This window comes from Python bivittatus, unplaced genomic scaffold (assembly GCF_059951505.1).
Source record: "Python bivittatus isolate LINGU-HERP-01145 unplaced genomic scaffold, Pbiv_v1 ctg000020_np1212, whole genome shotgun sequence".
Taxonomy (NCBI): domain Eukaryota; kingdom Metazoa; phylum Chordata; class Lepidosauria; order Squamata; family Pythonidae; genus Python; species Python bivittatus.
The window spans coordinates 56,994,484-57,066,572 of NW_028277030.1; the positions used below are offsets into that span (position 1 = coordinate 56,994,484).

Below are 72,089 nucleotides of genomic sequence, written 5' to 3' on the forward strand. Positions count from 1 at the left end.
GATCCCTGCTTATCTGGGTGTTGGCTGGTTGCGTTCTAGTCTTTTTGCTTCCTTCTTAGCTTTTTTATTGTCTCTTTTGAATGGTGTGTAAATATGATTTCTATGTATCTATTGATGGCTGATTTGTCTGAATGCCAAGCTTCCAGGAATTCCCTAGCATTTTTGGATTTAGCTTGGTCTAGGATGCTCATAGTTTCCCAGTTGAAACTATGGTAGAGTCTGTCCATGTGTTGTGAAACCAATGAGTTTTCATTGAGTCTTCTGACTGCTAGTTGGTGTTCATGGATGCGCCCTGCTAGTCTTCTGCCTGGCTGTCCTACACAGTGGCTGTTACAGTCCTTACATTGTCATCTAGAGTCATCTACAACAAAGCAGAGTCACAGTCACATGATTTCCCACTTTGCGACCACCTTACTTAGTGAGTTGCCAGTCCCAATGGTGATTGCTATACAAGGACTACTTGTAATTGCTTCTCTTTGGTTTTTGGGTGCACTGCTATAAGCATTTTCAATCTTGCTGCTGTTTCCTATCATCCTTGCTTTCTTCTCCAAACTCCAGCTTTTATGCCATAGCGGAAAATCTCAAATAGATGAGGCATCCTAATTTTGCCCTACAGTGAATTTCTCTAGGTAGAAGCTGGAAGTTGAACTTATGGAGTAAGAGGAAGGCTTTCCTCCCTTCTCTTACCACCTACAGCCCTGCAGAACACCCTGGTGCAGATTTTGAAGACAAATACAGGTAGTCCTCATTTAGTGACCACAATTGGGACTGGCAACTCAGTTAAGCAAAGTGGTCACTAAGAGAAACTACAACTATGCTTACGATCTTACTTCAGCTTTCCTTTGTTTTACAGACCTGTGAAGGTCGTAAATGTGAGGATTGGTCACAAAGTTACTTTTTTATCACCTTCATAACTGCAAACAGTCACTAAATGAGGCAGTTGCTAAACGAGGACTACCTGTAACAGATTGATAAGAACCTTTTGCACTTGGGTATATAGGCTTTCAAACTTAGCCCCCACCAGATGGTTTAACCAGTCTTACTCCATTTGGGCTAATCACAGATGCATCTGTGTATATTTACATTCATAGATTCTGCAATGAATTCCAAGATCCACTGTACCACATAAAGAAGTAAACACTGGTTGAAAGGATGTCATTCAAGGGCTAAAACTGCATGGAAAAAAGCTGCAGAAAGACTTATTCATTATTTCAGAACTAGAAGTGTAATGCACTTTACATTGCATTCTACATTGCACTCTACATTGTATTATATATACCACTGGAATCTTGTGGATTTTGCAAAATTGTGGCTGTTTGGGGCTTATTATTATATGAAAGTTCTATACTCCTTAGCCAGGTGTCAATGGTAGAACTCTATGATGTCATTGTACAGCAACATGGCTAATGTTTTATTTGGCTTTTCTTGAAGGTAGAAACCAATTGGAATTTGCCATCTTAATTTTAGCTTATTTCAGCAAGTTTAAGAAAAGAATATCTGAATTGTTAATTTCTGATGAGAACTAATGCTTTTAGAAGCTGTTATTTAGGTAAATTGCCTCTCCAGCTTTTTGATTGTTCATAGTTGCTTCACTAAATGAAAAAGCCTTCTACACCTAGAAAAAAATCTTGATATATGTTACTGTCTCACAGTGGTAGAAGAATGGTAGAAATTGTATAAGAAAAATAACACGGTTATTCAAGGGTAAGTAACCAATTATCAAATACATTTTTAAAACACACACATACAAATTAATTATTGGATGTTACTGTTCAATGTTTTCTTTGCATCTCAAAATAATTTTGTAGAGTATGTTATAAACTAAACCTTTTAGGGGTCTTTTTCCTTTCCCTGAAGTGTTTAAAATTCAACTAGACAGTAGCAATTTTCTTTTAATCTAAGCAAACTGATGTGTCAAAGGCAATCAGAATACCGCAGCTATCTCCAGAGAATCCTAATAATCTTGATGAATAGCTGTGTTCTCTAGAAAACTCATCCACTGAACTCTTGACATCAAATGTCACAAGTACTTACAGTTGTGATAGGTAGAGCAGCACAGGACTCATACCCATAATCTGCAAGACACACTATATATTTAAAAAGTATAGAGATGTGCTAGAGTTCTGCACCAATCCAACATTAGCTTGTTCGGAGCATTCTTGTCAAAATATATTATTTTGTGAACTGAAGGGGCAGAGCTGCTGGCTCATTCTTCCATGCCATGTTATGGGAGTTTCCATAACATCTTTTCCTATACTGCACAGGTGATGGCAAAAAAAACTGGGCCATGTGGAAAGCACACACTTTAGAACTAACATCTATTATCTGGAGAGCTCGATCACAATAATGAGAAAGAAACCTAGTGTTGTTAGATAAATTTCATGCAGCCACAATGTCAGAACCTATCCTCAGAGATGCACACTGGTTCATCAGGGTTCCTCTTGAGCCAAAAAGCTCATGTGAGGGGACCCTGTAACACATTTCAGAGTACCCAGAAATACCTGTAGTCTAATTTAAAGGGAGTTATACATATTCCCCAAACCATGCAATTAGATAATTACTGAGCGGTATTTATGATTACACAACACGTTATTCAGTTAATCACTTCATTTTTTCCATTCTTGTTTTTACTATATTTCTCCAACCAAAGTATCAACCAACAGGTGTCATAAAGATGGGGTGTTTGAGAGCTAGTTGAAAAAAAGATATTAGGAAAGATCATCTAAGCTTTTATTAGGGATATGACAAAGAATCCAAGTCCAAGCCAGTAGGTTTTAATGACTTCATCTCATTAACTGCATAATATTTCTGGACCTTAGACAAAACGTTAATACTTTAATGAACAAAATAAAAGTCAATATGTCCCCATGATTTATGCTGTGAGATCTTTTAATATTTGACAAGGCAGACAATGTCCAACACAAAGAAAAATTAAGCAATAAAAAGAATAACGTATTATCTATCATTCCAAATAATGTAGTATATCCCAAGCTATATTCTCTCAGTAGGCTTGTTATCTTAGTTGCTAATAGGATGCAGATGTTCTAAAATAGCCTTTTTGATACCAATACATTCTAATTCAGTCAAGGTTTCAGGCAGTACTGTTCTTCCATGGCTTTTATTTCACTATCCCTACAAAAAAGTATTAGAAGTATATTTGAAATTCTAAAGACTATGAAAGAAATCTTAGTTGCCCCTTAATATCTTCCATCTCCTGGGGTGTATTTACTTAATACCTTTAGCCTACAAATAAAAGAAAATGGGACCTTAAGAGATTTCAAGAAAAAAACTGAATGCAGCAGTGGGTATTTAATTGAGGGAGCAGCAACAGCAAAACTAACTGTGAACATTTCCCATTTTAAGAACAGTGATGTGCGAACTTTGTTTTCCAGGAGCATCTGCACCTGAGGAATCTCTGCATGTTTCCACATCAAAGAATTGAAGCATGCTGTAAGATTTTCTGGGACATGAACTTGAATGCAATCATTCATTATGATTGTGTTTATACCCAGCCTTTCCTCAACCAGCATGTTAGCCAAAATTATTAGTTCACAAGAAGGTTATCCCATATAATTACAGAATGACTGGAATATCCCTTCTGCTGATACATTGCCTGCTTGGACTGACCTTACAAGTAATTTCTTTTTCCCAGAGAAACCGCCTTAGTATTACTGAGCCTTCTTATTAAGGATTCTCATAGCAGAGAGTCCCCCAGCTTCACCAGCCTGAAAGTCAATGCTGCCCGCTTTGGTGAAAAGCTCTCTCAGTATGGCATGTTGCCTAGAGTTCAGGACACTTCTATAGCATATTCAAAGGAAACATACAGAAAATCATTATACCTAATCCATTTTTTTTTTTGTACTCAACCTTTTTATTATTGCATCTGTGGTCCTTCTTTCCTTTGAGAACTCAAGGCAGCTTTATGGCAGATTCCCTTTATTTCTACAAATTACAGCCTATAATCCTCAGTTTATGCTCCAATATTTCTCCATCAGCTAGGATCTGTATCCCTTCTTCATCCTGTCTATCCATAAATTCTTCCATGTTTTTGTCTACCACATGTGTCACTTCTTTTTTATAATCTTCTTCAAAAAATACTTTTACAGATGCAGAGTTCTTCAAAAATCCTTTGAAATGTCTCAAGTGTCATACATCATTTTGCAGATTTTATTTTTCCTTTTCCTGCTTGGAACTTTAATCCCCTCTAGTGGCCTATTTCTATATTCATAATGTCTCAGGTTTCATTATAGTTTTCAACTTTCAACCAATGATCTCTAACCTGATAGACTAAACAATTTGTATTCCCATGGAAATGTTTTGTTTACTCAATTTTTCAACAATCATAGCAAAAGTCCTAATATTCCAAATTTGTCTGGTCCCTTAATCAGTTTAAAACTTTCTTAAATTCTTATTCAGCTTTTTGCCATTTGTTTTATATTCTTTAAGTTCTTTAAATTGCTAATTAATTTTTCTTCTATTTTGGGATGAAATTTTACTCACCAGGTAGTTTTTCAAACTTGCTGTTTGGAAGACCTCTTTTAACTGTAAAATAATTGTAAATCCAAAGGTGATTAGGAAGTGAGATTAGATGAACCCGGTATCCTTAAAGGCTCCATTGTGGTTGAGAGCTTGATGGCTTCCCTCATCTCCCGGTGCTCAGACCCGTGGGATGACCACTAACCTGTGGTTTCCTTGTGAGGAGCAACTTTCCAGCACACAAGTGGGCGATTATCTATCTTTTCCTTATCCGGAGAGGTTCCGTTGCACTGAGCTTACTACTGATCTGTCATTGCCGCGGCAGTATCTCCGCTTTTTCAGAGACATATAGTTCACAATTTTCCTCATCCAGAAGTCCACTAAATTTACTATTCTCATTATCTGTGCTGTGCCAGAGGAGCAGTCAATATTTCTTCAATTACCCACCGCCATCCTAACAAGACCCTTTCTACACAGACAGCTTCTATCACCGCAGGTTAGTAACAGAAGTTAGAGAATGTAAAATGATTTACTGTTAAGAGTGTGATAAGATATCCTAGTCTAGAAGTGGGCAACTTGTGGCCCCCAGATCACATCACACTGATTTAAGGTAGTGCAATTTACCCCAGTTTTTGATAAAGTATGGAGCATTTGATCTTTAAACCCTCCCTCCCTTTTCCCCTGGGCCATCCACTCCAAGGAATGTCATTATATCACCAGATACATCCTCTGCTTCCTTTGGAAGTAAAATAAATAAGACACAATGAAATGAATGGGTGGCCCTGAACCACAAAAAGCTTGCCTGCCCTTCCCTTAAACCCACCATTGAGTGGAAAGGAAATTCCACTGAAACACGTCCTGGAAAATAAGAGTTAAAATCAGAAGAAAGTAAAAAGTCTTGGAGAGTGGTTAGATGAAAGGTCTCACTCGTTTTGAGAGAGGGAGAGAGGGAGAGAGAGAGAGAGAGAGAGATGCTCTTGTAAAATGGTTGCACAAAATAAACATTTCCCAGCAGACAAGCTGGAAGAGCTTTAAAAAATAAAAGGTAACTTGCCCAACCATCTAAGTAGGGTCTGGTCTTTAAATGCTAAGTACAAGAAAATATTCATTTCACAAAGGATAAATGGTGAAGCACAAGCACCCATCCCTCCCTCCAAGAACAGGAAAGACACCTCAGAAAATAAGCTATCTATACACCAACACACAATAGCCCAAATTCCTTTATTACTGTTTACCACCACCTCTAACTGCCTGATGTAGGGTGCTCACACCACCCATTTTAGCCCCCTAGTTACCACTTAAAATATACTGATTTCTCATGTTCAAAATGAAAGGGCACATCCAAAATAAATTGCTGAATTGCACCCATCTAAACAATTCACACTTTTTATTTTCTAAGGATACATTTGGGAACCGCACAGAGACTTTGGAAGCTGGAAGTTCATTTTGCAACATGCCAGGATTACAATAAATAATTAATCTAGATATTAAAATTAACAGGAGCAAGTAGCATGGTAGTCACTAAGCAAAAAGTTGATTAGCATAATGCTGTCGACAGCTCCAATGCTAAATCTTAGCTATTTAGACAGGTGCAAGGGATTTAAAAAGGAGACAGGCCTTTTCAGTTGTGGCCCCAATGTTATGGAACACTCTCCTCCTGGAGGTATGAATGGTTCCTAATCTACAGTATTCCAAAACACACCAAAGCAATCATGTTTCAATGGGTATTGGCCCTTACATTAACTGAGCAGGACCTCTGAAGCATTAGGTTTTTCTTATTGATTTTTATTATGCATATATACTTTGGATGCACTTCTTTGGACAGTTCTACCCCACCCACAGTCCATTTGGATTGTGCTGAGCTAAAAATATTGTAAAATTGAATGAATTGAATAAATAAGTAAATAATACAGGGAAAATGTATTAAACCTGTTCTACCCTATAACCCATCCATATCAGTCTGCTTAGTTAATTAAGTAAATGTTTATGATCTTATACTATTAGAACAAGCACAGAAGACACTGATAAACACTAATACTGATAAACACAACTGACCAATGGTAAATTACAATAAAATATTTCACTTTAATGAATATTTTTCTCAAGGTTCAGGCACCAGAAAATGATTCCCTCCCCAATAAAGGGAAATATTCCTCTAAAATAAATATACATGTTTTCAAGGCCATGAAATTGTAAATACTTCAGCTGTGACTATATTGTACATTTGAAATGTATAATACAGTATTTTTTTATTTCCAGAAATTTTTTTTGCCAATAAACCTTTTAAATGTTTAGCTATTAAATAACTAGAAAATTTAAAAAAAAGTATTTATTTAAACTAAGCAGGAAAAATAAATCACATTTGCTATTTTGCACACTAATTTTGTTCAGTATCCCCTGGAGAAAAAAATAAATACATGTCCCTTTTTTTTTTCTTTTGCATGCAAGAAGATACATGGTCAGAGGAATACAATATTTCTACCATGCTTAGTATTTATGTCATCTTATAGGAATGAACAAGCCCTTGGAAGTTAAAGACAGTGATTCTCAAAGTGCAGATCTCTGACTAATCAATGGAGCAGACTAATATATCCCTGCCTATTATAACACTGTCAACTAGTGTTATAGTGCTGGACCACAATCCTTACTAATGGGACCATGTTTCTCATCTGTTACAGCTAGAACAGCTTCAGAATGATCTGAAAAAAACAAATTAGAGAGATGGACTGGGATGGAGATTTAATGGAGAAACACCATTTAAAAACTGAGTTTCAGAATTACCTCTAAAAAAGTATCCCAGGCTTATATGGCATAGAGGAAGGAGACAGACTGGATCTTTTGCAACTTGTACAAGTCAATGCTACCTGTGGGCTGCAAATGAAGACCATCTCCTAACTACCACCACCTCCCTCCTGTTGACAGGTTGCTAAATGCTTTTTGCCATAAGGAATTGCACATGAGTAATCAGCGACGTTGTCCTGCTTCATTATGCCATTGTATACCCATAGCTTCCACAATGTAATGCCACAAGAAGTCTGTCCTTAAGGATTTCTTTCTTAGGATATTCAGGCAACTTCAGCATATTGATACTGAAATAGGAAAAAAAAAAAAAAAGAATCACCATCAAAACATGGCTTCTGAAAGTAGAAATTTGCTTTGCACGAGGTAATTAATGTGACACCACACTTTCAAATCGGCATTCAAATCCCCAACCGCCTGAAGTAAGGCATATCAGAAGGAATGCACTGCATTGCAGTCCGCTTTAGTATTCCAATGTTATCTAGCAAAAACAAAAAAATCTTCTATGAAATGAAAACGCAATAGAACAATTTTAAATGAAGGATCCTTTAGTGATTCTATACTGCTGTCCATTACACTCTACTACTAGAGTTACATATTTTTCCCAACAAAATGGAAGAGATCATTTAAATACCTATAATTTTTGACAATGAGAATCAATTCTACATTGAAAACAACCAGAAACGTGTCCTTCATTTAAGTTATGCAAGGGTGTGCCTAGGCGAATAAACTCTTGCCTGGGACCCCAAAAGAAAAGAATAAAGAAAAACATTCTGTTCTTAACGGATTTCAATAACCTACCATGTACTTGACGTGGGTAGCAGATTTGGGGTATATGGCACAGCAGCAATTGTGAAATTTTGCAATCCACTACCACCCATTATATGGGCAAAGCCACCATGGGGTACTCTGGAACTGAAAACATTCATAATAAGTAACTTAAGAAAAACTACAACATCCTTAGGGCATGAACCCTGCAATTTTATGCTAAGGCATAAATTGTTAAATAGATCGTTTGGCCCAGGGACCATAATCAATCAATCACAAGAAAAGGAGGCCATTGTTCTTTAGGAAGGATAAGGTTGGCAGCTATCTCCTCAATATGTTGCAATTTCTTATATAACATCGAATTCTTTCCATTTATATAGCTCTCTAAGTTTTCAAATGGAGCTTGTTGGGAGAGCAAGTTCTCATAGAACCACAAGTAAAGAGCCTGATACCAGACTAGTTCATTGCTAAACAAGAGAGGAAGAAATGGTCAAAGGAGAGGGCTTCTAGCCTAATATAGCATGCAGCTGAAAGAAAGAGGCACAAGAGTTTGAACCTTGCTTTCCTTATAAATAGGCTTGCATTTGATACCTAGCAGCCGTTGGGATTCCTTCATAATGTCTTTCTTAGCTTTTCTGTACTATAAACCTACCATCGCCTTTCTGACATCTGCATTTTGACCACAGTCCTTTGCAACAAAATTGCAACATGTAATTTCTCACATATCGGAGCTTCCTGTGATTGGAATACTTCTGCAATCAGACACCTCAGTTACAACGCATGAACCACTAGAAGTATACTAGTCCTTTCTAGACAGGGATCTAACACATGGATGGCCAAAAATGGATGTTATTGAGACAGTGCTGAAGTATAGCCGACTCCTGTTTCAAATGGGTAAAGCAATGAATACAACTTGTATAACTACATTTCACTAGATGTTATTTTACTGCATGGAATCAAAACACCAAATCATGATAGCCTGGTTTCTGCCTTTTTTATGGAGCAGAGTGGTGACATGAATATTCACCCTTTTTTAACCAAGATCAACTTGAAGCCTCGGAATAGTGGATAATCTTAGAGAAGCCATTTTTTTTTTAATCTTAACCCCCTAAACCAGGATAGGATACTCTGCAAAGTTATAAGCACCTGGGGGGGAAGGGGGGTGTCACAACTTTTTAAAGCTTAATCAGGATTACAGTGCAAAAGGGGAACACTGTTAAACTTCATTCTACCTCTGCAAAGCCACAATGAACAGCTGCAGTACCACAAAGTTTAAATACAGCACCCCTGTGAGATTAAAATTATTAGATGTGGCATGTTTATTTCTTGCAAACCTAATTTCGATTAGGTTAGTTAGGGGCTCACACAAATTCGGTTATTATTTGGGGGGCTTCATTATTGCAGTCTAAGATAACCCTTGTCTCCAACTAACAAAAAAGCCACAATAATCACACGTTCTGATAAAGAGAAATACACACAATGTTTTTCCTGCAATTTTCAATAGAAATTGTGGAGTCCTTGGGGTTCTCTGAGCTTGGTTCTTTTCTTGCAAACGTTTTATTACCCAGCTAGGTCACATCTTCAGTGCTAAAATGGGATGGGGTTTGCTCTCTCTTTATATAGTGGCCTGCCTTGCCAGTGCTGCTAAAGGTGGGGTTTTGTTCTGCTCCTCTGGTAGTTCTTTGATTGGCATATGTTTGCTGCTTGAAATTAAACTGAAATTAAATTAAATTAAATTAAATTAAATAGAAATTAAATAGAAATTAAAGAGTTTTTGCAAATGCTAAACTCATTCAGATGAGGCACAAAAAAGTAAAGCTTTCTTTCCTCTTCTCTTAGATAGGTGCTAAACATCTGCTAAATGCAACCCATTAGGGTCAGGACAAGACCCCTTAGGGAAGATCTAGAACTGGTAAGCTGAACTGAAGCCAAAACAAGGTAACTCTGTGCCAGTTTCCCCTCAAAGCTTTCACTGGAAGACCCCCAGAATGGAGGTGTCACATCATACTTTCATCAGCTGTTCTGATGGGAGAAGGGAAAAATATCACAAGATCGTTACTTCTATTAGCATCCCTGCGCTCTTTATTACATCTAGGTCAAGTATAACATGTTTTTCCACTATATAAATGACATTTTCAGTTCTAAACCATGTAAGCAGTACATCTACACTTTTGTGCAACTAACATTTTCATTTTAGCAATGAAACTATTGAAATATGTGAAACATGTAGCTAACCACTGCAAACAAACATTGAATATGCATTAATATGCTGCAAGGTGAAACAGTAACTAGAAAGCCATATAATATACAAATTCTTTATGAGCAACAGAAATAAATTTTTAAGATTTCTACATTTCTAATATAAAGAGTAACTGCTAAAAGTTCCAACTTCTTTTAAGTAATTACAGAACTAAAGTAATGGCTTTAGGGTAAAAATGAAGTTGTCTTACTTTCCGTACTGTTCTGTGAAACAGTATTCTTTGCAGAGCTGTGCAGTATTTCAACACATAACACCCTAAATATCAATATTAGATACTGGTTTTGCTGAAGCAGCGTTCGCAAATGTTTTATCTTACTGGAGTCAGAAATACACGGTAAAGAAAAACACTTCATTAACTATTTTACAAGCTTCTATTAAAAAGATTTAAAAGCAATGATTCCATGTTTATGTTTCTTAAGAACCCAGATATATTGAGGGTTTTAATCTATCAAAGCAGGCTGTGAGGAAAGCTAGATTTCTGCTAAGAGAAAACAGCTTTGCAAAGTCCAGCCTTCTTCCAGGGAAGGCAACCCTATATTTCAGGAACAATTTTTAGGGGAGCATGAGGAATGAGAGAAAGCAAAAACAGCAAAAATTGGATTTCCCATCTTGTATAGCCATTGATGGAAACAACCCAACATGTCTACACTACTTTTCCAAAAGTCAGGTAATCACTTTTTCATTTCACATCATAAGAACTACAGAATAAAAAGCCATATAATCAATCAACTTATTGATTTTTTCCAAAAGTTTTTCTTATCTCATATATTCTGGTTAAATTCTTCAGTTTTGCCAGAAAAAAACAATAGCTTCATTGTAAAATGTAGTGCAAATATACTTTGCAAAGAATACTGGGGGGGAAAGGCCACTATATCAAGGGTTTCAGTTTGTGGTAGACAGGTTGCACGGTAATTTGTTAAAACCTTAATCTGAAGAGGAACAGCACAACTGCCTCTCCTGCCGCACTGCATTAGATCTGGGCCAGCATCAGCATCTACTCTATTTTCCCTTGGGAGAAGAAAGAATCACGCCTGTCATTTGTCAGAGCCCAACACAGTGCTACTTGGGTTTGGATGGACTGGGCTGGAATTCAAAAGTACTCCTGCCTGGCCCATCATCAGCAAAATCCACCACCAGAAGGAATGATTCTGAACTTTGGCTGGGGAACTCTGGAAGTTGAAATCCACACAACTTAAAGTTGCAGAAACACTGACAGAATAAGTGAGGTATCATCAATATATGAATGATAACCAGCTGTATATCTTGGTATATCTCTACCCGGAGTCCAGTGGGAGATGTAATAGAATCATAAGGTTGGAAGGGACCTTGAAGTTCAACCTCCTGCCTAGTGCAGGAATCTCATACCATTCTGGACAAATGGCTGTCCATTCCAGTAGAAGTCCTGACTTGGGATTGGAAGCTATCAGCATCCTGATGGAGGAAAAACAGACTCAGACTCAGCCCAAGCAAGACAGAGGGGCTCTTAATTCAAAGCTAGCTGATTCTAGGATTGTACCAGCTTTAACTCTGGATAGAATCGGGTTTCCCCTGAGAGAGCAGGCCTGGAATCCAGAGATCTTCCTGCTTTGTCTGGTGACCCAGGTGCAGCCATTCTTGGAACAGGAGCCACAAATCAGTGTCACTCATGTACTCTTTTGGAGGAGTTGTCTTAGATTCAAGGTCGTCATTCTTTCTGGTAAATCCAGCATTATAACTATGATTTACAGGTCATGTTACCAACTGAATATTTCAGTGTAAAACAAGGAAACAGGTCCAAACAAAAAAGTATTCATTTCTTAACAATATTAGATCTATAATCTGAATTTAAAAAAAAGAAATAGAATTTGGTTAGACATCCAAAAATCTCAGTAGCTACATGATCTAGAATTCATAAGAACTATAGAAATATTGCCCGAAAATATCATGTTCTTATCTGGAACAGAGGATTTCTAAGCCATGAAGTTGACACTTAATAAGATGATGAACATTTCAGACCTGGATTATTCAGAGTATCAGTTATATATTATTGTGAATGTAACATTTTGTGGAAGAACCATTTCTGTACTACAACTGCTAATATTAGCAAGGAATGTGCATGATTTTATTTATTTTAAAATCTTGCCTTTATCATTTTTAAAAATAACTGAAGGCGGCGAACATACCTAATGCTCCTTCCTATTTTCCCCACAAATCTCCACCATATCATGAATACATTACTACAAACAAGTAAAAACAAATTATATTCACCTGCCAGTGACAAACTGCAATAGCAGCACCCGTTCTTCTTGAGTCAGTTCTTCTACAACTTCCCAAAACCACTAGATGAAAAATAAATCAACTTAGTTTTCTTCAGCTAAAATTTAGCTGCTAGATGCAAACTAAAAAATGAATGAGTTTCAAATTATGAACACAGACCTTCAAAACAGAAGTTAATAGGTAGGCTGTCTACCCAACTGAATAGTGTTCAACCTATTCCTGAGGAGATTACATTAGATTCTTACATAATTACACAATTAATATAATTACAATACAATTGTATATTATATAATTATATTACATATCCTTTACATATAGTAATTACCTTAATATAATTAAGAGGATATTCTTCAGGGTCATGAATGCAGTTTGGAGTGTTCCTAGACATCTTCTATTGTCACTGGAAGAACCAGCAGTCTCAATTACTAGGAACACTTTATCAGCTCAGGATGACACTCCAACTGCAATTCTTTCTGGGCAAGGAGAACTGGCAATTTCTTACTGAAAGGCATGATACTTTTGAAGAGAGTTTGAAAATGTCATGTAATCATATACAGCTGCTAAGGCACTAATTCTGGTAGCCAATACAATTACTGATACAGTAATTCCATAAAGCAGCACAGATTTTGAATTCAATTCAGGCCAAATTCATTGTGTTGGTTACGACTTCTCAAATCCTGAACTACTTGCAAAATGAAGTTATGCAGATGGGTGAGAGGGCTCTCTCTATTGTAACGCTAAAACATTATTCTGGGGGGCATATTCATTCTTAATAGTTCAGCTTTGATTTTAATTGCCCATATTACACTGAGAAGATAGATATGTAGATATATTCACACACGCATGCACACACACTTATAATGTACACACACTTACATATACATATACACATATGTAAAATTTCACTTTTTAATTTTTTTTACTGTGCTATTATGGATTTCTTTCCATGTTTTACTTTTTTAAAACAGTTCTGAAATCTGTCCCCAAAACTCTCATTAATAAGCAGATACAAATATAATAACTACATTATCAAAATTATATTTTGATATGTTCAAGCCAGTCTCACTATGCCTCATTTCCACAACACTTGGAAAAGCCTGGAAAGACTGGTAATATATTTAAAAAAGAAGAAAGCAACTGGCTGAAATACATTACTGTATCAATTCATCCCATGGATATATACCGTACCTGAATAACTGGGTCATCTCTTTCATAACCACTTGTATATTCTGTGTTTTTAATCCAGTCATTCACATCAATTTCTGGCATGCCTGAAAGCAACAGTTCCTTTTAAAAAAGGAAAAAACCAAATTATGATTGTGAAGATGACAGGTTAAACTGTTCACATTTTTTTAGTTATAAAGCAGTTTGTGTTTTTCTGAAGACTATTCATCTTCGAAAAGAAATCACCTTCCATGTTATTGTAAAGATAGCTAACATGACCCAGAACATTAGGATTTCTAAGTCAACATGGAATCATTCAACTGTTGAACACAGAAAACTGAAAGCTACAGTACCAGCATGTGACTGGTTCTTTGGCACTTAGATTACCAAAAGAAAATAAAAAAATTAAGGTATATAAAACATTCTACCCACTTCCAACAAAATAAAGTGAAACCGTTGTCCAAATTAATAATAAATTCAGTCTTTTAAAGTTGCTACATTCTGCACCACCTCATTATAGAAATTATAGGCTGCTCAATCACAATATAATTTTACTTACCAGTTCATATTCATCAAATAGCTGTACCAAAGAAGGAGGGATGAACGTATGGAAGCCTTGCAGAAAAGCATTTATCTGAGGCTGAATGGCTCTTGTCATTCGAAGCTCAGTCACAAGTTGAACGTATTCAGCCTGAAAAGAAAATTGGGAAATTATTAAATAAATGACTGTATTTAATCTAATTAAATCAAATTTTATCTTTGTCCAGGTTCCGTTTACTTCTTTGTCTGGTGCCACCCACTCTGGAACTGCACCCCACTTATACCCTTATATTAAACAATTCTGGTAAAACTTCAGAATTTAAGAAAAAATTATCAGACCGTATTCATATCATTTTGAGTTTTGAAAGCCATTGTGCAAGTACTTCTAGTGGCCCTTACCAATCTAGGGCTATTTGCAATTCCACATTCTATTGTACGTTTCATACACATATGGTTCCTTGATTGAGAGCAACATTTCATTCATTTTTATTTTAATGGAAAGGAAACTGAATATATGCAGAAAGCTATTTTGTAATGTGCTCTAAGTGTTTAAAATATAAAACTTACAGGAAGGAGAGATTTTCCTTGGGCACATTTTGTTCACACATTAATCTCACTCCTCAAAAGAGAAGTAAATGTCACATTTTGTATTTTTCAATTATTATTTTTTGCAATATATACCTGTAACACTTTAACATTCATCCACATCTATTTTTTTTATCCGCATAAAATATTTATATAAAAGGAGGTTAAATAACAAAACTTCTCTTCAGTGTGGTTTCCTATACAAAAGGAATCTTTTACTTCAATTACACAACCATGTTCCTACAATCAGAATTACTACACTATATGATTTCTTTTAATGTACACATTAGGATGGGGAAAACACAGCTTCTCAAATTTAGGCCTAAGGACCCAAAGGTCTCCCAGGATCTTACTGCTGAAATTTGGCAAAATAATGATTTTAGGCTGTACAATTTCTTCATCTTTTTGAAAATAATGATTTAAGCTTTCAAATAGGTGTGTTAAACTGACCTTAACATCTATTCAGGTAAAAAGAAAAAGAAAAAAAAACCTCCAGAAACAAGGAAAACAGCATCACATTTTAATCCTGCATTAAATCCGCCCCCTGCAATACTTGAGGCAAAAAATTGTTTTAAAAAAAACCAAGAAGGAAGTGTCCCTCCTTCTTAAACAGCAGAAAGGGAGGCAAGTCAACCAGGCTTCACTATATACCAGTAATTTGAGAAATGTCTAGATTCAAAACTACAATAGTAGATAGTTTCTGTAATCCAAACTACCACAGAAAAGAAATTCTCAAATAAGTTTATATTAACTTACCCATACAAGAGAGTTGAATTTAAAAAAAAAGAGAATATACTAAATTCTCTCGTGTATCCTATGTTTACTTAGGTGCCAAGCCTTTTCTTGATGCATGCTGTAAAATCTATACTATGGATCAAAAAAGACAATTAAGTGCCTTCCAGATGTATTTAGTTTCAGTTCCCAACACCTCCAGTGAACTTTTGGGGGGCAAGAAATTGTAAGAATTGTAATTCAGCACCTTTGAATGGTACAACTGATCAATGGTACAATGGATATTGATTATAATAACAGTATGTTAAACCATAGAATTAGACAAGGCCTTTTAGGCCCTGGAGGCTAATCTCCTGCTCAGTGCAGAGTTCTAAATTAAAGCATCCTGGACAGATGGCTGTCTAGCAATAAAATAAAGCCAAAATAACATTTGGCTTTTTTGCAGCCATATCATATTGCAGAATCATATTCACTTTGTAATCAAATGCTACTCCAAAATCTCTTCCACAAATACCATTACCAAGCCAAGCGTAACACATTAATTGCTAACTGATTTGTTTTTTGTCAAGCTGAGGTGTCTCTTTTGCAATGGTTCTCTTTTCTCATCTACTTTTCCAGGGTCTTTTAGATGTCCCATCACACTTTCTATATTTGTCTCTTTTAAATTTCATTCAGTTTGTGGCGGACAAAATAAATCTAGCAAATAAAATGGAGGCTGCGCGTGACCAGACTAGACATGACCAGGGTCAAAGCCAGCTCCTATATTTGCCTAATCCCATCAGACCCAAACTGACCCTCCCTGCCCCAGACAAAGCTCCCCTGGAGTCCCATCTAGACCAAAAAATAGAAGCCTCCTCACCAGCTCACAGCACAGTGCAAGGGCAGCCCTAAGAAGGGACCTGCAGCATAGAGAAACCCCAATGCTCCATCCTCCATCAGCTGATGACCACAACGTTCCACCTCCTTTAACAATGGATTTCTTCAGCTCTGCTGCCCTCCAGAAAGGCCCATTTTGCCTAACCATAGAAATAATCCCAGGTAGAGGGACAAGAACCTGCCTAGCTTCCCCAAACTGGCCAGCAAATTAGATCTCTAGGATTTCCCGCCTTGTAGTTCCCAATTTCTATAAAAATCATTGCTTTCCCATTGCTCAGGTCCCTCTTTCTTGCAAAGCAGGCACCCAAAAACCATTGCCATAAACATGGTTTCTTCTCCTTGGCGTTGTGCTCTGTACTTCTGAATTTTCCACAACAAATTGTTTTTCAACCCACTTCTCTAATCTATCAAGGACATTCCGCTTTTTATTTATGTCTTCTAGGATACTAGCCATCCCACCCAGTTTTGTGCTATTTGTAAATATGATGAACATTCCCCTCCACTTCATCATTCAAACTGAATCTTGGATAGTACAGGGCCCAGAATGGAAACCTGTGGCACTGCACTTGATTCCTCACAGCACTGGCAAGGAACAATTGATAAAACATTTTTAAATACATTGCCAAGCTAGCTGTGTTTCCACTTAACGATCATGCCATCCAGCCCACACTTCACTAGCCTGCTAGTCAGAACATCATGGGGTACCTTCTCAAATGCTTTGCTGAAACCAAGATATATTTATTTCATATATATAAAGGATTTAAAAAGGAGGGTACATGTAAATAAACAGGAAATTTACAAGTATCATAGAAATTAAAGTTTTTCAGTATACTGAGTATATTGAATTTTTATTTATTTATTTATATTTCAAATTTGTCACCGCCCATCTTACAGTGAGAGCGCCTCTCACTGAAACAGCAGTTAACACAATATAAATTGTACCGCAAATTTATAAACCACAATTATAAACTGCAATAAATTCTATCCATACTACTCAGAAGCTTGTTTTGATTTATAAAATTGAAATATTAAGACTTTATGCGAAGATAAATCCAAATTTTGATGGTGGTGCGAATCCATATATAAAATTGTAAGTTAGAAATGATTTCCAAATTAAGTTAAATTCTGTGTCAGATTTACTTTAAGAGACAAAGTTATTTTAGACACTGAAGCATACTCCCACAACTTACTTAGCCATTCTTTTACAGATGGAATCAAATGCCCTTTCCAATAAGAAGTGTAGAGTATCTTCACAGCAGTTAGCATATACAAAGATAGCTCAGTGTACTTAATATATGGTTTAGTAAAGTTTAATTTAAAAATATTGCAGGTTGAAAAGGAAATTCAACTTTTAAAATTTGTTTCATTCTGGTATAAAACATTTTTTCAGAATTGTTGAGCCTTACAGCATTGCCAACAAATAGGAAAGAATGATCTGGCCTGATCATTACATTTCCAACAATTTTCAGAAGATTAAATGTCTATTTTAGTTATCAGAACTTAAGTAATATACCAGCGATAAAACATCTTATGCCATTTTTCTCTAAGTATATTCAGTATAAATTTGATGCTCTTCTATTGAAATTCCCATTGTTGCATATCTATCACTATATCTAAATTCTGTATCCATTTAATCATACATCCTTTAACTTGTTCAGTTAAACTGTTGTCAACAATTTGTAAATAAGGCCCAGTAATGCTCCAAACTTACAAATTCAGTGAAGTCTCTTATGTATTCCCCTTTGTTTCTGCTGTTCTGTTAATACTGTACTACTTATTTAAAAATACTGAAATCAGTTAGGGAGACTAGGTCATTGCAAGAGTCTCAAAAGATTTTATCTTGTCTTAATAATCAAATCTTGCAATCTACACAAATTATTTCTCCACTGAGCAAAGTTCTTTGTGCTGTTCTCAACATGAGAATAAACAGTTAATAAATGTTAAATGTATTAAAAAGCAAGAGGGAACAAATCTGGACTGATTCTTTTTCTGTATTTATCCCAACTTTCAATATGCTGCTTCTTATTCCATGTTCTCTTATAAACTATTTGTATCAATGCAGACATATTTATCTAGACCATCTGGATCTTCCTTACTTCCTCTATAAAGGCGTCTGAGCCATAAGGAAATAAGATCACTTTGATTCAAGTTAAGCAGCTAGCTTGGCAATACAAGGTTTGGAGCTTGCCAATCCACCTAGCTGTTTGGAGGTTTGGGTCATCATTTCAGAGATATTTCCTTACCTAAACAGAGAAAGAGAAGGACCAAGGGCAAAAAAACCCAGTGGGAGTATGAGCGACTTGCTGCTGGCTTCCCCACTAACTTTCCTTGTGGGAAGCTGGCAGGGAGTGTCAGAAATCTTCCCTCCCTCCCTCCCTCCATTTCCACATATAATATAGGCTTGCACCATTTGCCCTCCCCTCATGACCTTCAGGAGAGCCCCTGTGAAGCCTGCTCCTCCTCCTCCTCCTCCTCCTCCTCTGACCAGAGGAACTACCTGACACTTTGCTGGGGGTAGGTGGAACAAAGGGAGCTGTGGACCATGAGGAAAACTGCACCTTTGCTCCCCATTCCAGTGTATCCCCAAGGGACCCCTCCTTCAAGGGAGGAAGAAGGCTCACCCGTTGACCACCAGTGCTCCCCAGCCAGCCCTCTCTCTCCAGCAGGCATCCAAGTCACTTCCTCATCCTTCCTTCAACACCCACAACCGTTAAGAGATTTCAAATTTCTGCCTCGTTTCCAAAGCAGCCAATTGCCACTTGCCTGTCAGGCCTTGCCACCTGGGTATTGGGCGCAGGGTACAAAGGGAGGTGGTAAATAGGTGGAGAATACCCCCATGACGATCATATGACCTGGGCTGACCAAAGTGGCGCAGCAGCACAGCCATGCTGAAGCAGCCACAAATTTCCCAAATTTCAATCCCACAGGAGTAATGGGTCCCGGATTTTGGATGCATTCTGTAAGTTAGCCCATTTGAGGTACCTTGGTTCAAAAACTGTTGCCCTGTGACACACCATTTCGCCCAGTTGAAGGCTACAGACACTAGAGTTTTAGTAGTATATACATTCATTTTAACAGCTGCAATCAATTCTTCCTAACCAAGACAACTTCAATTGCTTCCACTCTGAAATGTCTACCATTATATTCTTCCAAATAATTATTTTTATAACAGTCTTCATTAATTTTCATCAAATAAATTCATGAATATTTCATCTTTTTTGCAGTAATGTTTTTAGGAATATATTTTGCCTTTTCCCCTCTGTTTAAGTCAGCATTTGAGTTTTATTGTTGATCTGAAAACCTGATATAGCACACCCCTATATATATTCCACTACCAACACTAAAAAAATCCTTTGGGTAACTGTAAGTACAACATTATAAGCTTATAATTTCAGTGTGTGTTTTTGTGTTGCTAATTTAATTCCTAAAATTTTATTTCTTGACTTATTTTCAGTGCCAATGGATCTAATACCAATAAAGATAAGGAAGGAGAGAGAGGACAATTTTGTCCTATCTTCCTCAGAATACTGCTGTGTATACTGAGTATACTACTGTGATAACAACTATTTACTGTTTTCTCTTTACATACATGTAAAAAAAATAGAACTATAATTCATCCTTTTCAAAACTGCAAGCATGAAAGACCATTCCAAGTTATCAGAATCTTTCTCTGGATCAAGAAAAATCATAGTCACTTTCTGGTTTGAAAATTCATCATGCTGATAACATTCAAGATATAACTGATTTTGTTTTTCATGTATCTCTTTGATGTGTTTTTGACAAATCCACACTGATTTCTAATAATCATATCATTATTTTTCAGGGTGTTTACAGAGTTGTCATTTCATTAAGTTCTCTAGAAACTTTCCTGGGTGATGTACAGTTTACTAGATCCTTCTTTTCCCCCTTTTTGAAGACAGAGACATCACCTTCATTCCTTCAATCATTTAACACCTCACATATTTTCCAGAAACTATCAAAAATAACACATAAAGGCATCCTTCCACACCTTCTGCAATATATCTGGCCAAGTAAGCAGATATTCCCTGACCTTGATTCTACAAACCTCAAACTTCAGTCTTGCCCCCTTCATCTTGCTCTTCACAGTTGACTGGTAAACACATGATCTCTTCTCAGAGTAGGCTAAACCAGAATAGGATTTTTCAAAAATCAACACCTAATTCTTCTCTGATATGAGCAGAACAATCACCTATGTCTAATAAATTTGGACCCTCATTCCATCTGCAAAGCTCTTTTCTGCTGCCAGTGCAATCAAATACAGTAGGTTTACTAGCAGCAAGCAGAATTATACTACATGTGCTTTAGTGTTCTCTGTATCTAAGCACTTGCTACACGCATAGAATGATGGCATTGTTATTTCTATTGTATAATCAGAATATGTGGAGCTTTACAGAATAACCTATGTATAAAAAAGCTATTGTCCAGAACTTATTATTCAAGTTCTAAATGAAATGGAAAGAAGTGGAACAAATAAAAGAATTAAGAAAAATTATATTAATATGTTCAAGATGGCCTTTTCAATACATTCAGCATATTCAATTGGATTGTACTAGTAGAAGAATATAGGAGCCTCTGCTTCTGCAATCTAAACATTAAAAGTAAATCTCCATAATTAACTTCTACAATTGTAATCGATCCTCCTTTTTTTCTGGCAGATAGGATATGTAGGCAATAGCACAAGAACAAATTTATTGCCACAAGTCACATTTAAATTATATCCAAGGCTAGAAAAAGAACGTGAACTCAGAATTAGGGAATACTGTTGCACCATCTGAGGGTGCACACAGATAATGTGCCTTGTGCAATAGCACAATAGCACTGATTTGGGAATAAAATAAGTTTCATTATTTTCCTCTATTTTTGGTAGAGAGTCTATGAAATCTGCAGATTCTGTACAGGTAGTAACCCATAAGAAGCCTGACAAATTTTGGAAAATTAGATATGGGGATCTTGGTGCTAGTCTAAAATTCTACTTCAAAAAAAAGACTTTACAAAATGTGCCAATACATTTTTATTTTCTCCAGAATTAAATTATATTTCCAGGCAAAGGATTCAACATCTTTCCTCCAAAGCTCTTTTGCTGAAGAGTTCATAACAGACTACTCTGTGTTCCCCACATTCCTCCCCATCTTGGAGAAGACTACAGCTTTCTGCACTGCTCAGAAATACTTAACTGCTCACAAAGCATTATTTATTTCAGTTTCATTACATGGAGATGCCATGAAACGGGAGGATTTAACTTGGGTTTCAAATCTAATGTACTTGAATCTCAAGTTAATTCAGAAAAAACAGTACTGCATGTGTGAAATCATGTAAAAACTTTTTACCTTTTTCTTTTCCAGGATCTCAACTCCACCCAGTGACAGTTTTGTCTGTCTCCCCTTCTTCTCGGTCCATTCACTCTTGCTCCTCCTCCTTGTTACAATTTGATTCTCGTTCATTCTCTCTATATGATCAAACCATCTAAATCATCCCTTCAGGTCACTCATTTCTTTGGTATTCAGTCCAGATTCATTCAGCAATCATATATTCTTGCCCTATCTCTTCTTGCTTTACAACACACACATCTCAAGGAAGCAATTCAGACGGCAACTTACTTTTATGTTTCTCCTGTCATACCCAACTCTCACTTCCAAAGGAAGCTGAACCACGTTCTTACATACTGTCATTTTTTGCTTCTTTCAGCAAACATTCATCCCTCTCAAGACATCACATATTACCCACAACCTTCTACCAATATTTGCACATCTTAAAAGTTCTACATCAGTTTCCTCATTTTTAGTAAATATTCTACCAAATATACAAAATTCATCTATGTACTTGCTCTAGCTTTTTGTCAGTATAATTTGAGATTTTTCAGCTATGGTAAAAATAGCTAGCTGTCCCTCATGAGGCAACAGCTACAATATTAAAAAAAATGTCAAAGAAGATAGAGTATCTCTATGCCGATGTCCCCATTTTACAGGGGAAACAGCTATTTATAGTTATGTATTGCAATGGAAATGTTTGAAAATTATATCACTCTAACCACATAAATCAAGTAACATTTCCCTCAGAATCAAACCAGCACTAAAGATATTTCAAGGTTCCTTCAATAACTTGTCCTTGACTATAAGCCTTAAACCAATAAAGATGGGGAAAGTAAGGAGACATGTGATAAGGAAGAGGTGATTTTTCTTTTCAAATCCGTAGTTTAATGAAAGTATGCAGGAATAAAGAAATGCCTACTCATCTTTCAATTAGAATTCCAGTTTTTCACTTACTCGAGTAATTACAAATAAGCAAAACATTTAGAAGATAAGGACAACTTTGAATTCTAGTTGTGGCTGATGCTTTCTTTTATTTCTTCTCACAAACCTTCACATAAACAATCAGAAGCACCCTTGGGATTTGCTTCTTCTCCCATACACCTATTCCAACACAGTTCTTAATGCCCTGGACGTATACTTCCATGCATAACGTGCAGAATATGGAACTGGCTCCCATAAATCACCCACAATGATCAAGATCAACTTACAAAATACACAAACAATAAATGCTTGTGACATTAGGAAAGTGCTAAAAGTGAGAAAATAAAAATGAAGTGACACCAAGTGGTCACCAACTAACATGACAGTTGGTTATTCTAACAAGATGCGGTTTATACATGAAAGACAAAATGGAAAAAGGTGTTTAAAAACAGCAGACAGTGAAAGATCTTTTGCAAATACCTCATAGTGGTGCAAAGTACATTGCCTTAAAAAGCTTATAGAAATATAATTGTGTTAGTTATGTTTAATATTTCCCCATCTACACTGTTCAAAACCATACATTTTCTATACATCCTTAATAAAGTAAAAATGAAATGTCTGTTTTACTATACATTTTTCTCATGAAGAGTAAGCCTGGATCCAGATTAGTCAATCTTAAATTAGACTCACTGAAGTCTACAGGGGTTTAAATTAGTTAATATTAACTTGTTCCATATCGTTACATGGCGCTAATCTAAACAAAGCTTGTTCTAATTTTGACCCACTGAATTCAGATTGTATTGTATGCATCTTGCTGCTAGAAATACAATGGGATTGGGGGAACCTGAAATAAACGTAGACAGGAAGAGATGCATATACAATTCTAGTAGTAGATCTGATACATTTCTACTGAAAACTGAAGATGATCAAAGTTTTTGAGCAAGGCCCTTGCCACTGAAATCAATGCAGATGGCATTACTTTATGCATTTTCCAGAATACTTGATCATGAATGCAAGAACCAAAGTACTGAGAATACCCCAAATCTCACCTTCTAATGTGGACATCAGATGACCTCTGCTAATAATTTTGTAATTATTTCTTTCTACTACACTAAAGAGAACCAGTTTGGTGTAGTGGTTAAGGCATCAGGCTAGAAACCAGGAGACCGCCAGTTCTAGTCCTGCCTTAAGCACAAAACCAGCTAGGTGACTTTCAGCCAGTCACTCTCTTTCAGCCCTAGGAAATGGGCAATGGCAAACCACTTCTGAAATCTTGCCAAGAAAACTGCAGGGTCTAGTCCAGGCAGTCACCAGGAGTCAACACTGACTTGAAGGCACAAATAAAAAAACCTAAACAAGTTTCCAAAGAACTTTAAAAAGCTAACAATATCATATGAAAATAAAAGTTTCATAGTTACAGTGACGTCAGAGGAGGGATAAGGTTGGAAGTTATCCGGAGCGCTCAGAGGGTTAGCACTCAGGATAGCAGGACACCTGAACAAGTTCTGGTTGGCATAATAAGTCTGCAAAACTCTTTTGGCTTCCCATTACAGAAACGGCTAATAAGACCTGATGAACAGAGCAACAACATTGTAATATATATTTAGGGACTGTAAACTACGTATTGCATTGCACAAAATGTCTCAGTCGGCCTTCGTGTGGAAATAAGCATCAACAAAGAGATGGATTTGGCTTGCTTAAACAGCACAAAAACCGTGTGGTTGTTTTCCTTTTAGTAGGAAGGAGGGAAGAATATGAATCATTCTGTAATTCTGTTTCATCATATTATTTACTATCTAATATCTTTTCAAATTATATATTGTTATTTACAGCTTCATTGAATGTAATAGTAAAAGTTTACTCCATTACAGGAATTACGTTCAAGTGGCTTTAGCTCAGTGCTCTAATTTAACAAGTCTACATATCAGAGCACAACATGTTGACTTGAACTCAATCCCTCCACTGTTTCATCTGGGACAATTCAGTGCCATGTTCAGTCCTCCAACATGCAACAATAACCCCTGTGGCTGACCTGCAAAAGAAGGCTGGAGTATGTTTTTGTTTTCATGTTTTTCAATGAAAGCCAAAACAAACCAGCAATGGAAATTGCTACACAGACCCTATTTTGCAGTTAGTTTGCCAGCTGAAGGGGCTACCTTTCAGAATCACCACAGACCAACAATCCCACATGACTCACTTTGTTTTCCTGCGTGACAATTATGCTTGCACCACCAGGCTTCAAAGGCACTTCTTCCATTGCTCCAAATACATCTGTTTCCACAGAGAAGGTCAGTTCTAACCCCAAGTCATTGATATCATTATCTAGAATCCACTGCAAATTCTTTGCATACTCTGGATCAATAGATGCCACATCCTGATAGTTTACAGGAATACCTTGGAGACAATGCAAACAAAACTCAGTTCATCTAGGACCTGCTTCGCTGGAATGGTTTCATTCATGGTAAATGTCTGCCCTCTACAGACTTTCTGAAATAACGCAGGGTGAAAGAAGAAAGGAAATTGTTACGGCTGCTTAAAACACAGATTACCTTCAGGAAACTGATTTATTACAAGCTGCTCTGTTACCACAAAATGACTGTAACTAGTTGACAACTAAAGCTACATTATACACCCATCCTACTGCTGTGGTTAAGAGCAAGAACACAGGAAAATACCTCCTGCAAATCCTCTCAAACCCATTCATTTAAGGTGGGGCTTTTAGAGCTAGCCTGTCACTTTCAGCTTCCAAGCCCATTTGTACCGTGTTCATGACATTAGCTAACTAGCCCAGCTGCTGTAATACCTACGTAAATATTTTTAGGTGAAAAGTGTTTGTTAAAGCACTATATAAATGCTAATTGGCATCGTCAGATGCTTACCTACTATTATAGTTACAGTGCAAGCCTAAAGCTTTTTTAAAAAATATATGTATTGTTGCTTTTCTACCAATGCTGAAGCTCTCATTAAGCACAGTGACAGAGTGTAGAAGAGGCTTAAATAACATAACGCAATTCCCTTTTAGGGGGCTGTATTATCTACTAGACATCTCAACAAAATCATTAACATCTTAATAGAATCATACCAAGAATATGCTTGTAAAATGATCTTGTGAAGTAAATGTTGACTAGTTGTCTGTGGTTAAGAGCTAAACCCAAGATTTGTCCAGCAAATCTAAAATAGTTCAAGTGGTCAGGATTCACAGAAGAGTTGCTATTGGGCTGGAAAGTTGTTCCTTAAAAAAATAATAATAATATAGTTCAATTTATGGCTTTTAAAACATCAGTCATTTCAGAATACAAACCTTTGATTTGTTTTCTGAGATTCAGAATAATGTACAAAATGAAGTGATAAAAATTATGTTTCCATGAGGAATAAATACAATAAAGAAGGAAACAAATATATTTCAGATGTACAATCCTGATTTCAAATAAAAATTGATTTTCACTCACTGGATGTCAAATCATCCCAGGTGTAGCAATAAAAACAAATTTTTAAAAACATGGTGTACATTTTTTGTGGACCAGAGTTCCCTCATTACATGCATGGATGGTCATCCTCAGTTGGCAGATCCATATCTGGGAAATGCTAGTTAAAAGGTTATAGGTAAATGAGATGCAAAAATATATCTCACAGTGGATGACTGAGGTAAGTTTAAATGTGTAATAAAATAACTAGGAAGAATTCACAAATCAGCACTGATAAACATTCTGACATAGTTAATTTATATCTATAATAGGATGAAAACCTACATCTTCAGTGCATTCCACAGGTGACAGAGTCTCAAAATTCAAAATTTGAAGCCACCAAAGACTTCGTTGATTTTCTAATTTCATTTGTCACTATACAAATTATGATTGCCCCATTTCAGCATCCCAATAGTAGCAAAAGTAACTGTAGCTTCACCTTCAAAATTACTGAAATTCAACACAGAGAGGGGAAACTATTCCTTTAGAAAATACAATATTCTGACTTTCAATGCAAAAATCACATCTGATTTTGTCTGAAGAAATGACCACTCAAGAAATTTTAAAAGTTAACTAAAGTTTGGGCTAGTAGTCTTGCAACTTGATTCTGAAACTAAAGGCCTGAAAGCAGCCATTTTTGGTGTGTGGAAAAAAAAACGGCAGAAAGCTAAGCTAAGAAGCTAAGAAAAATCCAGTTCTATTCATGCAATAGTTAAAAATTATAGAACTAGCCACCAGAGTGCATTTAAACCTTTTCTTTATGCATCAGGATTGGACCTTACACACTTCTAGAAAAAATATTACAGCAAAAATATATTTCTGGGGAGAGATACAGTTCACTATTTTAGATGAACTCTAAAAGTATTGTAACCTAAAGAGAGACACCAACATACCATCAGCTGACTGAGTAAAAAGAGCATAGTCTGGGTTAACAATCTCATTGGAAAGGATATCAAACCATTCACGTACCACGCCTTGGCCCTAGAGGCAAAAACAGATATAGAGTTACATATGCATATTTTGAAATGTGCCAAGATGTTTGTTAATCAGTATAAAATGGATTTTAACTTGTATAATAATCTCATTAAAAGCTAGGTAATCCTTCTTCATTAGTATTATTAGATTTAGCACAACTCCAGAACGACTGGGCGACTTAGTTTTTAAAGTTTTTAAAGACTTCCAAAACATCATTAGGGTTGAAGCTCTGGAAGGATGACATTCCATAGGGCAGCCATCACAATAGAGAAGGAATGCTTCCTGGGTCCCGACAGATGGCATTGGTTGAGATGTTCAACTGAATATCACCTGCATATTAATAATACCAGACTCCGAACTGGCAGATAACCTCTCCTCAGCAGTTTCATACAGATGTGGAGGGAGAAAAGCATCAAGCTTTGAGGCACACCAATGACGCAATCTTTTCCCCCATCAACACCAACTGGAACCAGCCGCTGAGAAAGGAGGACCACTGTAACATGGTGCCCCCTACTCACAAACCCCACAGCCTTGACAACCCAGGGTTAGGGTTAAGGACCTGGGTTTAATAAACAGGTGGCCAAATTCACAGTTTGGAGAGCCCTGTCTACCTCAACAAGAGTCACAGATTCAAATTCAAGCCCAGATACCTCCACAAGACCATGCTCCAGGCACATAAATTGGATTTGACCAGTTGAAATCCAACTCCAAACACATCTGAGTGACTTTATCCACCAGACAGAATGTTATTCATAGTGGCCCAGCAGATGTTCCTGTGGCCCATCCCTGCCCAGCAGAAAACACGTTACTTTAAGCATGGCCATCCGGCAACTATTGGCAGATGCAGTAAGGGCAGAGAAATACAGGTAGTCCCCAGTTTAAGAACGAGTTCCGTTCCCAAGGTCTGTCCTTAAGTCGAATTTATATGTAAGCCAGAACAGTATTATTGTATAATACTGTATAAGTAGTATTGTGTAATTAACTCAAACCATTGTGTATTTAACTCAAATTTTGCTACAACAGACTCCATTCTTAATTATGGGTTGTCCTTAAACTAGGTATTCTTAACCTGGGGACTACCTATATTCATATTTTGTCACTCTTATCACCACAAGAGAATCCCAAATATAAGCTCTTATCCATGTTCAGTCAGATTTGCTCTTTGTCTTTCTTCAGCAGCACTCCAAGCATCTGTTCTGGCACTTCATCATCCTGAGCTCCTTAGTAAATTAAAGTGCACCCCAGGATTGGTGCACAGGGAAAGGCTGCATAGGAGCAATGCACCTACCATCTGCCCATTTCAGGCTGTGACTAAGGCTTCAGCCAAATTGCCTACCAGATCCTCAGGGAGAACTCCAAGCTCCCTCTGGAACCCCTCAAGCCAATCAAATACGCCCCATTTCCCCATGGAGTGTGTCTGTATGTGTGTGACACCCTTGAGCCACAGGACAGAGAATGATCTGTCCATGGCAACAGACTGATAGCAGTGCTCTCTGAATGTCCATCACAACTGCCTCAAGACAAAAAAACAGATCTAAAGTGTGATTGCCGGTGTGTACTGGGCTTCGATGACTTGGGACAGGTCTATGTCCCATGCCTGCCATGGAGGCCATGAACTCCTGAGCCCTCTTGAGAAGTATGGCTCAAACTCAATTAACAACTACTTTTTTCTACCCAGTGCTCCAGAATAAGAAACAAACACTGGCACCAGATACATCACTTTGAAAAGAAACACTAATAAGAGGTCAGAAGTGACACATAATTCTATTATTAGACTTTGCTTTTTGTGTTTTGAAATATCTGCTTCAGATCCATTTTAACAGCCAAGGAAGCTTTTCTTCTCCATTTAGCACACATTTTATAACAATTTTTGAACAACTTCTATCCTAAAGAAACAATGTTCCTGAAAACTATTTTACACATCATTCAGTATATAACGTTACTCACCATGCCTTCTTCACCATGGAAACGTACAGCAATTCCTTGCTTCAACTTTACACAATTTGCTTTAGAGACAACTTCACAGCTGCTCCTAAAAATAGAATCTAAATATGAAAAACAATTAATTTCTCACTTTTATTCAGTACAGAAGCATTTCATATAAAGAATATGATACATTTGAAGTTCCTTACCTCTGTGAACCAACAGAATGTCACTTTCACTGACAGGCCTATGAACCATGTCAGAGTCGGGTTGTCCAGAATGCAAGTGCTCATAAAACCATTCACAACGATCTTTAAAAGGCTAAGGAGAACAGGCAAGAACAAATGTTTCATTTATGAGACAGGGTAGAATCAGAAGTAGGAACACTAAGACACAGAAGATGGAATCCACAGAACTCCATTCAAAAGCTCAGGATAATGTTTGTTTCTTAGAAGAAGAGATTCTAATAGCATACAGGTAGTCCTCAACTTATGATCACAATTGGGACTGGAACTTCCATTGCTAAGCAATACAGTCCTTAAGTGAGTTGCACCTGATTTTACAGCCTTATTGCCACAGTGGTTAAGCGAATCACATGGTTGCTAAGCAAATCCGGCTTCCCCCATTAACGCTGCTTGTTGGAAGCCCCTGGGAAGCTCGCAAATGGCAATCACGTGACCCAGGGACGCTGCAACCATTGTAAATACATGCTGATTCCAACTGCCCAAATTTTGATCACGTGACCGTGGGGATGCTGCGACAGTCATAAGTCCAAGGACCAGTCATAAGTCACTTTTTTCAGCGCCATCATAACATCAAACCATCATTAAATGGATGGTCATAAGGCGAGGACCACTTGTGTCAGATTGTAAAGACTTTATCTGAAGTGAATTAAACATGGCACCATCCCCTTTAAAGAAGAGGAAATATCTATTTTATTGACAGTTTCACTTCCACAAAGGAGTTACTGATGGATTCTATGCTTATAATTTAAGTATTAAGTCATAATATTTGTTTTACAAACACTGCTGCAACTGTTACATACTTTGTAAATTACTAGGCATCAGCAGGCAGGATTAGATGTTCCTTTCCCACACCTGGCATGGCATGAATTCTTTCCATTAAGCATGGTGTGATATTACATATATATCAATAGTAAACAAAACTGAATTCTATGAAGTCAGGATGCAACACGTGTTCATACATGTTATAAAAAATGGAAAGAAAAGCAGAAACCCCTGAAATTCTAATCCAATATAGTGCCAGATTAGAGAAAATCCATATCCAAATCCATCTTAAATGTGAAGCTCTCTTTGTTTTGGATCAGTTACAATTTCTCAACTAATTTAAGGGACTATTTTTAAAACACTGGAGAAGTAGCATGCATATTGCCTGGTCTTCACTGGAAAGTTAATCAAATATTGGATAAAGACATGGGAAAAGAAATGCAAACTTGTGCTATGTCTATAAATATATCTGCACTAAAGCATTGTAAAATTACAGAAGTGTGTATGCAACTGTATTAAGCCATGGCTTATTTAATCATGGTTTACTAAATAGCATGCACAATCAAACTATAGCTTAGTGTTTTATGTGAACTTGACTAACATATGTTCCTCTCAAAATGTTTCAGGGAAAATAAACACAAAAACTGGTAAGTGTTTTCCAGAATTTAAAGTACTACAGAAAACCAGGTCTACATATACATTATTAGTGAAACAAACACAAGTAAGCCTCCATTTAATTTCTTTTTGAATTTCATAAAACCCAGAAGCTTATTCTTTGTTGTTGCAATACTACTTCTTGTGTCTTCTAACAGCTCCCTGAAATTCTTTAAGTTTCTTCCTGAGATTTTTCTCTTTTTTGGCTTTGGCTTCTCTTCTCTTCTTGGAAATTTCCACCAATTGTTCTGACATCCAGTTTCTTGAACTTTGGCAGTCCCTTTTTACATTCATCCTTAACAACTTCTTTAAATTCATTCCACAGTTCCTCTGTTTCCCGATCAATGAAGTTAAGAACTTCAAAGTGATTTGGGATGTTCTCCTTGAAAACTGTGTATATGCTCAAGATCGTATCATGGTAATTGATTGGCTTTCTACTTCCACTTTAGCTTAACTTGGAACCTGCACATTAGCAGTTCATGATCTATTCTACAATTGGCCCCTGGCCACATCTTTGCCGTTATAACGAAGTTTGTTTACCTCCTTCTACCAATAAGACAGTCCATTTTATTTCTGTGTATTCCATCTGGTGATGTCCATGTATATGGTGACATTTTGGTTGTTTGAAGACTATGTTAGCAATTAAGAAATCACTGGATTGGCAGAAATTGTTAAGTCATTTTCCTCTTCATTTTGGTTTCCTAAGCCATATAGGAAATATAACCATATATTTTCCTCCTCATTATTTCTAATTTTGGCCTTCCAGTCTCTGACCATAAGCAGCACATCCTGCTTGCATGTTCTGTCAATTTCAAATTGAACTTGATAATCAAACTCATCAATTTCTCCTGCATCAATGTTTAGAGTATAAACTTGGATAATTTTCATATTAAAGGATTGTTCATAAAGTCTAATTAATATTATTCGGTCATTAATTGAATTTTAGTCCTCTGTTCTCACTAAACCATTCTTAACTATGAAAGCAATGCCATTCCTTCTTTGTTTTTCATGTCCTGAGAAATAAACAGTGTGCTCTTATGACAGAAAGTATCCAATTCCAGTCCATCTCAATTTGCTGATACTTATGTCAATGAGTAGTAGATACATTTCATCTTTCATTGTGTTAAGCTTTCCCATTTTCATGCTTCTTGTGTTCCATATTCCCACTGTCATTCTGTCTTTGCAGCTTCAGATTTTCTTTTCCTGCATTGCAAACCAGCCAATAGACTACAAAGGCTTTAATCTAACCATGTCATAACACCATTATTATTCTAAAGAACCTCAGCTCTTCCTCGGTAGCATATTGATTGCCATCTGACCTGAGGGGCCCATCATTTGGCACTATATCCTCAATCATTTTATATTTTCTATCCATGTGGTTTTCTTGGTAAAAATACAGGAGCGGTTTACTGTTGCCTTCTCCCACGCAGTATGAATTGATACCATTGTCACTGCCTCCAGCATCTTCCTATATCGCTGATGCCTATTATAGGTGTCTGCTTCCTTTAGCTGGGCAGCTGAGATGTCCTTTATTCCCTGGTGACCTTCCTGGAAGTAAATACTCTTGGTGTACAGTCATGGTGTTCTTCATTCATCTCTCCCAGGAGCACCCCCACCGCTATGAGGCCACACAGCAGGACTTGGATGGAGAGGGGAATTACACTCTGAATATTTACCTGTGCTTTTATGATGTGCATAAATCTGGACATAAGTTCAGGACACTCAAGAAGGAAATGGAAGTGATCAAATATAATTTCGGGATTTCTGGAAAAACAAGTAAAATGAAATTTAGCTCACTGATTCAGGTGGAATATGGACAAACTCAGAAGCAGACATTAGTTGTTTTAAATGCAAGAACTACAGTCAACCTGAATATTTAAGTCTAAGAAGGAGCATGCATGAATAAGAAACATGCGTCAAACTCAAAATTAAACAGCTCCGTTGAAAAAGTTCTGTTGCAACATTCTGAGTTGGATGTATTCCAACAGAGCAACACTCAGAATTGCTCAAATGTTTCACCCACATAAAACAATAGGAACTCAGAAGAAGCCTCTGACTTCACAGGCTTTTATTCCATGAGCACAAGAATAGATGGGACAGTAGTCCATGCTGACTACTTTGCTCCCAATCTTCAGTGGTTCATGAGACGATTTTTAACATCCTTCTGGAAGCTTTTAAAAAAAGTTTTAAAAGAATAAAAATGTTTCCACGCTCTTAAGAATCAGATAAGCATTCCAGCTAGATACTATAACTACTTTAACAGATGCTACACACAATTTGTGAAGCATGTGAATTTCTGGTGACGTACCGGTTTACAAAGCATTTAAGAACATTGTCGTGCTTGCAGACAAACTCTATGAAGCGAGGAGATGTCATTCTGCAACAAAAGTCCAAACAGTTTAACAAAGTATCCAGTCTAAAAATAATAATTCATTGTAATGTTTTCTTTCCAAGATATTAAAAAAGACTACTTTGAATCAGCTTCATTACGATCACTTGCTCTATATTAAACATTTTACCCATAAATGCTTTTAAAGGGATAGTTTAAAAACATGCACAAACTCAAATTTAGGAATGCAGATGGGAAAAAAAAGTTTAAAAAGCACTCAGCTATGGAAGTGCAAAAGGAACACCTTCAACAATCTAACCATCTAATTTGAACATACCTCGTACAAGCTGTTATTTTAAAATTCAGCCTACCATGCAGGATTACTGTGATAATACAAAGGCTGAATTGATATACTGAACTTGCCCATAATTTGTTTGGTTTGGTCCACTGTGGTGTGTGAACCAAGCCACTATGATGTATACACAAAGTATAGTAAAAACAACCATGGCCTAGTGGCATGTGAACCTAACCAGTGTTAACTCCATGTGGTCATAAGAGCTCTTTGGAGGAACACTAAATGAGTATATTCTCTATGGCAGTGTTTCTCAACCTTGGCAACTTTAAGCATGGCTGGCTGGGGAATTCTGGGAGTTGAAGTCCATATGTTTTAAAGTTGCTAAGGTTGAGAAACACTGCTCTATGGCATCACTCCACTGGCTACGATGTTCAGAGAGTCCTATTAGTTTGCAATCGTTCTTCACAATTTTCCTATTCTGCCTGCCTCCTGACAATTATGCCCATTCCCAAATAAATAAATGAGAAACTGTAAATTCCTCTGTAGGTTAAAATTTATTTATGGTAATTCTCTAGAGTTCTGCTGGAATCATATCTAATTATACATGTGCTCTGGTCACGGCACAGAAATAGAGATTTCAGACATCTCAGTATTCACAGATTGACTATTTAACTAGGTGTATTGTCGTGCTCTTGCCTCTCTGATAACAGGTTGAGCAAGAAACTTGCTCAGCTTTCTCCCAAAATATGAGAATGAAAAAGAACCTACATTTCCTTGGGTTAAGATAGAACTCAGCAATCAACTTACTATCTTGATGTGCCTTTCATTTGCTTATTTATTTATATTTATTTATTTATTATGAAACTAAGTAAGAACTTTCACTAAAGGCAGCTTTTTCTACTTTTAAAAGCAAGTACTTGATACACATCAAGTGCAAATTTTAAATTACTCACTGACATCCTTTCCTCAAAGATTCCTGTTCTCTGTGAAATACAATATTTACATGCCAAAGAGCCAAAAAAAAAAAAATGCTTACAACTATTTATTTATTTATTGGATTTCAAAAGCCACACAATTCCATAAATCTCTGGGTGTTGTGCAATATTAAAAGATAATTTTAAAAATAGTAAAACAGTAAGAAACTCAAACCATGTACGTACTGTATGCTTGAACATTAACTGCCCTGAAATTTACAGCATACTTTACCTTTTGGATTTTTTTAAAAAGAAACATACATTTGGCATTAGAAGACATAGTCTTAATGTACTTTGTGACTGAAAATAATGCCAATTTATTAAGAATAATCATTCTTAGGGCTTTTCACAGATCTAAGTAGACGTTATTGCCATTCCAAACTCTTATTTTGAAACAAAATAATATGTTTCAGTTGCTATTTTTGTTTTATGGGTATAACTGCTCTCAAAACTCCCGTTTCAAAATAAAGGCTACACAGATTTAATCTACAGGTTAAATTCTCACCGGCACTTTTCCACAATGGCAAAGTTTTAAATGACCTGGGAGAAGGGAATGAAAAAGTCTGAAACTTACCCCTGAGGCATCTGACAAGAACAACACATATAAAATGCTTGAATGACAGCACTCAGCCGGTTTGCTGTCACGGAAATAACGTCCTGGCAATCCACGTAAGTTTCCTGGGCGCTACCAACTTCATATATTTTAGACTCCTCTGTTTCTGCAGGAAGCATTCTCTTCTCAGCTGAAGCACCTTCAGAGGTAGGTATAGGAATGGTGTCTTCTTGCTGACTTGGTCCTTTCGGCTTCAGCAAGATAGAAGTAATGTTGGTAGAGTTCCTTTTGTCTTTCATTAATTCTGCTGATATTAGGGCTAGCCATTCATCTAATGAGTGCCAGAGTAATTCCAAAGGCTATCAAAGATAAGGGGATAAAATTTAGGGGAGTGTACAATAGCTTATTATATACACTTACTGATATGAGCACTGATATTACAATTCTAATGTTTGTTTGCTTCTTTTTTAATTAAACAAGTTGAGAAACCAACTATAATAAAATACTAAAAACTAAAACCTTAACCTTAAATAACTAAAAAACTAAAATAACCTTATTAAAACGCATACTCACATACTGTATGCACACACAAAAGATTGCTGGCACTGTAGTTTTGCCACATGTTGGTCTTACTTTGTTCTCAATAGTTACTACGGTGATAACCACTAAACAAAAGATTGAAGTAATTCCCAAAGGTGTAAATGAAGCTTTGTACTGTAAAATCATGCTATAATGGGATGGGACTATAATGTTTTAAGATAAGCAGGTTTTGTACTATAGAAGGATATTGTTATGATCACAGATTGTGCAAAACAGATTCTCCCATCAAACCAAACCATTTTAATATATAAATTATACTGATGCAAAAGAATTAAAAGAGTGGGGCCAAGAAATAGCACTATTAACATGAACAAAGAACTACAGCTTTGTACTATAAGCATTATAGTATACATCCAAAGGTTTAGCTCCTAGCATCAAGCAGCTAAAATGGTTTTCCCAAAACTGCTGCCCATCAATTTACTTTTTCTACAGATCTAGCTAGCACAAAGATAAAATCCAACACATCTGGAGAGCAACAGGTTTGAGATTATTAAGATAAAACAGCCTTTACAGTTTCCATACAATTATGGTTTCATATAAAAAATGGCAGGTTAAAATTTCAAAGTAGGCTATTTTAAAAACTTTTGACTACATCCAGTTACGCATAAATGGTATTCTGCTTGTTCTCCTCTATTTTGTACCCCTCATCTAATCTGGAGGCTGCCACAACCTTTTAGAGCAGATCTGGAAACTATATAGAAGGGGATCTATCTTACTGAAGATATTACAGGTAGTCCTCGACTTACGACCATTCATTTAGCAACCACTGGAAGTTATGGCGGCGCTGAAAAAAGTGACTTACAACCAGTCCTTGCACTTACAACCACTGCAGCATCCCCAGAGTCACATGATCAGAATTTGGGGACTTGGCAACAAGCATGTATTTACAATGGTTGCAGCATCCCAGGGTCACATGATTTGCGACCTTCACAGCTGGCTTCTAACAAGCAAAATCAGTGGGGAACCTCATGACTCACTAAATGACCATATGATTTGCTTAACATTGCTGCAAAAATGTTGTAAAATTGGGTGTGGTCACTTAACCACCGTACCACTTAACTAATTTTCCGGTCCCTATTGTGGTCGTAAGTTGATCAGCTGATGGATACCATAATACTATCAGAAATTAAATATTAAAATGTGTGAATATCATTGTATCAATTGGTTTACAAGGCCTTTATGTAAAAGGCTTAATAAAATCCTTCTACTTAATTTATTTTGCACTCATATTAACGCCATGGAAAGCAGCAGCTAGAATCCTGATGGATTAAACCCATCAAGCAAGAATAACACCCAAATTGAAGGCATTGCATTGGTTGCTGATAGGATTCTGGGCCCAATTCCAAGTGCTGGTGATGACCTTTAAAGTCCTTTATAGTGCAGGACTAGTGTATACCCTTGCCAAAATCAAATCTGCCAGTCTGGTCATCATTTAGAGAGGGGCCATTGCAGGCCCCCTCACCTTGTCAGGTACACAGGGCATGGCCCCCATTTTATGAAACAAGTATGGATGGTGTCTCTTCTACAGGCAATCTGAAAACAGGCCAAAGCAGCACTGTCCCAGCAGGTGTTTGGCCTTTAGGTTAAGGAAATGGGCCTTTAATATGTTAGTTTTTTATTGCTGATATGTATTATTTATAATGTTTTAATGCAATTTTTGGGACTTTGTTATACCTCCTCCAGAGTCTGTTAAAATTGGCATGGGCTAAATATTGTAATAAATAAATAAATTGCAGATTTTGTTTTTACTCTCTAATCCCCATAAAATATACAGCTGAGTAACAATTACCTCCTCCAGCTGGCTTTACAGTCAGAAAATGTTAAGGGAAAGCTAGAAAAATCAATGCTCTAACAGAGAAATTGTGTAGAAGCTCTTAGTTGTTAATGAGCAGCTAGTTATAGAAAATTGTTTCAGTATTTCATAGATTTTTCTTTTTACTCTAGCTACTGTCTCAGCCTATAAATCTTTTTGAAATATGTATAAGGAATTAATGTAGCAAGTGACACTGAATCCATTTCCCTAGGAAAACAAGATAGACAACTAAAGCCACACTTTCATCACTACTCTGAAAAGACAAACAAAATATTATGGGTCTTAGAAGGATATCAGTTATTAATGTAGTATTGGCATAAGAAATAAATAAGAACAACACAAGAATAATCTAAAACCCAACAGTTAAAACCTAAATCTCTACTACAGCAGAAAGCATCAGCATCTTTTCTTCCTAACCCTTAAAAGGCATTGCAATGTCAGATAATCACACTTTGCATATATCAAAAACAAAAAATATAGTCTGATATTATGCAAATGCCAACTATTTATTGTAGAGCCTTCTACAAGAATAACCTGGACAATAGCGATGCAAGGCTACCGTTTTTTAATAGCTGACCAGAAAAAAGCCGTAATTTATAGGAAAGTTTCTTTCTGCCATTAATTCATCAGTATGACACGGGCAAGTCAAACGGTCTGAAATTCAACTTCTACCAGGTGTACAGGAAGAACTGAGGCTTTATACTGTTAAAAAAGGATTGTAACTGATGATTTAATAAATAGTTTTGCAAAACAATGTTAATTTCCATCATCATGAAGAATGAAAACCCAGCAATGCATTCTCTATGATGTTGGATCAACATTTTCCATTTTGGTGTCCTAGAGATCTTTCTTAGCAGTTCTAGGGGTTTCAGTCTTGATGGGGCTTTACTCCTGCTGAAAAAGTAGGTCCACAGTCTTGGGAGTGGTCCATGGTCCCGTCACTCCCTAGTTTCCCAGGTGACAAGAGTGGTAAGAAGCCTGTTTGTAGAATTACATTTAGTGATTACATTTTCACACTGGTATATTGTATGTTGGATAACTTTGTTTATGAAATAAATGAAACAAGGAACAAAGTCTGGCATTCTTTTTTCACTCACACAATAACACAATCACATGACAATAATAGAGTAATGAGTAAAAAACATTACTTCAGGAAGAAAATATTTAAAACTTATTAGGCAGTAAAGCCACAATAAGTGGAATTATTACTTAATTGCAAGAAGTGTCACAGCATCACACAAAGGAGAAACAGTGGTCATGCCTTTAGGTCAGTAAAGAGTGCATGTATATGTATGAGAAGAAGATTATCGTGCAAAAGGGATATAATGAACTAGAAACAATAAATATTAAGTCTTGGCACCAAGACTTCATATCTAACAGATCTACTGTCTCACACACAACACAGGAATTTTCAAAGAAATAATAAAACATACAGAATTCTAACCTCGTTTCCGAAAGCACAGCTATTGTGCCAGATAAATTTGGGTAGAAGTAATTAAACTAATCAAATAAAGATATGCAATCTGCATAAACGTATTAACATCTTAAATAGGATGAACTTTAGAGACATAAATAGAAAACAGTTAAGGGTGATTACAAGGAGAGAGAAAAATCAAGGAGGCCCAACTTAAGTAGATATCAACCAAATTTAATGTTTTCTCATGTGGATTAACATACACATGCTTGAAAAAATTCCTCTCTTTAAGAAATATTTTTCTACTAATGTCTAGTAGCATTATTGTTCTGACCTTGAACACCTGACTTCTTGGGGTTTTATTTCCATTGTAGCCCATGTCATTTCCATTACTGGGAGTGGATGGGCCAAGACGAAAGAGATGGCAAAAAATCCTCACTATTCTCAACAGACTCTTCATTTGTGCCTCATAATTACTCGACAAACTAAAATAGAACATATAAAATTGCTTAATTTAACAAAGTATATATAGGAAAATTATACTGTGGCAATGCAAGGACTTCAAGTAGACATAAAATAAAGAATGACGGGCCCACAATCATTTACATTTGTTGACCATATCCAAACACCAAAATACAGATGCGTCATTTTGCCAATCTTTATACTTTTTGGCAGAGATTTAAATAATAAGCCATCCGATCAGCTGCTATGTCGTATTCCCTTTGCAAGTGACAGGACAAATGATGCTAGCTATGTATCCGTATCTTGTATTCTCCAAGATTGGTGGAACTGTAATCCAAGCATCTGGATGGCATAGGTTGCTTATCCTGATGGACATAATATCACTAAAGCACTTACATATTCAACCCCTTATTTTACCTTTACTTGGTTTTCTCTGGCAAACAATACCATTGTCTCTCTTCAGGAAACTCTAGCTGCTTAGCTATTATCTTTACATCTATATAAGTTCAGTTATAAGTCCATAAGTTCTATATATCCCATCCCAGGAAGAAGAGGAGGAGCAGCAGCAGCAGCAACAACAACTACGTTACCTAAGCAATTTATGTCCATTTGTAGTAGCCACTTCAGCAAGGCTAGTTAATATTTTAAGGTACTGGTTCTCATTCTGCTGAGATAAGTGTTCTAGGACTTGGCGCAACTAGATATAAAAAGAAAAGTCATTAAGATTTACTATCACATTAGTTAACACAGGCAAGACTGACCATTTCTGCCACTAATAAGGGCTAGTACCAGATTTATAGTATGAATCTGAATTGTTACCATATGAATAATATTAATAGCTTTGGAGGAAATGTATTCAGAAGAAGACACCAGACTTTAGAAATAAGAGTACCACAGCCAGTTTTACACCTGTGAAATTTGAAGCTTTTTAAAAAAATTAATCTAATCTGCCACCTTAGATTTCACTTCTTGTTAGCTTTCTAGACTCACTTAAAACAGCAAAGCAAAGAGAATGCTAGCAACAAAAGACACTACAACAAACCTTACCAATGACCATACTCCTAGGGCTGATGAAATTTGTAGTTAGCAATATCTGAAGAGCTAAAGGTTCCCTACTCCTACCATGGTTAAGGGAATTAAAAAGAACCATGGTGATAAACAGGACTATTTGTCTTGGTCTTCCCCAGTATGGTGATCTACCAAGATGGACAAAGAAGCTTTCCTATTTAAATCAAGCCTGAAACTAGGGAGAATTAGATTTGACCAGTCAATTTTATCACAAAATACCAAAGTTTTCATGAAAGACACACTGCAAATACCTCCCCCATAAATATGATGTTTATAACCAGCCAGATGATAAAATTGTTAGAAACCAAGGGATGTTTCTTTGACAATATCAGAACAATTGCTTCCATATTATTTTTACATGTTCTGTGAACAGCACAGCTGTTCTACTAAAAGTATAACTGTATGCATAGCTGTACTGATATAAACCCCACTGAGGTTTATAGGAGGTTACTTTTTATGGGTTATCAGGATAACACTACAAAAATGTATACTTACATTAGAATAAATTTCATTTTGATGCCTTTCCAGGTAAACATACATAGAATCTGATTATAAGCATGATTCATTTAGAATTTTATAGAAGAAAAAGTACATTTACTTACAAAAAAAGCACCTACACATCAATTTGGAGTTCAACACAAAGAGGAAGACTGAATTTACCATGTTTTCTCTAAGATCTTCATTTTGTGTCATCTGAATAATTGTTTGAAAAAGCCTAGGGTGATGTTGTATTAGAACTTCACATGTCTCTCCATAACCACCCTGAAAGAAGACAGTGTATTCATGTAAGCAGACATTCGACACCTTCAGAAACTGTTTCCTGAATACTGAAGAGAACTGAAATATTTGCTATGATCACACACAGGTGCAAATTTAAAAGGACCCATTGCCAGGAAGGCAAGGCCATTTTTTCAAAAACTCAGCAGAACTCATTGCCATGAAAGTGTTCTAGCTCACATCTCAAAATTTGAAAAATCCTTTTTTCCAATTCTAAACTAAAGGTGCATTTGTGGAAAGGAATACTGAGGCCCAGAAAAATGTATTTTGCACAATGTGAGAGAGAGTACCCACCTCATAATGCCAGTTCAAGTCAAATTATTGGGAGGAATGACTATAAATTTGGGCCTTTTCCTATGAAAAACTTAGATATAAATGGCTAACATGTCCAAAATATCTCATGGAATTTCAAACATTTTTAATATTATTTTAGTTGAATATCTGGCAGTTACTAGTATGTTTTTGGTGGTGACTTCTGAACTGTGTCCTGTGGGCACCACGTTGGTGACCTCTACAGCAATCAGTCTTACATCATCCATCAGCACCTCCATAAAATGGAAAATGACACCCATATTTACATAATCAATAATTACAATGGCAATGAACAGTACATTTAAGCAGTCCATGTAAAGTTGAAACCAATTTATACCTGTACACAAAGATCAAGTGGAGTGACTCCATTTTTGTCTGGCAAATATTTGGCTCCTCTCATCAGAAGAATCTGTGCAGTGTCTCTTTGACCGTGGCTATACAAAATATAGAAAGCTGATAAGATCTAATCAATACAGGCTTTGCTGACACCCATTCTCTTCCACAATTCATAAAACATTTGATAAATAATACACATCGTTCTAAGGTCTGACTGAGAACCGGTTAGGACATCCTTCACACAGAGGCTGGAAGAAAACATCTACTGTCATTGCATTACTGTGTAAATCACAGATGAACTTAATTATACTACCGTTATCACATAATTGATTCCATACAAATACTTAATGAAGCAAACACAAAGGCAACTGTGAGGAAAACATTCTCATTGAATTATTTGCATGTGCCTACTGTGAACAATTGGTCTAATTTGGCACAAGACACTTTCTTAAGGCCAAGAATGCAGTTAGATCAAGACAGCTGAGTAAGTTGATTAAGAACAGATGGGGAGGGGGGGCTAAGCCAACATTATATCTACTTTGTCAGTTGATTGATTAACACAGAATACATTTCATGTAATAGTTTAAACTGCAGAATGAGCCATACCTGCAAGCAAAGTAGAGGGGAGTTGCTCCTGAAACATTGGGCCTGTTAATATCTGCACCACTGTCTAAAAGACACTGAACGGTCTTTTGGAGAGAAAAAAAAAGTTGAATGAATTTACAAATATGGTTTAAGCTTCAATCCTACACCCACTCACTTTGAGAGTCAGCTTCACTGAACTCAATGGAACTTCTTTCCATTGCACGTAGACATGTACAGGATGATATTTCCATGTTACCAAAAACATGTTCATCAATAAAAGAGCCCTTACATACAGGAAAAAAAAATTAAAAATTAAACTTATTTTCCTACCTCATCTCTACATTTTAGAATTTTCATTCAAACTGAGAAAACAGTCAAATTACTGAGAATTAAGTAATACCCTCCCAATGAATTAGGCCCATGGTAAATAAGTATATCTATAAATAGAATGTTTTAACTGAAGGTAAGAAGGACATGTACATGACATATTCCTTATTAATACAATATACCGGATTTCAAATGAGTAACATTGGTACAAAATATTAAATATGATTATTGAATTATATATTTATTTATTAAAATTGTTGAGGTGCCCAATAGTTGAAGCTCTCTGCAATTTAATAAATACATAAATAAATAAAATTTACAATAAAACAGCAGAAGATGCAATCTGAATACAGTACAAACATATACAATAATTTTTTAAAAAAATCAAAATGAAAACACCACATAAACTAGGCAGCAGCAAGGTGGTCAAAATCTAACACAATACAAATTGTTTGTATTGTTAAAAATTAAAAAGCCTGGGAAAGGCCTCCATTAGGCACACTGCCTAGGGCCCGCATTTTTTTTAAGCAGAAAGAATAAAAATGAACTAGAAATTATTTATTTTCAAGCCTTTTAATATATATTTATTGTCATACTTTTTTATAAAAAACAGGCAATAAATGCACAAACTTTGAACATCAAACCAATGATCTTATTTGTAAGCTATAGGCATAGCAAGAATTCTAAAGAATAATATGTGACAGATTATTATTACAAAATAATGCATATATTATTTAGTATTCCCTCTTTCTCTGTAAAAGTACTAAGAAAATATTGAAAATCATATCAAATATAATTTTTAATACTATTTTTTATGGAGTCATAATACAGCCCTTATATATTCCATTAGGGCTGCTAGAAAAATCAGAGCCACTATTAAGCTTTGTTTCAAGGTCTTTTTCCAAATAGTAGGCCCTGTTTTATATCTTTTAAAAATCAAATTACTCCTATTTTGTAGTATTTTGATATGTTTCTGATTATGCTGTTGTGTTTGACACACTAGATGCTATTTTATTTTATTATTTTATTTTATTTTATTTATTTTACTGTCCAATTTTTAGGCCACCCAACTCTAAAAATGACTGTGGGAAGCTTCACAAAATTAAAAACAGAAAAAGAAATCATGATATAAAAAAGCAAAATTGCCCCAAAGGAACAATGAAGAAAAAAAAAACCCACATCACTTGCAACCTAGAAAAGTTCATCAGGGACCCCTAACCCAAGTCCTGAGGGAAGAGTCATGTAGTCATGTTTTTAGAGCTCTCTTGAAGGTGGGGAGGGTAGAGGCCAAACAACACTCTAGGAGGGTTGGGTAAAAGCAGGTCCTACAACTGAGAAGGCTCACTTCCTGAGTCCTTAAAGGCCAATAGCTGACATTGCTTAACAGACAGGACCCAAAGCAAGCCAACGTTGATACAAACTGGGTAGATACTGAAGAGGCAGGCAGTCCCTCAGCTAAATAGACCCTATGCCATGTAGGGCTTTATAAGTAATATCTAACCTTGCATTGTACCTGGAAGCTTATTGATAACCAGTGCAGCTCACAAAGCAGAGGTATTACATGGATATAGCAAGGCCTGCCCATCACTGCTTATGCCACTGTACTCCAAACCATCTAGTCTCTGAGTGGTCTTCAAGGGCAGCTCCACAGAGTGCACATTGCAACAGTCCATTTCCAAAGTAATTAAGGCATGAGTGACTGTGAGAGAGCCTGGTACAAAGGCCTTCCTGGCCATAGCTTCCACCTGCTCCTCAAGCAGGAGCTCAGAGTCCAGGAAGACTCCCAGATTGTGATTGTGTATTAGAACCAAATGGAGGGGGTGCCACCCCAGTCAGGATCAAGGATGGAAAGTCCCAGAATTGGGAAGTTGAAGCACTCACTATTACTCAGTCTTGCTAGAGCTGACCCTGGGCCTCTTCCTCCCCATCCATACCCTAACAGCCTCCAGGCACCAAGGCAAGACCTTGACAGCATCACTCGGCCTGCCAAGAGTTGAAATATATAAGTGAGTATCTTTCACATACTAATACCTGACTTCAAAACAACAGTTGACCTGCCCTGGAGGCCCCTCACAGATATTAAACAGACGTGAAAGTGTCAAGACCTATGGCACTTCAAAAAACAGGTGCTTCACACTCATACCATTCCCCACAGCCTAGAACTGGCTATTGAGAAAGAAGGAGAACCACTGCAAGACTGTGCCTCCCACGCTTATTCCCCACAGCTGGTCCAAAAGGATGCCATGGTCAATGGTACTAAAAGCCACTGGGAGATCAAGGGGGACCAGGATGGATGGATGGATGGATGGATGGATGGATGGATGGATGGATGGATGGATGGATGGATGGATGGATGGATGGATGCAGCTGCATCACAAATCATCCACAAATGCAAGCAATGCTATTATGACCCAGCCTAAAACCTGACTGAAGCAGCTAAGTGTCTAAAAGGTCTTAGAGTTTAAAATTAAGCAGAACTGAAGGGCCCATCATTTTCAAAATCAGCAGTTATTTCTTAACAATATTATCGCTGAGAGTCAATAAATACATAAATAATCTTGGGATTTTCTGGGATTGGGGTTCTTGCATATAAAATGCTTACAGTTTGATTACTGCTAAAGCCAGAGCATTCAAGGTCAAGCTATGTTCCTCAACCTACTGTCTTATGGCCATTCTGGCAAGCCACGTGAAGTGCTGTCTGCCCCATCGCATCTTCAACATCTACGTTGGCAACATGCTGTACAAGATCATGAAGCAGTTCTGTTCGTCCATTAACAGCAAGCCAATGGATCTGGGTCAAAAAGTAACAGAACACAAATTCAGCAAGGAGACTGAGAGGTCTCTCACATGCATTTCAAATAACAGCCTAATGTTCATGGGTACAGAATACTTAAGAACTCCAGTAACTTGGAAATTTCAGAAAAGTATATAAAACCAGGTAACACATTTTTCTGTTCCTTCAACAGAAACAAACAAAACTGCAAATTTTAAAGGACCTCAGTTTTCCTATCCAAACTCTGAGTCCTACTTCTTTCAGTCAAAAGCCAATCCCACAAGTCTCTCACTGAACTCTTCCAGTGATAAATGGTTCGCACCATAATCTTTCACCATCTAATAGCCAGCCCAAACTACTTGACCCATTAATCAATTCAACCTCTATTTTGTAATATCTAATTACTTTTAAATCTCCATTTGAAGTTCTCTTCCACAGTGATCATAATCTAAGCAACTACAGGTAGTCCTTGGTTAACGACCACTTCTTCAGCAACCATTCAAAGTTGCAACAGCTCTGAATGAGCATATGCTCCAAGCTGCAAAGCAAGAGGAGGTGGATTTTAAGAACAGTGAATGAGTGGTATTTATGACTGGTCCTCAAAGTTCCAGCGGACTGCACTACCCACACAGTCACACGATCATGATTCGTGTGCTTGGCAACCGTTCACATTTACAACAGTTGCAGCACCCCACGGTCATGTGATCGCCATTTGCACCCTTCCCTGTCAGCTTCCCACAAGCAAAGCCAATGGGGAAGCTAGCAGGGAAGGTTGCAGGTCATTCTGTAAATCCCCCTAGCCTCTCTGCGTGCACACAGCGCAGCACCATCCATGCCCTGGCCTTCCTGTGCTTGCTTGACACCATACCCTCTGTTCCATGGCCTCCCCCAACTTGCATGCAGCCTGCGCCAGGCCTTCCCAGCCTGCCCCACCCCCCATGGCAACCCCATGTTCCTTACCTGGGACCCCACCACTGTCCATTTAATGACCCACGCATCTTGGGGTTACAATGGCAACTGGGACTGTCGTCGCTAAGCAGTGACATCAGTCCCAGTTGCCATCGTAACCCGAAACTACCTGTACACTATCTCCACAAGAGCACATGAAAATACTGTACAGCATTTCTGATGATCAATTATATATATCAGAGCTAAGCTTCACCAAGTTCACTGGAACTTAGTCTCAGTTATAAACTCATACAGTATTTCCAACCACTGTAGTATTGGCTGTTTCAATCTTAATCCCTTTGTCAGTAATACCTAAAATTGAATTTGCTTTTGGAATTATGGTTTTCCATAGAATCATCACTTACAACTCCCAAACTTGCTTTCCTGTTAGTCTATACCACACATTTCAGCCAAAGGAATTAAACAATTTTTCTTCTAAAGTTCATCATTATGTTATGGTTAACACATCTGTCTCATTCCCTAACTACCTTTTAATATGCTAACTCCTAACCTTATTGTACAATGATAGAAATTGATGAAGAAAGGAAAAAACAAATGGATACAGAATAGGTGTATCATCTTGACCAACTAATGTTCTCGCTAAAATCACAACGTATTTCAACTTACATATGCTGCAAACTGAAAAGCAAGAGGAGGTGGATTTTAAGAACAGTGATTCAAGTTTTTGTGTAAAAATATATTCTTCAGATGTACTAAGATATTATTGCATATTTTGATGTTAACACAAACCATAAACAGATCAAATATTTCTTAAACCATAACACAACTGTTTTTAATAGTAAAATCCAATATGTATTAATAGGATTACATACTGTATAATACAGCGTTAACAAATAGTATTATCGGAATCTAGAATCAGTGAGTACAATATTTTGCAGAATACAAAATGCATACTTTTTATTAAATTCTGAAGATCATTAGTGGAAAAAAGGGTAAGCAATGAAACAAGGAGGCTGATCTTTATTTAACTGTAGGATGACAGGAATAAAATTATAGCACTTACTGCTGTCAGACCTTCATTATTACAAATGTTGACATCAGCACTATATTCCAGTAGCTTGCTCATACATTTTTTCTGGCTGCATAGAAAAGTAAATTAAATATCAGTGATATGTCCAATAACTTTTTTTTCTTTTATTTATTTATTAATTTATATACCACCTCAATCCAGCTGGACACTAGGGGGTTTATAATTTATATAACAAAATGCAGTAACTATTAGTATTAGTATTCAATAAAGAGGAGGAAAAAGCAAGGGCTTAATGATTACATCAAGGCAAGTGAAGAAACTTTATTGAAAGAAGCTCTGAAAAAAGGTCTGTTTGTGAAAATAAAATTGAACTATGACTCTACAAAATAATAGTTTGAAATCAGATTAGAAAATTGGAAAACCAAAGCATTCCATGGACATTTTGGAAAGGTCCTGAGGGAAAACCAGACAACATCAGAACATGGCAGCGGCTTATGAATGGTACATTTAAAAAGGAAGCAGAAGGAATGCTATTTGCTGCCCAAGAGCAACCACTGCACACAAATGTCATCAAGGCAAAAATAGAAAAAACCAGTTTGGATAGTAAATGCTGACTATACTGAGATAAGGATAAAACGATTGACAATATCATAACTGGTTTACCAAAAAAAAAAGTATGATCAGGTTGGGAAGATATCACACTGGCATTTATGTAAGTATTGATTCATAGTCAATAAGAATTACTGGAAATGTGAAATCACTGATAACATCATCGAAAATGACAGAGCAAAAATTTTATGGGATTTTAAAATCCAGACTGATACCTTGACCATGACACATCAGACATAACTGTCATTTTCAATCCTTGTTGAAGACAAGGAATTGGAAAAGATGACAAAATATGGAGATTTGCAAATAGAGATCACAAAATTTTGGAAGAAGCCAACAGTGGTAAACAATTGTTATTGGGGCACTAAGGAGAATACCACAAAGACTTAGAATTTAGATTGCCTAAATTTGGAACAACTTACAATAGCCCAGCTATAAACAATCGTGCCATTGGACACCTCATACACGCTACCTTGATAATTCCCAAACCCTCAGGCACTGGTCAAATCATGAAGGAAACTGGCCAACATTGGCTATGACACACAATTCCTGGGACTGGAAGAACAATGCAGTGATATAAACTTTGTATAATAATATTATAAAATGACTTCTTTAGGTCCCACATGTCCAATAAAAGGGGTCCTTAAAGTTGGAAATCCCCTCTGTATGATGTAGCACGCAAATATTCCTCCACTCCACACATGTAATGATCTGTACCTGTGGAACCCAAGTCACATAATTTTTTTGAATAGAAAAAAATCAGTAAAGTCATTAGGTCTACACATAGCATTCTGTATTAGGCAACATCTTATGATGTATACTTCATGGACAGAACTGTACTTCTCTTTCGTTTTCTTTTTAAAGATGAGCCAAGCCTAAAACTTACATCAGAGTGGGCTGCATGCAGCACCCCTGAGATCATATTGACAAAATAAAGTATCAATTATGACCAGTTTGTGTCTGTCCACTTTCTAAATAAATAAGATCGGAAAAGAGAGGAGGAGGCCTCTGGGAGGCAAATCACCTGTACTACAACCCCCCACCCCCAAAATATGCCCAAATCAAGTTACAGATATTTGATCATTTTGCTGCCATGTTTGGTGGCACTTCAGGCCACTCCGGACATTTTGAGCGTTCTTAAGGACAGAAATGACAACGTTTCACCAAACCTAGGAAAAGAAAGAACGGGCTGAAAAGCCTCTGCTCCACCCTTCTTCCTGTGATTTCAGCACTCATTCATGGCACTGCCTGCAGCTCTCCAAACAATCAGGGGAGCAGGCTACAGCCCTTCATAAATTATATAATTATATTATAATTACACTAAGATCTGTTTGCAAATGCACTGAATTGCTCGGTGACCAGTTCTATGGAAAAAGTGTAGGAAACTAACACACAGAGAAAGAAGACAACTGATCCATCTACTTGGTACTGCCTCTACTTACTGAGTGGAATTTTTCAAAGAGATGTCCTTCTCAGATGTATCTTTTCCCTTACACTTTTATCTGTCTGTTTATTCTGGCCATTAATTGCCTGAGCCCAGGAATGTTTAGCTGAAAGTGCAGACTCCAAAGATCATTGTGTCTTAGGGGAATTGTAACTCATATTTTTTAAATGGAAGCATAGACTAGAACTATCGTAGAATTTTTTTTAAAAAATTATAAAATATTACTTGGTAATATTAAATCCATGTTCTCAGTTCAGTAGGACTGAAAATGGAACACTAAGCTAAACATATTATTATAAACTTGACTTTATTTAAACATACCCTATAAGCATATTCCTAATTCTGAAAAAAAGAATGAAATTATATTGAATTAAAACTAAAGCTTAGAAACAACTCTATATTATTTGAACATTTTTAACGCAGGTTGTCAATTTTCTTAGATTTAACATGAACATCATTTTGTATGCATACCTTTACATCACAAAATATGCATTTTGTATGCATACCTTTACATCGCAAATATTGTCTTTGGCAATATTTGCATCTATCACATCCAGAAGATGACAAAAATACAGCTTCTTAGAAGTATTATTCTGCAGCTTGAACAATTCTCAACTTTGACTAATGCATAGCCTCACTATATTTCAACAAAGATTCTGCTAGGCCCCTTAAAAAGCCTCACCAAAAGATCAAAGCCTGTACAATACTTAGCTACTTTTGTTATAGCTATTATTCAAAAAACTAAATGCAATTACTAGACCTTACCCATTCCGAGCAGCTAAATGAAGTGGAGTGCACCCAGAAATATCCTGGTAGTTGGGGTTTGCACCCTTCTTTAGTAGCAGAATTAGACATTCAACTGACCCACAACTATGGGAGAAAATTTAGAAACATCTGAACAAAAGAACAGTAGAAATGGATAATTTTCACAAAAAGGCAACAGCATAATGATATTACATAAAATTTGAAAGTTATGACTTTAATTTTCAAAATATTTTTTCAATGAGTAGAAAATTAAGATGATCAGCCAGGATTAAAAAAAAAAAAGCTATTTACTACAGAATAACTAAAATAGACAATGCAAAACTGAACATGTTAAATAAGTTAGCAGGTATTTAAATTAAGCATTCTTTGTTGTTGTTTTTAAAAATTATTAGTCTATTATACTGAATATCACATGAAAACTTGTCCTCCTGCAAAAGTAATTTCTGAATTTCAAATTATTGCCCAAACCCAGAAATTGCTTCAATGAATGGACAAATCCTACAGACTTCTCAACGTACTATCACTGCCCTTTATCATTAATATATACAATGCTTCAAAAGCACCTGAGTTGCTTTGTTACTTGATGGAATCCATGACAGAAATAAAACCTATAACTTATCTCTATCAAAAGCTCAAAAATATTTTTAAAGTGGACATTTCTGGGATATTTCAAACATGTAGTAACGAACTAGAATTTCTATAGCCACATCAATGGATTCCTGTCCTTAAAAAAGTTAAAATGATATCTACAGATTTGAGATTAAGGTTGATTCATCAAAAAATTATATTTAGGGTATGCTGGACTCCCCAAAGAATGTATTTGAAAGGATGGAGATCAGATATCCTATGCTGGAGGTGCAAAAAATTTGAGGGCTCACTGACCCATATTATATGGGCATGTGATCATTTAGCATATTTTTGGGATAGTGTATTAATGTTTATTAATAGATTTATAGGATATAAATGTTAAAGATGTTAATGTAAATGTTGAATTATATACCAAAGCTTTGGAATTTGACTGTTTATGAGGAATGGTGGTTGTACTGAGCGAGTGGGGGGTTGGGGAGAAGAATTATATTAAGAAATTGGAAAAGTGATATTTTTCCAGTTGTCAAGTAATGGTTCTCTGAACTTTATGATTTATCTGTTTTGGAAAAGGCACTATTCTTTTACTTTTAGTTTGTATTTTTAATTTTTTCCTAATTTTCTTTTTTTCCTTTAAGAGTAATGATTGTTTTGAAAAAAAAAAAGATTATTTAAAAATATCACTACACAAATAAAAGAATTATCAATATATACCAAAAATGAAAATAACTTTTTCAAAGATATGGAGCATATAATAAATACTATTAACACATTTCACATCCTTCTGAGGATTGTCTTACTTTGCTGCAATATGAAGCAAGCTCCTCTTCACACGTCCAAATGCATAATTTACATCAAATTTTGAATTTGACAGCAACTCTGAAACAGATCTAGGACATATTTTAGTTAGTGAGGGAGCTGTATTTTCAGCTACTTTTAACAGGGACCAGATGGCTGTTGCATATGACCCATCATTGTAATGCCAAGAAAACAAGAACCCCACCTTACTGCTTAGTTTAAATTTGAATACTCAGCTGAATAGTAATTGCAGCAATGGAATATTTAAAAGGAGGATCTCCAAGGGTTCCTTTAATCACTTTGTAGAAGACAAACGTCAAGAGGTGTTGACTGCCTGTTGACTGCCGTGAAATTTACCACCTACATAACTATTATCAGCCACCCTATAATCCAGTCAGCCTCAACACTTCCAGGAGCAAATTGTGACACACACTATTAATTATTAGTATTAAATATATGAGTTAAACTTAGAAAAATAGGCATTCCAACAAGGTATAACCTGGAGAATATGTAGTTATAGCATAAGATCAATGTAAGGAACGCACTCAGTATACTTAACTGAAGTGACTATGAATCTCAGAAATAATGAGCAGAGATAAGGAATATCATGAAGGGGATAAAAAGTCCCAAAATGTCAAGTAAGATTGAAGTCATTTTCAGAATAAGCTTTCATAATAGCCAGGATGAAAGTTTATGGCACAAAAAGAAAGCATGACAACTGAACACAGATTTTTGACAGCAAGGAAGAAAGGACAGAGAGAGACCTCTCAATCAAGAATATCAACAAAGGGAAGAATATAAGAAGAAAAGAAAAAAACAAGAGATCTTTTAAGAAGATCAGAAGACCCACAAGAAATTTAACATATTTTATAGGAATACTCAAGAATAATCACAAAGAGATCTAGCAAGACCAAGATTAAAGGAAGAAAGAACAGTTTTACTAAAACCCTTTAAAAGGGGATTGCAGAATGATGGCATATTTGCTGAGAAAGAATATACTGAGGAATTGATTCCATTGTACAGCTAGCAAGAGGAAAGCACCAGATACAGCTGAAATACCTACTGAACTATTTAAAACTTCAGAAGAGACACTTGAAGTACTACTATTCTATATCAACAAATACAGAACAAGACTTGCCCCAAAATTGACAAAAGAAATTGCCCTAAAATTGGCAAAGATTAGTCAATAAACCTACACTGAAAAAACACATGCAAGAGAATGTACAAATTACTGAACCACTGAAACAGTTTTTCATACAAGCAAGGTTTTGCTGAAGATATTAAAAAAGAACAAAGCCATGCATGGAAAGAAAAATGCCAAATGAACAGGCAAGTTTTAGAAAAGGCAGCCATACAGGTATCAGACAGCTAATAAAAGAGGGAGCTAGCAAGATAATATCGGAAGGTTAAATCTCGTTTTACTAATTATAGCAAGCCCATTTTGCAGAGGAGTGTTTCCCAAATTTAGTAACTTCCAGGTATGTGAACTTCAATTCTCAGAAGTATCATCAATGGCCATGCTGGGTGTGGAATTCTGGGGTTTGAAATCTACATACCTGGAGCTAGCCAAGGTTGGGAAACAGTGGTGTAGAACATTCTGGCATAAAGAGATTCCTCAGAAGAACAATGAACAGGACACTACTGTAAGAACTTACTTTGAAGAAAGAGAATGGTTCAGAACAGTGAAGGAAGTAAGACAAGGATGCATATTGATCCCATACCTGTGTAATCTATACAGTGAAAATATTGTAAGAATGGAAGAACTGGAAAAGATGATAGCTGGAATCAAATAGGAGACCAAAATATTATCAGATTTGGATATGCAGATGGCACTATTGTCCACTTAAAAGTAAACAAGACTTAGAAGAACTCACTAGGAAAGAACAAATTGGAAATGGATTGATGTTAAGAAGACAAAGGTCATGTCAAGAAGTATGCTTAGTGAATTTGTAGTTCACAGAAAGGTGAAGATGGCAGACAGTTTTGTTTTCTTGGGTTTGAGAATATACAAAGATGGACAGTGTACTAGAAAAGTAAAGAGATCAGCTGTAGGATGGAAGACATTAATAATCTTAGACAAGATTATGAAGAACAAGAACATGTCAACAATAATATCAAAATAGTTCAATTAATTGTCTTTCTGGATCCCAAGCAAGAAACATTCAAAGGCTATCACTTTTGTCAAATCTATCATGATTAGGATGGAACATTTCATAATTTTAAAAACAAAAACTAAGCTTCATATGAAATCAAACAAATATAGAAACAAATGCTGCACCTCACATTATAATATTAAAAATGATCCTTCTTGGGATCCAATATGCAAAGCCTTAACAGTTTTTTTCACAAAGCTAATTATGAAGACTCACCTGTGTTGATCAGCCATTACCATTGGCATTAAAGTGTAAACAGCAGTTTCACTATCTGTGTAGAAAATAAAATTATAACTATAATACAATCTGAAGCATAAAGTAACCTTACTGCTTTGACAACATTGTAGAAGCATCAACAAAGTTTTGTCTGTAGAGATATACTGAAGTTTCCCTGCTACAGTCAGTAAATATATATGTCAATCAGTACTGCATATAAAGGATATTTGCACATCCTTCATTACTTTTCAGACAAGAAGAGCTTCCATCCCATTAGATACTAGGGAATCCTTTAAGTAGCATTAATACATTTGAAACTACTTCACTCAGCAAGTAAACAGCATCCCCATCTCCAAATATATCCAAAGAAACAATGGATAAGTTTATAGCATTAAGAAAAAGAAGAAATAAATGTGCTGCAGCTATTTATCAACACAAATAATCTGAGCATAGATAGTACAGTAATAATGAAATTGTTCCTTGGTAAGGAATAGCTCTTTTTAAAGAGTTATTTTAAAATGGAAATCTCACAGAGTGAGGATGTAAATTTCAAGTTAAAATGACTAGTAAATGCAGAAAAAATAATAATAAACTGAACAATCTAGACCACATTGAAACCTGTTGATGGCTCTCTGGGCCTGGGAGAAAAGGGGGAGAGGTTTGCAGCCAATTTTCAGCTATGTCCCCTGCACTTTTTAAGGGCAGGCTAGCCTACTTGCTGCTGACCTTCCGAAATAATTTAATATCGAGTTATTCCAGAGGGCATTTGGGGAATGATGCAGTCATCATACTGCTTATGGTACTGTTGCTTTTATATTTTATTTTCTATTTGCAATTATCTGCTGTATATGTTCATTTGATTTTCCTAATATGAACCACTGAGAATTGCTTGGAATAAATATAAACAAAAATATATAAAATTCTGGTAAAGTGTTCCCTGCTATATCTCAGTACTGCCCCATTAAAGGTTTTAAAGATAATGACCGGTACTTTCAATTGGGCCCAGGAGCCTACTGCTAACCAATGCAGCAACTTCAACACTGGTGTAATTCTACACAGATGAGATTGTCCTGCCCACAATCTAGCCACCATATTTGTACCAGCTGCAGCTTCCGAGCCCTCTGCGAAGTTCATGACAGTAGTCCAACTGAATAGTGATCGGGACTTGAGTTACCATGGCCAGGGCCTCTTGGTCAAAGTGAGGGCATAAATGGAGCACAGACAAAGGGCATCCTGGCCAGAGTTTCCACCTCTGCTTGAGCAGCAGCCAAGAGTCCAAGTCACAAGCCACCTCCTTCAGGAGAAGCTCAACCATGTTCAGTACCAGGACCAACGTTGCTGAATTACCTTTTTCTGCTGTCCAAGAGCACGTTTACTGCCCAATAGCAAGCCTGTCTTGGTTGACTTGAATCTGATCCTGTTTCACCCCAATCAGATCTTCACAGGCTCTAGAAACTGATTCAGCATTTCCACAACATCTCAGGCTTGGCCCAGAGTGGCAATGTGTGTAACTAAGGGTCATCAGCATATTGATAACACTCACTACAAACTGATGGATGACCACTCCCAGCAACCTCTTTTAATTTGCAAAAAAACCTAAGGAATAGCATGCTAGTGCTTTACAAATATTTAAAAGCTGTCACTTGCAAAAACTTGTATGGCTGTGAGAGCTGGACCATAAAAAAGGCCGAGCGCCGAAGAATTGATGCCTTTGAACTGTGGTGCTGGAGAAGACTCTTGAGAGTCCCCTGGACTGCTAGGAGGTCAAACCAGTCAATCTTAAAGGAAATCAACCCTGATTGCTCATTGGAAGGATCGATAATGAAGCTCAAGCTCAGATATTTTGGTCACCTAATGCGAAGAGAGATCTCTTTGGAGAAGACCCTGATGCTGGGAAAGATTGAAGGCAAAAGGAGAAGAGGACGGCAGAGGATGAGATGGTTAGATAGCATCACTGAAGCAATGAGCATGAAACTGAGCAAACTCAGGGAGGCAGTGAAGGACAGGAAGGCCTGGCGCAATATGGTTCATGGGGTCACGAAGAGTCGGACACGACTTAACGACTAAACAACAACAACAACAACTTGCAAAAACGGGCAAAACTATTCTCTGTGGAAATCCACAGCAGGACAAAGAGGAAGAGGGTGAAATTTGAAGAAACGTTCAGGCTTCATATCAGAAATGTTCTGAAAATTAAGTCAATAATAGCTACTTAAAAGAGCAATTGATTTCTCCTGGCTTGAGGTTTTCCAAGGGGGCCTAGCTGGCCACTGCCTGGGATGATTAGTAGATTCCTGCTCCAAGCCAAATGCTGGACTACATAACCCAGAAGACCCTTTCCAACTCATCCATTCTTTGACACAGATTCCCAACTTCAGCACACTTTGTTCTGACCTTCGCTGGCTGGGAGCAAATTCCTAAGACATTTGGCTAGTAAATGGAGGCAAAGAAAGAAAAGGCTTCAAACCTTCCACTTCCAAAAAGCTTTCCGCAACACTTAGGTTTAACGAGGCGCCTCTAGTTTTAGAAGTAAGCACTTTTCCTCCCAGATCTCCGCGCCCCCCGCCCAGAGAACCTGAGACTTTTTTCCTCTTTCCTCCTTCCTACTTCCTGCGATCCCTGACCTGCAAGCCGCGGCTCTTCGGGCAAGCGGACCAACCCCGCACCCACCGTCCACGGTGCGCGAGCTCTTACCCTCCGGCAGCTCGATGGTGCGGGCACGACGCAGGGACCTGGTGAGACGGTTCAGCTGCTCCATGGCTCTCTCCATCCTCGGAGCCAGGCCTCCTCCAGCGCCGTCACTGCGGCCGCCTTACGCCCGGCCGGCCACACCGCAACCCGGGACCCCACAAAGCTCAGCCCATGGCCAGCGGCGCCGGGGCGGCTAAACACATCCACGCTCCGGTTCCTGGAACGCGAACGCTGAGTCTTCACAATACGCATGCGCCAAATTCCTAGCGCTGGAACGCTAGAGAGCTTAGTCAAACTAGATGGGAGAGGCGCATGCTCAGATAAGCCCGAGGCTTGAGGACAGCTTCCGCCCTTAATTCGTCCCTACCGCTAAACTCTTGGGTAGGGCATTCCACATATAGTGCGTCATGACATATATCGGAGGAGTGATCCAAATGATCCTACAGAAACAATCCTTTACTGAAGGAATCATAATTGCACAATATACTAAACCAGTGTTTTTCAAACTTGGCAACTGTAAAATGTGTGGACTTCAACTCCTAGAATTCCCCAGCCAGCATTCTGGGAGTTGAAGTCCGCACATCTTAAAGTTGTCAAGTTTGAAAAACACAGTTCTAAACCGTGGTACAATGACAGCTGGATTTATGCAATATTCTCTGCTAGAGTTACCAGACCCAGAGTTAAGAGTTTTGGTATCGCTTTACTATCACCTAGTGGTGTTCCAGATTTTTGTAGCCAAGTACATAGGCTACCTAGAGTGACTATGGTGATTTGAGGTGGCTTACAAATCAATTAAATAAATCTGTAAATGTGGCACACCTATGCCAAAACTATGCAAATCACATAAGGACTTAGCCTGATGAATCTAGGCAATACAAGTCATTTAGGGCTTTAAAAAACAATCAACGTTTTGAAGTGGATTAAAAAACTGTGTGAAAGACAATACTACCTGCACAATACCAGTCACGTGATCCGAGCACTTGGCCTTAGGCAAGATCACCCTAGTGGTATTCTGCAACACCACTATGACAAGGGAGATGCTCAGCATTTGATCACTATTTTGTATGTCAGCCATTTCAGTAGTAAAACAAGAGAATGTTAGAGTTTTCTTATCTCCAAGGTACACCTTGCAGTTTTTCTTTTTGAAAACAATTGATTATAAATAATATGCTAACTGCCCTTTTTGCATGAAACCAGAGACATGATAGTCTACTTCCCCTGTCATGTATTTCATGCTACCATGTTTTACCCGTAAGAATTAAACATGGCATTTCACACTGAGTCTGAGGCTTCTTTGTTAAGAATGTACAGATTTTTTTCAAGTATTATATGTACATGCCTACACCCTGTAATTAATTTGCCTTCAGTCATATTTGTTTATTGAATGTTTATTTGTGTATGTGTGTGTGTGTTTCCACATTCATGCGTTCATGTACATGCAGGTCATTAAACTCCTTGTTCATTTTTCCTTGATATTACTAGTAAGGCACATTGACCAGGTTCACACACTGTGCTAAGCCATGATTAAGCTCACACAACATGGTGAGCCAAAGCCAGACAAGCCACATTATGATTTAGCACATGTATAAAGCCAGCTGATGGCAGCGAACTGCATAATTTAAGGATGTGGTGACTGTAGAAATACTTTTTTCAACCTATGCTGACTTTTCCCCCATTAGCTTGATCAGATTATTGCTGATTCTAATACTTTGGGAGAAAAAGGTTGATCACGTGCCATCAAGCTGGTGTTGACTCTTAGCAACCGTCTGCATTGATTTTCTCTATGACCATCTCTAACCAGGTCTTTCAGGTCTTCCAACAGTGCATCACTGTTGTAATTAAGTCCATCCACCTCACTGCTGGCTGTACCTTTCTTTTCCTTCCTTCCACCTTTCCCAGCAGTAGAGCCTTCTCCAGAGAGCTGGGTCTTCAAAAATGTGTGAGAAGTAGGCTAAATTTTGCCTGGTCATTTGTGCTTTGATTGAGAATTCTGGGTTGATTTGTTTGATGATCCATTCGTTTGTTTTCTTGACTATCCGTGGCATTCTCAAGAGACTTCTCCAACATCAAAGTTCACGTGTCAATTCTCTTTCTATCCTGCTTATTCATAGTCCAAATTTCACTTCCATAGAAGTCACAGACAAAGCCATTGCTTGCACAATTCTGATCTTTGTACATGTAGACATGTCACAGCATCTCAATATCTTTTCCAAGGCCTTTGTTGCTTCCCTACCAAGTGGTATATTTCTTGCCTGCTGGTTCTTTTACTGTTGATAGCCAATCCCAAAAGGTAGAAGCTATCCACCACTTCAGTATCTACATTGTAAACGTGTCCCCTTATTCTCTATTTATCTAAGATAAAAATCCCCAAATATTACATTTTTTCTCAAAAAGAAGCTGCTCTAGTTCTATTATCATTTTAGCACCTTTTCATGCAATAGAATATCATTTGCAAATTCATTCTAAAATATTTTCTTTGCTTTTGTTATTTAAGACTATCTTATCTAGGAGCCAGAACATACCCTCCTGATTTTATAACAAAGCACACCATGAAAGGAGCCCTGGTACATGTATTATGTAGATATAAAGTCAAGTTGGAATGCAGGGCTGCAGTGCTCTACACTGTGTGTACTAGCAGGTAATTTTTCTACATACAGTAGAGACTTATTTCCAAGCACTCTTGGGAACAATGAACCCACTTTATAGGAGACTTTAAGATTAGCTTGAGTTAATAAAAATTAACCCCTTCATGGATCACTGCCTTGTCATGGCGAAGGGGCTTGTGTAACTCAGTGAAGCCATGAGCTATACCGTGCAGGGCCACCTAAGACGGACAGGTCATGACAGAGAGTTCTGACAAAATGTGGTCCACTGGAGAAGGAAATGGCAACCCACTCCAGTATCCTTGCCAAGAAAACCCCATGGACAATGTTAAAAGGCTAAAAGATATGACACCAGAAGATGAGCCCCTCAGGTCGGAAGGTGTCCAATATGCTACTGGGGAAGAGTGGAGGGCATTTCCAAGTAGCTCCAGAAAGAGTGAAGCGGCTGGGCCAAAGCCGAAAGGACGTTCAGCTGTGGATGTATCTGGAAGTGAAAAGAAGGTCCGATGCTGTAAAGAACAATATTGTATAGGTACCTGGAATGTAAGATCTATGAACCAAGGCAAGCTGGATGTGGTCAAACATGAGATGACAAGATTGAACGTCGACATCTTGGGAATCAGCGAATTGAAATGGACGGGAATGGGAGAATTTAATTCAGGTGACCATTATATCTACTACTGTGGGCAAGAAACCCTTAGAAGAAATGGAGTTGCACTCATAGTCAATAAGAGAGTGGGAAAGGCAGTAATGGGGTACAATCTCAAAAACGACAGAATGATCTCAGTGCGTATCCAAGGCAAACCATTCAACATCACAGTAATCCAAGTCTATGCCCCAACCACTGATGCTGAAGAAGCTGAAGTTGACCGGTTCTATGAAGACCTACAACACCTTCTAGAACTAGCACCAAAAAAAGATGTCCTTTTCATCATAGGGGATTGGAATGCTAAAGTAGGAAGTCAAGGAGTAATCGGAATAACAGGCAAGTTTGGCCTTGGAGCACAAAATGAAGCAGGGCAAAGGCTAATAGAATTCTGTCAAGAGAACAAGCTAGTCATAGCAAACACTCTTTTCCAACAACACAAGAGACGACTCTACACATGAATATCACCAGATGGTCAATACCGAAACCAGATTGATTATATAGTTTGCAGTCAAAGATGGAGAACCTCTATACAGAAAGCAAAAACAAGACCAGGAGCTGACTGTGGCTCAGATCATGAGCTTCTTACTGCAAAATTTAGGCTTAAATTGAAGAATGTAGGGAAAACCACTAGACCACTCAGGTATGACTTAGATCATATTCTTTGTGAGTACACAGTGAAGGTGATGAATAGATTTAGAGGATTAGATTTGGTAGACAGAGTGCCTGAAGAACTATGGATGGAGGTCTGTAACATCGTACAGGAGGCAGCAACTAAAACCATCCCAAGGAAAAAGAAATGCAAGAAAGCAAAATGGCTGTCTGATGAGGCATTACAAATAGCTGTGGAAAGAAGGAATGCGAAAAGCAAGGGTGAAAGGGAAAGATATAAGCAACTGAATGCAGATTTCCAGAGAATAGCAAGGAGAGATAAGAAGGCCTTCTTAAATGAACAATGCAAAGAAATTGAGGAAAACAATAGAATGGGGAAGACTAGAGATCTCTTCAAGAAAATTGGAGATATCAAAGGAACGTTTAGTGCAAAGATGGGCATGATAAAGGACAAAAAAGGCAGGGACCTAACAGAAGCAGAAGAGATTAAGAAGAGGTGGCAAGAATACACAGAAGAACTATACAAGAAAGTTCTTAATGTCCCTGATGTCCATGCTGGTGTGGTCACTGACCTTGAGCCAGATATCCTAGAGAGTGAAGTCAAGTGGGCCTTAGGAAGCATTGCTAACAACAAAGCTAGTGGAGATGACAGTATTCCAGCTGAGTTATTTAAAATACTAAAAGATGATGCTGTTAAAGTGCTGCACTCAATATGCCAGCAAGTTTGGAAAACGCAACAGTGGCCACGGGATTGGAAAAGGTCAGTTTTCGTTCCAATTCCAAAGAAGGGCAATGCCAAAGAATGCTCAAACTATCGCACAATTGCACTCATTTCACATGCTAGCAAGGTTATGCTCAAAATCCTACAAGCTAGGCTTCAGCAGTACGTGAACCAAGAACTACCAGATGTACAAGCTGGGTTTCGAAGAGGCAGAGGAACTAGAGATCAAATCGCCAACATTCGCTGGATCATGGAGAAAGCACGAGAGTTCCAGAAAAACATCTACTTCTGCTTCATTGACTATGCAAAAGCCTTCAATTGTGTGAATCACAACAAACTGTGGCAAATTCTTAAAGAGATGGGGGTACCAGACTATCTTACCTGTCTCCTGAGAAATCTGTATGCGGGCCAAGAAGCAACAGTTAGAACCAGTCACGGAACAACCGATTGGTTCAAAATAGGGAAAGGAGTACGACAAGGCTGTATACTGTCACCCTGCTTATTTAACCTATATGCAGAGTACATCATGAGAAATGCCAGGCTGGAAGAATCACAAGCCGGAATTAAGTTTGCAGGGAGAATCATCAATAACCTCAGATATGCAGACGATACCACCCTAATGGCAGAAAGTGAAGAAGAACTAAAGAGCCTCTTGATGAGGGTGAAAGAGGAGAGTGCGAAAGCTGGCTTGAAACTCAACATGAAAAAAACTAAATCATGGCATCTGGACCCATCAATTCCTGGCAAATAGAAGGGGTAGAAATGGAAGCAGTAACAGACTTCATTTATTTGGGCTCCAAGATCACCGCAGACAGAGACTGCAGCCATGAAATTAAAAGACGCTTGCTCCTTGGGAGGAAAGCTATGGCAAACCTAGATAGCATATTAAAAAGCAGAGACGTCACCTTGCCGACAAAGATCCGCATAGTCAAAGCTATGGTTTTTCCAGTAGTAATGTATGGCTGTGAGAGCTGGACCATAAAGAAGGCCGAGCGCCGAAGAATTGATGCCTTTGAACCGTGGTGCTGGAGAAGACTCTTAAGAGTCCCCTGGACTGCTAGGAGGTCAAACCAGTCAATCTTAAAGGAAATCAACCCTGATTGCTCATTGGAAGGACTGATAATGAAGCTCAAGCTCAGATACTTTGGTCACCTAATGCAAAGAGAGGAGTCTTTGGAAAAGACCCTGATGCTGGGAAAGATTGAAGGCAAAAGGAGAAGAGGACGGCAGAGGATGAGATGGTTAGATAGCATCACTGAAGCAATGAGCATGAAACTGAGCAAACTCAGGGAGGCAGTGAAGGACAGGAAGGCCTGGCGCAATATGGTTCATGGGGTCACGAAGAGTCGGACACGACTTAACGACTGAACAACAAATAAAAATTAAATATTTCGACTTTCAGCTAGTTGCAATTTATTTTTAAAAAACAATGTTTCAAATGCCATGAATAATTATCTTTTCTATCAGCCTATTTGGAAACCCACTTTTCGTTAAATGAAAATCATGTTATCATTCAACTTTCAGAATAACAATTTACCAATACTGATGTAAGATTTGTTTTTTCTTTTATGCAGCACTTGATTTAAAAAAAAAATCAGAAAAGAGATATTTAATCAGATGACAAATGAAACTATTTCCAGGCATTCACACAGAAAAACTCTGGTTGCTCTGTTGCTGCCATTTATTGCTCAAAAAGTAGCAAAGGGGTATTTAAAATGCATTAGAAATACATATCAGCTTGAAATAAAAAACATATTGGTGTGGGGTAAAGAGCTTGAGAACTATACTACCTGAGCCAAGAGGAAACAAAACATGTTTAAAGGATTAAGATTTTAAAATGTGAGCAAAAGACATCAAAGGAACCATACTGAAATGATTTTAACTATTGAAGACATACCAGAACACTTTAAAGTTGTATTAGTAATTCATGGTTTTTTAAATGGGAAAATGCATTACCTGTAAATCCTATGGGCCTTAAGAACTGTGCAGGGGATGACCAGCCCATTCCCTCTTAATAAGCCGCCCAGAGTCACTTTGTGTGAGATGGCGGCTATATAAATGTGATACATAAATAAATAAATAATAACATTGCTAGGAAATAAGGGCAATACCGTATAGCAACTCATTATTTAGTGCATTCATTTATTTTACTATACAGTGGTACCTTGGGTCACGAACACTTCTGTTCACGAACAATTCAGGTCACGAACAGCACCGTTCGCAAAATTTTGCTTCCGTTCGCGAACTCCGCATCGGGTGACGAACAGGATCTGCGGCCATTTTCCCTGCCGTGACACGTGGTCGTGGCTTCCTGTAGGCGAGATCGCAGTAGCAGACAGACGTCCTGTGAAGCTTTTTGGTGTGCTTGTTAGCATGGCTCCAAAGAAGGTGCAGAGCAAGCATGGTAAGAATAAGGTTTGGAAGAAAATAACCATTGAATTGAAGAAGGAAATTGTAGAAAAGCACGAGCGTGGTATTCGTGTGACTGATCTGGGCTCGGAGTACAAGATGGCGAAGTCGACAATCTCGACTATTTTGAAGAACAAAGAAGCCATCAAAGGAGCTGATGTGGCAAAAGGAGTAATGATGTTAACCAAGCAGAGGACACAAGTGCTGGAAGAGGTGGAAAAACTTTTGTTAGTGTGGCTGAATGAGAAACAGCTGGCAGGTGATAGCGTTAGTGAAGCTATGATCTGTGAAAAAGCCAGAAAATTGCACAGTGATTTACTGCAAAAAAAAACCCTCTACAAGTGCAGCAAGTGAAGAATTTAAAGCCAGCAGAGGCTGGTTTGATAAATTCCGCAAGAGAACTGGCATCCACAGTGTGGCAAGACATGGTGAGGCTTCCAGTTCTGAAAGGCTGCTGCAGAAGCCTACAAGAAAGAATTTGAGGAATTCATGAAGGTGGAATGATACGTCGCTCAGCTGCGATGAAACAGGGCTCTTCTGGAAGAAGATGCCAAACAGAACCTATATCACGCAGGAGGAAAAGGCACTGCCAGGGCACAGATTGACCCTTTTGCTGTGTGCGAACGCAAGCGGCGAGCTGAAGATTAAGCCACTACTGGTGTACCATTCCCAGACCCCTCATGCATTCAAGGAACACAATGTGAACAAGGCCAGATTGCCTGTCATGTGGAGGGCCAATGCGAGAGCTTGGGTCACAAGGCAATTGTTCATGGAATGGCTGCACGAGGTGTTCGCACCCACCATTAAAAAATATATTTCTGACAACCAACTGCCTGAAAGCTGCCTTCTTCTGATGGACAATGCCCCGGCACACCCTCCAGCCTTGGTGGATGATATGGACGCTGAGTATGACTTCATAAAGGTCAAGTTCCTCCCCCTCAACACGACACCTCTTCTGCAGCCCATGGACCAGCAAGTGATCTGCAACTTTAAGAAGCTGTACACAAAAGCGCTCTTCACCAGGTGTTTCAATGTCACTGAAGAAACATCCTTGACTCTGAAAGAATTCTGGAAGAAACATTTCAATGTCCTCCACTGCATCAGCCTCATTGACAAAGCCTGGGAAGATGTCACGTACCGGACCTTAAACTCAGCCTGGAGGAAACTGTGGCCAGAATGTGTCACTGAACATGACTTTGAAGGGTCTGATGCAGAGGTAGTGGAGGAGATTGTGTCCATGGGCAAGAGCATGGGTCTGGATGTCAATGGTGCAGGCATAGAGGAGCTTGTTGAGGACCATAAGGAGGAGCTGACCATGGAAGAACTTGCTGAACTCCAGAGTGAGCAGCAGAAAGCGCTTGGTGAGGAGCATTCCACTGAGGAAGAGGAAGACAGGGAGGAGGTTAGCAGTGATGTGATAAAATCCATTATGGAAAAATGGAATGAGTGCCAGGATTTCTTTGAGAAGCACCACCCCAACATAACTGTAACGAACAGTGTTGAATCTGATGAACGATAATGTGGTCTCTCATTTCTGGAGGGTTATGCAGCACAGGAAAAAACAACTGACTTTAGATAGATTTTTCCCCAGAACTGAGCCTGCAGCTAAGAGGCAAAGAAGAGAGGAAACCCCTGAAGGAGATCTCCCCGATGTCCCTTTGGAGGGGGACTCTCCCTCCAAACAATAACCGCCTCCCCACCCACCTTCCTGTCCTCCATGCCAGAAGTCGCCTTGAGCAAGGTTAGCGTTCTCTCTCTTCGTACTGTACTATACTGTACTTTGTTCCATATTTTTGTGGTTTTAAAAAAAAATACATATGGTTCAGAACGGATTAACAGTATTTACATTGAACCTTATGGGAAAATTTGATTCGGGTCATGACCAAAATCGGTTGGCGACCAAATTCGTAGGGGTCAGAACGTATTAACCATATTTACATTGAACCTTATGGGAAAATTTGATTTGGGTCGCGACCAATTTGGGTCGCGACCAGAGTCGCGGAACGAATTAAGTTCGTGACCCGAGGTACCACTGTATTTTTATATTGCCTCATTCCTTAAGGACTGTGGCATTAACATGCTAGGAATTAAGGATGCATTCAATTGTATGTGGACTTCATATATTCTTTGTGTTATGTACCAGTAGTAGCTTTCTAGCACTTAGGCACAGAGCACAACATGGACAAGCAATCTTCATGTGTAAGATGTTGCTGTCACTCAGACTCCAGCAGTAGCATTGATTCGACATTTTAAATTCTATGTGCCAGTCCCTGAATCTTAACCAAGCTGAACTCCTTGCTGATACCAAAGTGCAGGATGCCAGACCAAGGTGCCAGCCTTCAAGATTAGGGAAAGCTGGTTTAGATTGCCTTCACTTATGTTCTGCTTGCACTTGATAAGTCTTCTTTTGAATAAGCCTTTTATTCTATTGCTGTTTCAGTTGCTACCAGTTAGTGTGGCATTTTGAGTTCTTTTTATCCTGTTTTAATGGCTGAATTTATGCTTATATTTAATGTAGTTTGAAGTACATTTTAGTTGAGTAAAGAGACCATAGGTGACCTGGGCTGATCTGGGGCTGTTTAGTACTTGGATAGGAGACCATGAGGAATTTCCAGAGCTGTAAGCTACACTGAGAGGTAAAAAAAGACCTCCTTGAAGAAGGCATTACTGAGACAACTACATGGATGTGGATATGAAGTTAACTCAATTCAGGAGTTCAGGATTTGAACTCAACTGAAGAGCATCTTTACCTTTTAAGTTAATGTTACTACAATCTAACACTGCTGTGTATGTCTTTGGACCCAACTTGCACATCAGAAGACTCTTCATCTCCCCACCCACCAATTTTGCTTGTATAGTCATGGACTCAAAATCTCAGTCACATTTTTCTTCCTTCTCTTTTCTTTTTTCTTAGTAACTTGTTCAAACAAACTTTTGAAACTCAAAAGCTTGCAGTGATTTTGTATAACATCAGTTGGCCTAACAAAATTGTTGACTCCAAAGATTTTGGATGTGTTCTTTTCCCCCCTTGTGGCCAGCCACATAGCTCCTATTGCTTTTAATCTTCTATAAACTTGATAAATTGGCCTAGCATGTAGTTCTTTGTTCTTCCAGCTTCTGGGTTTCATTTCTTTTCAAAAACTGCCTTTAATCTTACAGCCAATAATGCAGACCATCTGAAAAATGGTTTAGGCCTTTTTCTTTCTTTTGCTTAGTCTACCGAAAAATCAATTGACTTGAAATACAATCAATGCAATTTCACCATGATGTCATTGGGACCTTTTTATACAATTGACTATTCATATGGACTGTGTTCATATTGATGAATACTGGTAATTACAATTTGATCTGCTGCACTGAAAGTCTCCAGTCATGGAACTCTGAATGCAAGGAAAATTTACCCCAAAGCCAAGGGAACTGCTCTAAAAGTCAATGAATTGAGGAATGAACCTCAAACCATTAGACTAAAATTATTTATTTAGTTTAACATTAGAAAGCTAAATTATATTAACTACTATATTAAGCTGCAGTACACTGCTGATGTAATTTGTTTATTTATAGAATATGTACAGTATAATCTCAGCATACCTGAAAAGTCAACCATTTTTCTCAAGATCCCCTCAAAACCCCCATGATCCACTACAGAACGGTCTCGCTAATACTGTCTGAGGTTCTGTTGGCAAGCAGATTCTCTTCAGGGACCTGTGCTTAGCTAAGAGTTTTCTCACTACATATTCATGGAAGTTCAGGCATGAGCGCCTTTCATACCTCTTGTTTGTATCATCTGAGTCATAAGATAAGGTAAATAAATTATGAACTAGGCAATAATGATGATTAAGAAAAAAATTGCCTTCCTCACTATGCTGCAGTGTTTCTCAAAATCCCCATAGCTGGAAGATAAAAATCAGGTGTTCCAGCAGAAATTTTAGAGAGTGGCTAAGCTTAATTGCCACAATGAAGGTGGCCAACTGTTCTGGTTATCCCTTCTTTCCCCAGTAACAATCTCTAACAGAAATGCTTGCATTGCCTAAAAATTAAAAAAGAAAAAAAAAGATGTTTTTCTTTGTTGGATTTTTGTTCTGTCCTTCATTGCCACATTGGGGTGACATTTTACAAAGGAATAGTGCCTAAAAGTTAAAAAAAATAAAATAATTACAGAGGAGTCAGAATATATAAAGAGAGAAGGATTAGATTTTCCTTATTTAGCTGTGTCCTCCTCCTTTGTAGAGCAATGAACCTTACAAGAAAATGTTTCTCTTAGTACTAGCAGCATTGTTTTCTTTGCTAAGCCCAGTTTCATGAAAAGGAAAAAAGAGAGAAAATTGTGTGGAAAAAGTGAAAAAAAATATTTTCTGAAAATATTTTCCAGATATTTGAACAGGAATTCCTCTCAGAATATAAATTAATCTGGGAATAATATTCATTTTGAGAGCATTCACCTTTCCCCAAAGGGTAAGGCTTAATTACTCCCATCTATCCATATCTGAAGAAATCTTTGTATATATTTTATTTATATTATATGTTACTAAGTTATATCTTTTGATATGCACATACCTAAATATTTAATGGATTCAGTACAAATATGGAATTGATATTCCTTAAATGGATGAGTAACCAAATTTTCACCTATTGGCATCAAGTCCAATTTGGACCAGACTATCCTGCTATTTTAGTAAAGGCATCTATCATTTGCATCAACACTGGAATAGTAGTGCGAGGTTTAGAAATAAACAGAAGACTGCCATCTGCAAGTAAAACAAGTTTATGTTCAACTGAATTATGTACTACTCCGTAGATCTCCCCAGGTTGTCTAATAGCACAAGCCAAGGGTTCCACGCAAATATCAAAAAGCAAGGGTGAAAGTAAACATCCTTGTCTAGTTCCTCTAAATAATGGGAAAGTAGCAGAAAACTTATTAACTTTTCCTTTAGATGTGCATGACAGTCAGACTTAAGATTATATAACAAACAGAAATAATACAATGTCCCCATAAGGTTGTCTCTAGGAATTTAAAGGGCAAAAATCTCTTTCTGGGACCGAGGTAATTAAAACCTCCATCTGTACCCAATGTTAGCTGTTATTTACTTAAATAACAACACTGATTGTTATTTACTACTAATACAACTTTGGGAAGCTCACAGCACTCAAAGAAATTACAATAAATATCTTGTCCTGGATTTCATATTTGTCTGAGCCTAGAATAGTGAATTAACTTAATATTAGTCCTCTCTTCCCATCTTTGGCACAGAAAAGAAAATCTAGTGGCACAGCACAAAAATTTGTTTATTATTTATTTATTTATTTATTTATTTTTAAATTTATATGCCACCCATCTCCCCCAAAGGGTGACTCTGGGTGGCTCACAATTAAAATAAGGGTACTCCATTGATTCTTCCTTTGAATCCATTTGTCTTCAACTGCCCCACAATTGTGTAGGAGTGTGAAACAGGAACAGAGGATTTGGAGAAGGCAACCCCTCTCCCCCATCTCTGGTGACTCTGACCTCAATAAAGCTATTGTGGAATAAAATGTATTTCACACAGCTGTCATGTACAAAAGTGGCTGAAATACTATCCAAGATGGATGCTCCCAGCTGAATTATGGTTCTCCTGAATTTCTTTGCTCATCTTTTACCAGATTACCAGGTTAATTTGGTTTCTTCTTGGTAGCATTAGACAGGACAGTGTGAACCCATGGGAAGCATAAAATAGTAGGATAGGAAACAGCACACAAATGCTGAAAGTATTTTCTAGCACGTTAACTTCAAAGCAAATCTCCAGAAAATAGTTCAAGAAGTAGGGTTTTTTGCATTACAGGGTAATTTCCCAGGCCTGAATTTCGGATCTGTTGTATGCAAGACTTCTGTGTTTAAACTTCATCAAGTGATCCTCCTGGGCATAGCTGGGTCTGCTGTCAAATATTCCATCTTCTACTACTGCTATGGCTGAGTGGGGTAAAGACACAGTACACGGTGAACTGTAGACCTATCTTCTTTCCATTTATTTTGGACATTTGCACAGGGTTGTTGACTGCATTTGCAAAAGCTTATTTGAAAAAGGTAAAGATGACCTTGAATTGCAGTGATTGCATCCATGCTATTTTTCTAGGCAGCATTATGGAAGTGGTAAACCACTGCCTTCTTTTGGATTATTTTTTCCATTTCCCAGCCAAGCCTAAAGGTTTTGTTAGGTCATCCATCCATCCCGGAACCATGCACAATTCTCAAGCTATGCTCCAATCGGAATATTCTATTTTCTAGCGGTGTTTTGTTTCCATGAGATTGGGGTGGGGGGAACAAGGGGCTCTTTCAAAAGTGCTGCTTAAGGCTTCCTTTATTGTCTTATTCCTTTTTCTTGTTTGGCCTAGCAAGAGATTTCTTTTTGCAGCTGCTCCAGCTGTTGTTTTCTCTGCTGAGGGAAACTATGGAGATTCTGGAGATTTTTCTGAGCACCTTTTCTTCCTTTTCTTTTCCTCTCAGCAAGTCACAAAGTCATTTGTTTGCATAATCTATGTGTATAGATTGCAATATTTGCAGGTCCTTACTATACCTGTGTTTTTATGTCACTCCTGCACAAACTGTCGTGTTTATGAAGTCTGTGTTGTGATGGTTACATCAGGTGTTCGTGTGTATGTGTTCTAATATTACCATGAATGTATCGGATTCTTCCATGCCTGGAGAGTAGATGAAGAGGAGATTGTGGACATAATGCTTTGAGACTATTATTTGTCAGCAGTGTTGCCATGGACACAAGGGACATGTCTATCAGGGTTGCTATGTTCTTTGCTGTTTGAAGCTATCATTTTCATTTTCTGCTAGAGAACTCAGCTAAGCTACATTTAATTTTTACTGATTTAAGATGACTGTCATAAAGTGCTTTCCTTATAAGCTTCCTGGTTACATTAGTTCTTAACAAGTTCATAATTGACTTTTGGATTTTGTGTATAATTAAATTTTATTCTCTAAAGACAAATAAATACTTCAGACTCCACAAAGACAAGCATTTTCCCAATACCAATGTGAACCAAAAGTGAAGATTTGCTGTTTATGCTAGAAATTAATTTCAGATTTCAAGTTATATTGAAAAGAGGCAGTATCGCTGAGCTTTATTCACCCCTTTACCACAAGAGGGCAGTCTTAACAAAGCATGTTGTCGTTTCCATTCAAAACCCCTGCACACAATAATTTTAGAAATTAGGTTCTTTGTTTTGCTCGGTATTATAGATTAGAGATGTTTGGTAATGATGCCAAAAGAGTATCTTTTTAACTTCAGTGTAAAATGAATAATAAGTAAGCAGGAGAACCATGCTATAGTCAACTCCATTAAATTATATTTGGGTAAATATACATACATTTCTTATTGTATGTATGTAGTTCCATAGTTTGTTGTTTAGACTTGTACACCTTTAAAGTACAGGATCTTACCCTGCCCTGACAATTGTGATTTTCCTGCTGACTCAGGAATTTGTTAATGCTAGGAATTGCTTCTCTGACAAGATTCTCACAAAGGAAAATTTTGCTGCCTAGTTGGAATATAGAAAGCAAATAATTCTAGAATTAAGTGCCGTGTTAAGTATTGAGTATTCCTATGCACTTCATCCGATTTGTCTGGGCTCAGAAACTAAGGAGGATGAGACCTTTAAAGGGAATGGCTAGAATTAGAACCAGAATGCTAGCTGTAAACTAGACTGGGGAGTAAAAATGAAACATCCCAGAAGGAAGCATTGGCAAGTTACTTCTGTATTGCTGCCAAGAGGTCTACATCACCAGGAATCAAACAATATTAGACTGACTTCATGCTGTTCTTCCTGAGGCTGGAGGTGGCATACATAACACTCTCCCCTCCAGTTTTTCACTACAACAACAGACCTGGATGGTAGGCTGGCTCAAACTGACCTGAGTTTCCATGGCTGAAAATACTTGAACCTGGATCTCCACAGTTCTAGTCCAATCCCATGACTGCTATGCCTCACTGACTTGAAGAAGAACGTACTGTTTATCCCTAAGTATTAGTTATCCTACCCTCCCTCACCAAGGCACTGTATATTGGATACCATTCTTATCATTTCCAGCCAGAATAGCAAATATTACAACAGGATGGGTGGAAATCGCTGAGTTACACTTCAACACAATTAGAGGGAACCAGCCTGAGAAAGATAATGCTTTGCTGTTTATACAGTTCATAGATACTGTAAATATAGTATTGGCAAATGGGGCAGCGCTATCATAGGATATTCAGCTGCATTCCTTTGCTAGCTGTTTTGTTCGTAAGTTTCTTCTTTTCTTTCCTCTTTCTTTCCTTTTGCAGGGGAAGTGGGGAGATTTGAGAAGCAATTCTTTACTGAGGCAACATGATTTGAACTGGTCAGCAGTAAGGGAAAATATGCAAATACAGCAACCGGCTGTAATTTCTCTTTTTGCGAGAAAGTAGCTTTACGGCTGCAATCCTAAGCACATTTTTCACGTGTGGTGACATTTTTGTACAAGAGAGCAAGTAATTATGCAGGAGTGAAACTGTATAGACTACATACAGGTTTGTGACCTGAATAAGG

General features: G+C 37.5%; 1 protein-coding gene across 5 annotated transcripts; it reads right to left on the reverse strand.

Annotated features, from left to right (window-relative positions):
- Positions 1 to 5,822: 5,822 nt before the first annotated feature.
- On the reverse strand, positions 5,823 to 56,802 carry HACE1 (HECT domain and ankyrin repeat containing E3 ubiquitin protein ligase 1). 5 transcript variants are annotated; one of them, XM_007426347.4, is made up of 24 exons: positions 56,552 to 56,802; positions 53,858 to 53,912; positions 51,491 to 51,580; positions 50,106 to 50,210; positions 47,321 to 47,396; positions 45,235 to 45,366; positions 42,270 to 42,352; positions 41,665 to 41,761; positions 40,899 to 41,000; positions 39,761 to 39,867; positions 39,043 to 39,193; positions 34,903 to 35,240; positions 33,039 to 33,107; positions 32,407 to 32,494; positions 29,279 to 29,390; positions 29,094 to 29,191; positions 27,065 to 27,152; positions 25,790 to 25,939; positions 24,905 to 25,101; positions 14,283 to 14,414; positions 13,748 to 13,846; positions 12,551 to 12,621; positions 8,077 to 8,190; positions 5,823 to 7,565 (listed from the first exon to the last, which is right to left on the reverse strand). In XM_007426347.4, the coding sequence occupies exons 1-24, from the start codon at positions 56,625 to 56,627 to the stop codon at positions 7,463 to 7,465; spliced, it is 2,733 nt and encodes a 910-aa protein (XP_007426409.1). In that variant the 5' UTR covers positions 56,628 to 56,802; the 3' UTR covers positions 5,823 to 7,462. The 5 variants fall into 5 exon arrangements, with proteins under 5 accessions (XP_007426409.1, XP_025021269.1, XP_087994959.1 ...); XM_025165501.2 differs by lacking the exon at positions 51,491 to 51,580; XM_088138833.1 differs by lacking the exon at positions 53,858 to 53,912 and having other exon boundaries at positions 5,825 to 7,565; positions 56,552 to 56,801.
- Positions 56,803 to 72,089: the final 15,287 nt, after the last annotated feature.

Excerpts from the sequence above, each read along its gene's own strand:
- HACE1 (XM_007426347.4), bottom strand. The coding sequence starts at position 56,627 with ATGGAGAGAGCCATGGAGCAGCTGAACCGTCTCACCAGGTCCCTGCGT. Across the intron at positions 53,913-56,551 it reads CACCATCGAGCTGCCGGAGG|ATAGTGAAACTGCTGTTTAC; the intron begins GTAAGAGCTCGC and ends TTTTCTACACAG. Across the intron at positions 29,192-29,278 it reads CATTCTGTTGGTTCACAGAG|ATTCTATTTTTAGGAGCAGC; the intron begins GTAAGGAACTTC and ends TTTCATATTTAG.